The sequence below is a fragment of the Catharus ustulatus genome, chromosome 29 (assembly GCF_009819885.2).
Source record: "Catharus ustulatus isolate bCatUst1 chromosome 29, bCatUst1.pri.v2, whole genome shotgun sequence".
Taxonomy (NCBI): Eukaryota; Metazoa; Chordata; class Aves; order Passeriformes; family Turdidae; genus Catharus; species Catharus ustulatus.
In genome coordinates, this window is record NC_046249.1 from 4,738,965 (window position 1) to 4,807,318 (window position 68,354).

The window sequence follows — 68,354 nt, forward strand, 5'->3', positions numbered from 1 at the left end:
AATGATGCAGACAGGAAAAGCAGCTCCATCTGTATGCTGGCACGGAGCAGGGAGGATGAGAGGGGGCTCCCCTCACCTAGGATCGAGTTTCTCCCATTCCTGGGGGGCTCAGCAGGGCAGGTTCTGGTATCTCATCACCTTCAGCTCTTTGCATCCGCACAGAACAAGGGGAGAAATCTCAAATCAGAGCCTTGGCAAGTTCCAGGAGGAGGAGACTTCAAACTGAGAGAAAATGACCTCCTAACTGAGTGCTGATAACAGTGCTGATAACAGTGCTGATAACAGTGCTGATAACAGTGCTGGTAGCCCCTACCTGAGAGCCCTGGGCTTCCCCAATCAGCAGAGCCAGCAGCTCATCAGGGTAACGAGGAGCAGATGAGGCAGGTCCTATAAGTACCCTGAGGGTCGCAGAGGGGTCTAAGCCAGGTTTGTGTCCAGTCTGGGCTCTATGGAGCAATACCTGAATCAGGTCTGGGCACTGCCCAAGAGGTGGCTTCTGCTGGGGACACTCCTAGAGCTGGCCTGGAGGCTCTGACCTTTCCTCTTTCTCTCTCTCCAGATGAGACTGCTCACCAGCAGTGATTCCTTTTCCAGGAGGTTCCTGGACCAGATCCTTCAGCTCAGCTTGGTAAAGTACCCGGTGAGTGATGCTGAGCCCGGGGAGGGGGTGGCTAAAGCCTCAACCCTGGCAGTTGCTGAGTTTTCCTGCCAGAAAGTCTATAGTCTTTCAGTCTTTTCACATCATTAGATACTAGGAAGAAATTTCTCCCCATGAGGGTGGACAGGCTCTGGAAGTGTCCAAAGCCAGGCCAAAAGGGGCTTGGAGCAGCCTGGGATAGTGGGAGGTGTCTGTGCCCATGATAATGTGTGGAATACGTGGTTCTTAAGGTCCCTTCCAACCCAAACAATTCCACGATTTCTCCTCTGCATGTGCTTGTCCTCTGCTTTCCTGCCTATCTCAACTTTCTCCTTGGCCTTGCCTTGCTCCCCTTCAGCTGTTGGTGACTGCAACATTCCCATTTCTCTCCTTCTCTGGGCCAGTAGAAATGGGAGGGTTTTGGGAATGAACAACCCAGCAGGTTTTGGCTGAAGTTGGTCCCAGTCTCAGCTGCACACTGGGACAGAGCAGAGTTTAAGGCATTCCCTGAAGATTTTGAACTCCTGGAAGTTCCCCTGTGTGCTGATGGACTTCTCTTTGCAGCTGAAGCTCCTTCAGAAAGCATCTGTCTGGATTGGATTGGTGCTCCCTGTCAGCACCATCAGGAGCAGACTCTGCCCCCCATCCCAGTCCCCCACCCGGCCTGGGCTCCTCGCCAGGAAGCGCCGGGGGAAGCTCCTGCGCCTTCTGCTCTCCATCACTCCCACCAGGATCCAGAACCTCCTGGGCTACCTCCCCAGGGACTGGGACCAGAGCAATGTGTCCAAGGGTAAGAGCTGGGGCCTCTTGGAGCACCTGGAGGCTTTGCAGCTGTGAAGAACACAGCATGGAATTCCTGCAGGGAGCTGGGAAAGCTGCTGTGTTTGTTCTGGGTGTGGTGATTGTGAATCCCTGCAGAGATCCGGGAGGCTCCCATCAACCCAGCCAGCAAAGCCAGCAAGAGGAAGCGGGATGATGTGGCTCTGGAGGAGCAGGAGTCCTGGTTTGTGGTGCTGGAGAGGGATTGGCCAGAGGATGACTCTGATGACCTCACATATGAGGTGAGATGTTGTGGCTACTGAGCAATTCCCAGATGGTTTGGCCTCATTGTGGGTCTGGGGTGCTCTGGGAGTGTCCCTGTGGAGGAGCCTGCAGAGGTTTCCTTTCTTATCCCTTCTGAGAATATCCAAGGAGCACTTGACCATCACCCCAGCACCCTCTGAGAGCTGGGGGTGCCCCACTCATCCCTGGGGTTTCCCTTTGGTGGAGGTTTCCCTTGGCCCTGCAAGGCAGTGTCTCCATCACCCTTGGCTGTGGCTCCCAGTGCTGTTGGGGACAGGGCTGGTGTGTCCTTCCCCACACTGTCCCTTCCTCAGAACCTCCCTTTGCCTCTTCCCCTCCAGCCCTCAGAGGTGGAGACGGACAGTGAGGAGTACCAGTCCCAAAATGACACTGACCTGGAGGAGCAGGGTGAGGTCACTGTGCTGGAGCCCTCAGCTGTCCAGGTGAGTGTTCCTGCTCCATTCCTGGGGACAGCATCCATCCTGGCCTGGAAGGATTTACCTCAGCCCCTGGCTGCAGGAGGAGGGACTCTGGGTTACTCTAATCTGAATTCTATGAATCCCTTATGGGTTTTGTGCTGCTCTGAATGTGTCCCTGTGCCACACAACCCCCAGGGCTCTGTGCTGCCCCCAGAGCTGGCAGCAGAGGATCCAGCTGTGACCAGCAGTGGGGAGGAGGCTCCAGATGTGTCCAGTGGTGATTCCCAGAAGCCACGAGGTGATGGGAGCAGCGAGGATATCAGCAGCCCTGACACAACCTGTGTTGCCAGCCCCTGCCAGCATGGGGTAAGCACAATGCCACCCTCTGAGTCTGGAGCAGGGGAGGTGTCACAAGTCCCCTGCACGTCCCCAGGCTCTGAGCCTTTGTCCCAGAGCTCTGCTGCCAAGGGAAAGGGTTGGAGGGGCTCCAGCCCCTGTGCAGGGACACAGCCTCAGTCCCCAGGTGTTGGTGGGGTGGTGTTGGGTGTGCCCAGTCACCAGTGTGTGCCAGCTTGTGGCACCCCTGACCCGGGGCTGCTGCCAGCAGGTTGCTACAGGCTCTTTGTGACTCCCTGGCCCAGATATTTTGCAGTAGAAAATAGGGAGAATTTGCAGGAAACTCTTTACCACAAGCAGCTTCCATGGGGTCTCTCATTGCTCTGGTCCCAAAGCACTGCTGGATACTCTCCTAATTCTCAGGAAGCTGCTGCCCTGTGTGGCTTGCAGAAAAGTGGAGGGTCAGGAGGGAGGTGGGGAATTGGTTTGTCCCCAATGTCAGTGAGGACAGGCAGTGCTATGGGGAAAATCTCCTGTTTTCCAGGCAAACAAGGACATGTGGACACGTCTGGGGCTGTAAAGTGCCCGATTGCCTGGTACAGCCATGTCCCTGAGGAAGATTAAATGTCCAGTTAAATGCTGTGTTTGTTTCCTATTTCTGAAGTTTATAATAAAGTTACCCTATTTTTTCACATGAACTGGGCTCTCTAGGCTGTCAGTACGTGGAGTTGGCATTACAGGGTGTGGGGCTGCCAGGGGCATCTTTCCCTCTAATCCCTCCTGGGGAGGAGCTCCTCAGGGTGCCTGGGAGAGGGATGGCTCAGGGAATGCTGGAATGTGATGGCTGGGGGAGAACTGAAGGTGCAGAATGAGGCTGGGCAGCACTGGGGCTTTCCAAGGGGCAGTCCCTGAGCTTGGACATCCAGGCTGCTCCCTGGATAGCCCTGAGCTTCCTGGTGCCCCTAGAAAATCCCCTTCCCTTCTGGCATCCCCAAAACCCCTGGAATAACCCCTTGGAATAAACAAGGCCTCAGTATTAAACTCCTTGGTTTTTCAGTGAACACTTTAAGGTTTTCACTTTGTATTTTGTCTGCTTTACCTGGGAGTTGTCAACAGAACCTTGTCCTTCAACATGGATCCTGGGAAGGATCCTCTGAGGAAACAGATTTGGGGTCTGGAAGAGCAGGCTGGGATCAGGAAATGCCTGACTGACCCAGAGCTCTGGAGAGATCTGGGCTGGAGCTGTTGCCTGGATCAAGTCCCAAAATCTGAGGCTGGAAAGGGCAGCAACTCCTCTAAATGTGGGTGAGGGAACAGGAACAGCTCGAGGGGTGTTGGATCCCTTGCTCAGGGCATGCCTGGAGGCTGTGTCTGGCACCACTGTCTGGAGCTGGCTTTGAGTGGGAATCCTCTGGGACTGACAATGCTCAAAGTGCTAAAATGAGCCCTGGCACTCTCCAGCAGGGATATGGGGCTGAGCCCCACAGTTTGATTTAACCAGGGTGGGTCAGGCCAGCCTGAAATGCCTGTGCTTGTGTCTGTGCTTGCCCCATGTCACAGCTAAAGCTTCTGAAAGATAACTCATAAACCCTCAGGGGCCAGAGGAGCTGAGCTGCCCCAAGGTTGTGCTTGTGTCCCAATTGCTGTGGGCTGAAGGAGGGAGAGGGAGTTGGAAGGCAGGTGAGGGGGATGGAGGTGTTCTGGTTCCCAGACCTTGCTGGCATCAGGGATCTTAATGTTGGGTTTATTAAAGGTTGTCCTGCCTGTCAAAGCAGCCCTGCTGTGGCTTTTCCTGCTGGGTTACACTGATGTTTCCAAGGCCTTTTCTGACCAGTGAACCACTTAAAGGTGGAAGCTCTGGAGCTTTAAACCTGTGGCTGGGTCAGGACACCTCTCCTGGAGCTGCAGCCCTCCCTGGCCCTCTAAAATTTGCTTTACAGCTCTGGCCAGAGCTCTGGCTCCTTGTGCCTCTGCTCCAGTGGGGCATGGCTTGGACCAGGCAGGGCTATTTTTCTCTCAGGTTGGTTATTTGTGCACCATTAACAGTCCTGAGTCATGAAACTCAGGCATTCATAAAGCTGCAGTGCCTCGTACCTGGTGTTATCTGCAGCCACAATAGCTCTGCTTTCATTACTGCTGAATAACAGCAAGAATTTTTTTTTGTTAAGGGTTGATAAAGGAGCTGATCCTGCAGCTCCTGGATATTATTCTGGGCTCAGCATTAATTCAGGTGCTCCTTGTTTGTGTTCAAGAGCTCTCCCCTTCTCTGCTGCAGAAATTAATAATACATCCTTCACAAAGCTGGGCAAGGGCTCTCTCTGGAATCTGGGCTGGCTTTCCCTCTTGCTCCTGAGCTTTAGGACCCTGGATGTGGGGATGAAGGGCAGGCTTGGTCCTTTGCCTGAGGCTCAGGCTGCAGAGTGATGATGTTAAATGTGGTGAGGAAGAAAACAGCCCTAAATCTGCCTCTGAGCTCATCTGCCACTTAATTCTGGGCTTACCCAAAGCTCTCCAGACCCTAAGCCCTGATTTAGGAAGAAGAGACCTCCTCAGCTGAGCATGGAGGAAGTAAAGGGCTTGGAGAAGCAGCTGCAGAGCTGTTTGTTCCCAAGGTCATCCTTGAGTCCAGCCTCAGCAGGTGTGTGGTGCCTGTTTGTGAGGAGGAGTGGGATGATGGCCCTTCAGTAGTGGGTGAAGGCTCAGCCTGGAGAGGTGCCCCAATCACCTGGGGGGTGCCTGGGGGTGGCACTGGCTGTTGGTGGCCTCAGGGATGTTACCACTGAGCTGCTCAAAAAAATATTGTGTGCACATGAGTTATGTTCTTTTGTGGAAGGATGAGATTGGTACATCCCAGAAATGCAGGTTGGGGCCATTCAGTGGGGCTGCAGCCATGGGATGGCATCTGTGTGATGCTTTGGGGGCTTTTGGTCCCTCTCCAAGTCTGGTAAAGCAGGGCAGGGATGGAGAGTCTGTCCTGCCCAATCCATGAAGTCCATCTGAGCATCCCTTCCCTCCCTCCTGTTCCTGCTCTTCCTTCCTGGCCTGGGTTTTTTTTTGCCTGTTTTTCCCTGCAGTGTGAGGAGACGGAGTGCAGGGACACAGGGTGGCTGCAGCCCCCTTGGTTTGGTGTTGGAGGGTGCCAGGAGCAGCCTGATGGAGCAGGCTATTGAAATCTGGTTGGATGGGGGTTCATTGAGCCCTCCTTGGCATTTTCATTTCTAGGAAAAGGCTGTGGGATGTGTCCAGCTGAGCCTCTGCTGTCCCTGGGCACAGCCCTGGAGTCATCCAGACCCAGATGTTGTCTGATCCCCCTCACCCTTCCCCTCAGTCCCTGCTAAGGAGCAGATTCCCTCCTTCCACTTCTGCACCTACTGGAAATCTCCAGGCCTTGTGTCTTGGCTTGAAAGACAGGTGTCTGCTAAGAAAGGTAGGAGAAATGGAAAGTGTAACCCCCTCTCTCACGAAATTATTCTAATTTTGAAATTAAGGGGCTCTCAGGCAAAGGAATATGAATAGGAATAACAGTTCTCTACTAAGAAAATATTAAAATAGAAATACAATACTACAAAGAACAAACCCAAAACACTGCCAGAGTCAGAATCCAACTCGACACCCCGTCAGTCAGGGTGTTGGGAGCAGCCCCAGTAAGTGGTGGCTGCATCCTCCTGCAGTGACAGATGTGGCTCAGTTGGAGCAGTGCTCCTGTACAAGGTGCAGATTTCCTCTGAAGGTTCACTGATGATGTAGGGTCTGGTTTTCCTCTGGTAATCCAGCGGGAAAAGGCTGCTCTGATGTTCCCAATCTCAGTTTTTATCTAGGTAGGAAATGCTTGGCTCCTCCCCCTGGCTGGAGCATTTCAAATGGGGTGATGTAATTTTATCGTGCACTGGGACTCAATGGCCCATTCACAGAAGATATCTCCCTGGAGGAAGGATGGGTTGTGAAAAGATAAAGAACACTGCCCCACCTGGTTTAACAGCTGGTGATAGAATATAAACTTTTGTTTTTCTGTATTGCAACCTAAGACACTTCCCCTCAGTCCCTGCTGAGGAGTAGATTCCCTCCCTCCACCTCTGCACCCCTGGCGATCTCCAGGCCCTGCTTTTTCCAGACCCCAGTCCCTGCTGCCCACCAGAGGCACTGGGATGGTGTAACCATGCAGGGTGTGGGTGCTGCATGTTGGGATGGTGTAACCGTGCAGGGTGTGGGTGCTGCATGTTGGGATGGTGTAACTGTGCAGGGTGTGGGTGCTGCCCTGAGCTCTGCCCCTCCTGCCCTCCAGGGCCTGCTTGGTGGCTTTGAGGGTGACACCAGGGCCAGCCCCTTGGCAAGGCCACCAAAGAGCGGGGCTGGTGCTCTGGGAGGATAGGAAGGAGGGGGAATGGGAGAGGGAGGGAATTGAGGGGTTAATGTCGTGTTTGGGGGGTGAGGAGATGAGTGTAGAACCTGAGGGATGAGCAAAGGTGACCCTGACAGTCGGGGAGCACTGAGGACACGAGGCCCGAGCAGCCTGCGAAAGGCTCAGACCTGTGCCCAGGGAGATGTGTGGGAAACAAATGGCTTAATTGAGGCAAAAAGATCATAATTAGCCTGAACAAATCCAATTAGGAGCGGGAGTGGGCTGCCTTGGGCCTGGCATGGGCAGCAGGGAGGGCTGGGGGGTCCCAGGGCAGGGACAGGGGTGGCAGGGGGGTCCCCTGGGGTTCCTTTGCATTTTCTCCTCCTCGGGCTGCTGGCTCTGTGCCTGGACAGAGCCTGGTTAGGCTGGAGAGATGGACTGGGCAGGCTGTGCTCAGCCAGGGGCAGCAGCAATCACTGCTGCTGTCAAGGCTGGTAATTGAGAGGGGCAGGAGCCCCATTCCAACCCTGCCCCAGGGCTGGAAGGAGCATTTTGCTCTTTCCTGTGAGGAGTAGAGGACAAACTGCTCTAGTCTGTCCTTTAAGGTGACTGCTGGGGTGAGGCAGGGGGTGGACATGCTCAGCTGCAGCCCCAGCACGCTGGAAATAGTGAGGTTAAATATTAACTGTGAGAGCTAATATTAGAGCAGGAATTTTTTTCCTAGCAAAAAGGGATTCAAAGCATTCATTTCCAGCAAAATCATCTTTATGGGTCGTGATTTTAGTTACAAATTTCTCCTGTTACGGGAAAATGTGAAACCACAGAACTTCTTGCTGGGTTTCTCTTTCCTGTTCAGCCTCCTGCCCCTCCAGGAGTTATTCCTGGAGGAATTCATCCTCAAATTCACCAGTAAGTAAGGGGCAGGCACTGAGCTCCCCCTGTACCCAGCCTGTTCCAGCCCCACCTTCTGTGCCCGACTGCTCCCACAGTGTGGAAAGCAAAGCAGGAGAGTGGGAAGTGCTGTGCCTGGCGTGCTCCCAGTAAAACCAGTAGAGCCACCAGCAGGAGGAGCAGGCAGGTGCTTCTGCCATTCCTCGAAAGCTTTGGGAGCTCTCATTTGGGGTCCCTGTGTGTGTCCTGCTCAGCCTCTTGTGGTGATCCAGCCCCTCCTGGTGCTGTCACCTGTGTGAGGTTCCTGCCTGCAGCTGGTGACAACTCGCAGTGACAATCCCAGCTTTATCTTTCCTTGTGACAGCAGCAGGAATGAGGAAGGCTGTGATGTGTCCCAGGGGAGCCCAGCACCAGCCCCAACCCATGGGGAGCTCCAGCTGCCCCAAACCCAGCAGGTTTTACAGGGACAGGGGACAAACATCTGTCCCCACATCTGTTCATCTCCCAAAGTAACACAGATTCAGGGTGAGGTGCCTGGGGAATGACTTTGTGCCTTTCTGGGGACACAGCATGGGGGTGGGAAGGGACAGGGCAGGTGCTGGCTCTGCTCCTCTCAGGGCTGTGCAGGGAGGGACCAGCCCCATGTCTCGAGTGTCCCTTTGGGGTTTTGCAAATGCCAGGGAGGGATTTGCATCAGGGCTGACCCTGTTCCCTGTGGATTATCTGGATCTGGGAGCCCAAAGATGCCTTGGACCAGCTAAGCAGTGTTTTACCCCTGAGCAGGGCTCCAGCCAGGTGTGTAACTGGGAGCAGATGGTGACAGCAGTGACAGAGCACTCTGGCCATCACCAGCCATCATCTCTGGACATGGAACCATCCCCTCAGCGATGCACAATTCCCAGCCCAGATATTTTTGGCCAGTGAGTGCTGTGAATGTTGATGTTTTCCAAAGGCTCTGAGCCCATATTTGTGCTGCTGCCCTTGTTGGTGTCTCCAAGCTGTTGGTCACAGTTGGATGGCAGAAACTGGTGCTACAGCAGATGCCACGGCTGGGCTGGCATCCAGCTGAGGCCTGGAGACTCATTGTGTGTCACACTGTGGGAAAAGGGATGGAAAAATGAGGGAAAATTGGTATCCAGCAGGTCAGAGCCGCCTGCAAACAGTCCTGTGGAGCAGAGCTGGGAGCTGAGCTGTGCTGGTCTCCCGGTGTCTTTCCAGCTCAAGCCCAGTGAAAGCTCTTGGAAGCACAGCTGGCAAGGGCAGCATTCATATGCACATACATTAGGTGTGACTCACCCCACAAAGCAGAGTCGTTTTCAGGTCTGATTATCCTCAGCCGTGCACTCCCCAAAACTCGCTGGTTTTGTTCATATTTCGTTTAATGATGCTGCAAGATATTTGTGTAGAAAAATGGGAGGTGACAGGGAAGCCTGGGAGCTATGGATGGTTCCATCCCCACCCCACAGGAAGGAGGGAGGAGGTCAGTGCCAGTGAGTCGAGCTGCTGGTGCCAATGTGTGACCTCCTGGTAGCTGTGTGTCCTTCAGGTGCGGGGTGCAGAGGAGCCCCAGGAGTCAAGGATGGAGAAGGGTTATTTACAGGAGTATATAGTGACAAGGAAAGGGTTTTAAACTGAAAGGGAGGAAGTTTACACGGGATATTGGGAAGGAATGGGGTGGGGAGGCCCTGGCACAGGGTGCCCAGAGCAGCTGTGGCTGCCCCTGGATCCCTGGCAGTGTCCAAGGCCAGGCTGGATGGGGCTTGGAGCAGCCTGGGACAGTGGAAGGTGTCCCTGCCCATGGCAGGGGGTGGAACAAGGTTGTCTAAAAAGTCCCTTCCCACCCAAACCATTCCATGATTGCACTGAGTTTCTTGGTCCTGGATCTGCCTGCAGGGGAAGAGGCACCTGTGGCTGGTTCAAGGTGCCAAAAAGGGGTGGGAGTGTAGATTGTCACCTGTCCCCTCCTTACTGTGACACCCCCTTCTCCCCAGGGACCTCCCTGAGAGCTGTGGATGCTTCTCTGCCCACAGCAGGTGCCTCGTGCTCCTGCTGTGTCCCCACATGCCAGCCCCAGGAGGGACATCCAAGCAGTGTGGAGATGCAGGAGAGGCTGCAGGTCACTGCTCTGTCCCCAGGGGACCTTGGCTGGCTCAGCACCACCCCCTCGATGCCATTGCTGCTTCCAGGAGCTCCCAGCACCTGCCCCATCCCTGCAGAGCTCAGTGGGCACTGCTGGGACCTCAGGGACTGCTGGCAAATGCCACAGATGTGGCATTTGGTGACACAGGTGGGCGTGGCAGTGGTTGGACTCCATCCTCTTAGAGTGATTTTCCAAGCTTTCAAATTCTGTGACTTCCAGATCCCAGCTTTATCACCAAAAATGCCTTATCAGGAACAGCCTCCAGCTAAGGAGGCTTCATGCCACACCAGCCATGGAACTGTCCTGGTTTGAATCTTCTGCTGCACTTTCCAGCCAGGCCCCTCACAGGCTCCAGGGTCTCCAAGAGAGGGAAGGAATCCAAGCATCACCTCGCTCATCACCAGCAAAGAGCAGCTCCTCCTACCTGGTTTCAGCTTTTTATGCAGTTCCCGGCAGAGGCAGAGCGTGATCTGCTGACACCAACCCAGCCCTCCCACGCTCCCAGGGGAGGAGGGGGCTCCTCTTTTGCTGCCGAGTTCTGTCCTTGGCTGGATCTCATTTGGGGATCAAAGGCTCTGCACAAATGATTGAAATAATCCCATTCCTGTTGTTGATCAGTCATGGAAGGTCCTAATTAGGAAGGGACCCCCAGGGATCATCAGTGCAGCCCCTGGCCCTGCCCAGGCCCCCCAACACTCCCACCCTGAGCATCCCTGAGAGCGGTGTCCAAACGCTCCTGGAGCTCTGGCAGCCTTGGGCTGGGACCATTCCCTGTTCAGTGTCCAACATCCCCTGGGGGAAGAACTTTTCCCTGAGCTCCAGGAAGCCAAAGGGTGTCTCAGGGATGGGGATTTCATCCTGGGCTTGAAGAGGCTGAGGTGCACACAAGGGCTGGGTGAGGGAGCAGCCCCCATGCATTTCCCCTCCATGCAGGCAGCCCAGAGCAGATGTCCTCCCACCAGCCGTGCATCATTCATGCAAGAGTGCTCCCTATCTGATAAATCATGTTGGAGAGACAAGACACAATGGGGCTTTTAATTATAGAAACAATTAGCAAGGATTAATGACAGCAGCGGTGTGACGGTGCTGTTACTCCCAAAGTTTAATGGAGATTTAGCAGTTGTTGGCAGATGTGGGGAGCACTGAGATGCTGCCTTGGGTGTTGGATGCACCTCAGCACTCACCTCTCTTCCTCTCAGTGGGAGACTTTTGGGGGCTTCCAGGAGCTCCAGGGGCTTCTGTGGATGAAGCCTTGGGGAGGTTTATGGGAAGGGACAGGGCTGAGTGCAGGGATGTTGTCCATGAGGGGAGCAGAGCCCAGGTCCCGTGACGGGGAGCAGGGAGAGCTCAGCTCAATGTCACCAGCCCATGGCCAATGTGGGTGTGTCCCCCAGGCTCCTGTGATCTGAGCAGAGGTGCTGCTCCCCACAAACACCTTCAACAACCAGCATGGCCCCTGATACAGCTCCAGCACTGCACCTTTCAGAGCCAGGATAGATCCCCACTAGCCACAGAATGGTTTGGGTTGGAAAGGACATTTGGGCTCATCCCATTCCAGCACTGCAATGGGCAGGGACAGCTCCTGCTATCCCAGGGTTCTCCAAGCTCTGTCCAGTCTGGCCTTGGACACTTCCAGAGTCCAGGAGTAGACAAAGCTTATCTGGGAAACCTGTGCCTCCCCACCCCCAGCATACAAAATGCCCACCTGCTTCCCAGACTCAGAAAAAGTCCCCCAAACCCTTTTTCTGCCTCCCAGCAGCTCCATGAGCTGATCTTGGGGCTGGGATCCAAGTTTAATCTGTTTAGAAGACACCACCAGGGTCAATGGCTTGGGAAAACACAAAAGTCAGCAGTAGCTTCCCTTTGCCTGCAGCCCTGGCTGTTCCCCACAGAAGAGGCTGGGGACAGCCTGAAGGGAGCAGGGACACAAACACAGAGTGACAGGAGGACAAGAGACACATTGGGGTCACCAGGGTGGCCAGAGCTGTCAGCAGAGGTGAGGTGGCACAAGCCACACCAGCCTGGAGCCTCGAGCTGCCCTTGCTCCTCCCTCCTCTGCAGGATGCTGGGGTGGAATACTCAGTGGGATGCTTGGATAGTGCAGGGGAGGCTGGGGGCTGGCAGGGGCTGCTCCTGGGTTGGCTGTTGGGAGGGGAGAGCATTGCCCTGAGGGAGCTGAGTCTGTCTCTCCCCTGCTGAATCCCCCTGGTACCTGCCCATGGCAGGACCCTGTGCTAGGAGCTGGGCTCAGGGCCCCTGGGAGCACCCTCTGCTCTGCAGCACCCCCACCCTGTGCTCAGGACTTTCCCAGGATTTACCCCAGGAGCAGAGCAAGGGCAACCCTAAATTCCAAATGACTCAGGGGTGGAGCAGGAACAGGACACCAGCCAGGCTGGACCACACTTGGCCCAGGTGACTCAGTCCCTGACCAGTCCACCCAGCACAGCCTGGAAATCTCATTCCCACTGTTCCTGCCTGCTGGGGGATGCTGGTGGGGAATGTTTCCCCATCCAAGCTGTCTCCTGCTGGATAAATAATTCACAAAGTGAGGCTGGGCACAGTGACCTCCACCCCTCTCACATATCCGAGGATCCAGGAGCTGCTGCCAGAATGAGGAGCAGGGACAGGATGATGGGGACAGTCACACCAGAGCTGTGGACCTTGGGCACTGCTGCCCATCCTGCCAAGGCCATGTGGTGCAGGGAGATGCACGAGGAGAGCATCTCTGGATCCCTGTGCCAGGTACAGCTCTCGTTTCCAAACAGTTTTTCCTTCCATGGAGGACGTGGGTGGATTTGTTGCCTGTAGAAGTGAGACACTAATAATGCTGGCTGGGTGCCAGGCCTGCTCTCACCTCCAGCACTGACAGCTCCCCAAAATCCTCCTGCCAGCCCCATTCCATGACAATCCCCCCACCCCAGAGCCCCCCTGGGGATGTGGGAACAGCCAGAAGTGCCCAGAGCCCAGCCCTGAGTGTCTCCTCCAGCCCCCGAGGCTGCCAGAGGGGCTGGAATTGCCTGCCTGGCAGCTGACAGCCTGAGCCAATTCCCACAGGATCAAGCTGGAGAAATTCCTTCATGCCCCAGAGCCGTGTTCAGCCACATCCAACCCCATTCAGCATCAGGGCAGCCAGATCATTCCAGAACCTGCTCCTGGTCCCTGTGGAGGGCACAAGGAATGAGTTATTCTGGCAGGCAAAACACATCCAGCACTGTGGAGCTTCAGAAGTGACTCTCAAATCTGGAAACAGCTGGATTCCCTACAGGAGAAACCATCATCTTCACCCTGGTGTCAGCCAACACAGGAGAGAAACCATGGAAAAGATCTGTGAGATCATTGAGTCCAACAATTAATGATGATCCAGCAAATTTGAAGCTGTTTCCTGAGCACACATTTCCTGTTTAAAACCTTTTCCCTAAGATGGCAGCCTCCCCATTCGAGCTCTTGGCTGGGCAGGGAAATTAATAATGTGTTCAGCCAGGAAAAGTTCCCCAAGTCTTCCTGGTTACTGAAGGATTCATCAGCGATCTTCCCTCCCAAATTAGACCTTGTAGACCCCCCCTACTGATGAATCAGCTCTGCCATCACTGCATCCCAGCATAATTTTTCTTTCAACCTAACAGCTCCCATCCCACTCCAAGGACGTGGAGCAAGAGTAAGCAGCAAAAAAACCCCAGAACCCATGTGCTGGACTGGGGAGAGCAGGAAAAGATGGGGACAGGGGGAGTTTCTTCCTTTGCTGTTTGAGTTTCTGGACACATTCTGGACATGATCCATGTGAGGACAGGGAAGAAGCAGAATTTTGGGGATTGGCACCTCCTTGGCTCAGCATGACCCTGAAGCAGGAAAGGGATTGGGAAGGGCACATCCATCTAAACAGAGGGCACAGCAGAGGGGAGGGGAAACCTTGAGAGCCTCCAGCAAGCAAAGGGACACTGTGTTGTCACCATTGTCACCTGCCAGCTACACCTGGACACAGGTAAGGGCTGGGCAGCTCCTGCTGGGAGGTCACTGAGCCCACATCGGGGTGTGGGTGCTCTCCTTCACCAGTTTGGTGCTGTGAGTCCCTTCCTTCCCAGCAAGGGGACAATCCTGGTGGTCACTGAGGACGTGGCCCTGAGCCATTCACACCAAGTGACAGCTTTTTTTCCCAAGACCACACCCTGAGGAGTGCCCGGTGCTGCCAGCTGGGAGGGAGCCACCAGGAGAGGCTGAGGGGGATGTCCCTGGCTGGTGGCTCCAGTGAGATCCCTCCTGAGTCCAGCGAGGCATCCCTGGGTGAGAATCTGGCCAGATCCCACAGCAGAGACCGGCAGGGATTTGGGGGTTTTATTGCTGTGCAATGCTGTTCAGATTCCCTGGGGACAAGGGCCAGGACCATTCACAATGACCCATCCCTGAGCAGGAGGCAGCAGCTCGGAGCTGGAGCTGGTGAGGCCGAGCTGAGCAATGAACGGGATTAGAACCTGCTGTGTCTGCGGGTCGCGGTGACACAGGGACACGGGGACACAGGGACATGTCCGTCTAGAAGGTACAAATGCCGTGTTTGCCGTCCGTGGCACCGCAGTGCCTGGAATTCCAATCGCCTGCAAAGCAGCACTAATGGTATTGAAAAGGAGCTGGAGGGATTCGATGGCACTCGCAGATAAAGGCAGGAGGGAGGGCGAGGCAGCCGGGGGTGGCAGCGCGTTCCTTGCGCACACTGCGGCTCAGGGAACGTGGGCTGGATTCCAGCAGGAGCAATTTCCTCGGGGGGAGGCAGCGGAGTGGCCGCCCCCAGCTCCCCGAGGCTGGGGGAGCGCTGGGATCCCACCAGGAACGGCAGCACATGGATCCCTGGGCTTGTTCAGGGATGGGGAGGTGACCTGGGACATGCTGAGACAGGAATCACCAGGCAAAAAAAAAAAAAAACGCCCACCTTTTTTCTGGTTCTCATCTGTACGGCTGGAGGAGAGACTGAGGGGAGACTCCTCGGGGGCTGCAGCTCCTCCCGAGGGGAGGCAGAGGGGCAGGGGCTGAGCTCTGCTCTGGGACAGGGACAGGAGCCCAGGAAGGGCTGGAGCTGTGTCAGGGCTTGGCATGGAGCTCAGGGAAAGGTTCTTCCCCCCGAGGGTGCTGGGCACTGCCCAGGCTCCCCAGGGAATGGTCCCGGCCCCAAGGCTGCCAGAGCTCCAGGAGCGTTTGGACACCGCTCTCAGGGATGCTCAGGGTGGGATTGTTGGGGGGTCTGGGCAGGGACAGGGACTGCTCTGATGATCCCTGAGGGTCCCTCCCAGCTCAGGATATTCCGGGATTCTGTGATTGTCCTGCCCATCTACACCAGAACGGCCCCATGACTGTGTCAAGCATACCCCAGCCCTGATAAAAATAAGGTAATAACAAGTGGACAAAAAGGGAAAATGTTTGGGGTAAAATCTGGGTTGATCATCTATAGAGTGCACGCCACAGCTCAGCCACCCACTCCCCAAAACCCCTGAGCTCAGGCAGCCTGGGACAGCTGCATTTGGAGCCTAAAATGTTCTGTTCCCCACTGCTTTTGGGTCGAGTGGGGGTCCCAACATGAGGCTTTCCCACCCCAGGGACTCCCCCAACCCCAGTGCTGTTACTGCACCATTCCCAGGCTGCTCCCAGCACGGCTGGGGGCCCTTGGGGACACAGGTGGCTCTGCCATCCTGCCTGTCTGGCCAGGGCTGGGCAGCAAATGCTGGTGTGGAGCCAAGGATCACAGTGGGGAGGAGGAAGCGGGGCTGGCAGTGGCTCCTCTGTCAGTGTATCCTGGTACCTGCAGCACCTTCCTGGATTAGCAGGGCAAACAGAAACCACGCAGCTGCCAGGATGGGAAAATGAGCGGGGCAATGCTGGCCTCACTGGTAGAGGGGAATAAATCATCAGCTGTGGGGAATGAATCCCAGAATATTCTGAGTGGGAAGGGACCCTCAGGGATCATCAGAGCAGCCCCTGGCCCTGCCCAGACCCCCCAACAATCCCACCCTGAGCATCCCTGAGAGCGGTGTCCAATCGCTCCTGGAGCTCTGGCAGCCTTGGGGCCGGGACCATTCCCTGGGGAGCCTGGGCAGTGCCCAGCACCCTCGGGGGGAAGAACCTTTCCCTGAGCTCCATGCCAAGCCCTGACACAGCTCCAGCCCTTCCTGGGCTCCTGTCCCTGTCCCAGAGCAGAGCTCAGCCCACGAGGAGTCTCCCCTCAGTCTCCTCCAGCTGAACGAGCCAAGTGCCCTCAGCCGCTTCTCACATGGCTTCCCCTCAAGTCCCTCCTCATCTTCCTTGCTGTCCTTTGGACACTCTCTAATGGCTCAGTATCTTTGTTATGTGGGCAATCAGTCCTCGGCCGTGGGCTCTGAGGGGCTGGGCAGCCCTGGAGGGTGACACAAGCTCCATGTCTGGCAGGGCCCAGCTCCATGACCACGGCCTGAGGAGGGATCTGGGTGCTGTGCAAGCCCCCCTGATCCCCAGCAAAGAAGGGATGGCCTTGCAAATGGGACCTGCAGTGGCCTAAGTCGTGCAGCAGGAGAAATGCAGCCAGTGCTGGGAAACCAGAGATTATTTGCTTTATCCTTCTCTGAGGAGGGAAATGTTAGGCAGGGTTTGAGGCTGCTGAGCTTGCAAAGCTCCTGCTGAAGCTGGCTGGGGCTGGGTCATTCTGCAAAACTGGCCCTTTAAAAAGGGAGGATATCCTCCTTCGGTGGAGTTTGTCAGCTTGGGCTGATTTAAGTGCTAAAAGGGACACCTAGACCCAGACAGGAGGGCTCACTGAGGGGTTGCAGTGGGAGGAGGGGCAGGTGAGGATCTCAGCACTGCTGTCGCTTGAAGCCCAGGCAGTGACAGAGGGGAAAGGTCCCTCTCCCTCCTGCTTGGATGAAAACCCTTCACCTGATGGTGCTTCTGCTGGGCACAGCTCAGAACAGCAGGTTCCTGGCCAGAGAAGCTTCCATTGTTATTACCAAATATTTATTAAAAGTAACTGGGCTTAGTCACGGGCTCAGGCTGTGTGTGCAGAGCGGGGCCACCACCAGGGCTCTGGCAGGGAACACGAGGTGGGACTGTCCCCCCTCAGGGGTCTGTGCTCAACATGAACAGATCTGAAGTGCAGACACAGAGATATTGGGGTCAGGGCAGAGAGAGCTGGAGGAAACAAGCTTTGGAGGGAGAACCAGGGACACTGGAGGTGGAACCAAGGGCATTGGAGGGGGAACCAGGGGAATTGGAGGGGGAACCAGGGGCACTGGAGGGGGAACCAGGGGCTTTAAAGGGGAACAACCCCAGCTCTGTGCACAGCAGGTCCCAGATGTCACTCATGGTGTGGCAGCCACTCTCCCTGTGTCCCCCAAACCCCACAGTGGGACTGTACTCCCCACTTTCCATGCTGGAGTCCTGCCAGAGTGCACAGCTGAGGTGAAGCTGCGTTTTTGGGTGTGATGGGTGAGCAGGCCAGAGTGAGGCCATGGGATCTCCTGGTCCCACTTTGGCAGGTCCCTGGGAGAGGGTGGCTCCAGGCTGGAAGGAGGGGACAGTACAGGGCACTGTCCCTGGGTGCCCTCCAGCTGTGCAGTGCCACCCTCCAGTGATGTTTGGGGCACTGCAAAGCCTCTGGACAGCACAGAATAAACCCCCAGCTCAGCCCTGGGGGCCAAGTCCTGGGGACAGTGCTGTCCCCATTCCCTGACTGGCTCTGCTGAGGGGCATTTGGGGCTGGGGGGTCTGGGCTGCCAAGCCAGGGCTGGCTGGCACCTCCCAAGCACTAAAGCCCAGCACTAAAGTGACTCCTGGTGGGCTCCCCAAAACCCAAATTCAGTAGGAGCACATGGAGTGGGAGCATCCAGCCAGCTCCTTCGAGGAGTCCATCGAGGTTCCCATTAGGCAAAATGAATGAGCAGCAGGAGCCTGCTCTCATCACATGGCTCCCACTGCTGCATCCTGAGTGGGGACAAAAACCTCCCAGGCTGCCACAGGAGCTGGCAGGGCTGGAATGCTGCTGCATTCGGGCTGGCAGGGCACCAGCGTGGCCGGCAGCAGGAGGGGCTGGCAGGGACCCTGCAGGCAGGGAGAGGCTCTGGATCCTGGGATCAGCAGGGAAAGTTCCCTCACTTCACCACAGAGGGCAAACTGAGGGCAAAAGGGACTTTACTTCTCACTTTGTTGGAATTATTTTTTTCCCCTTGGCACATTTCAGTCAAAAACTCTTTGGGATTTTGAGTGTGTGCCAGAGCAGCTGTGATTTTTTTATTTCTCTCACACTTCTTTTTTTTTTTTCCCCTAAATCATTTTGCTGAGTCTGTGTGAAAATGCCCCAGAAAGCAGCAAAACTTGTCAAGCCACTCCCAGTGCTGGCATGCTTGGAACAGCATCTCCAAAGGAAAGGACCCTCCCTGGAGTCTCAGGGTCCTGCCACTTCTGTGTGTCCCCCAAACTGGGGACAGTTGGACTGGGTGATCTTGAAGGTCTCTTCCCACCGAGATGATTCTGTGATTCCTTGACATTTGTGTTCCCAGAGTACAGCTGGCACCCAGGTGGCCCCATTTCATCCCAGTCCCAGTGCTCAGCAAGATTTTGGAGGTTTTTGGTGGTTTATGGGTCCCCATCCTCATTTGTGGGGGAGCTATTTTTGTTTAGGGTCAGGCTCTTGGGACAGAGGGGACAGGTGGGAGTAAAGCCCCCTAAGGAGGGGACCAGGTCCCATCTCAGCACCCCAAGTGCCACAGCCCCTGGCAGGGACCTCCTTCCCAGCCTGTCCCTGGCTCCTGGCCTAAGATCCCTTTGGATTTATGCTCATATTGAAGACAATTTGAATTAATTGGAGCACAAGACCAAGGGCCCTGTGGGATTCTCCAGTGTCCAGTGTCAGACTGGGGCTTGGGGAAGCAGAACTGGTCACCTCAGCCTGGTGCTTTTCCTCCACAGCTTTGTCCTGCTCCTTCCTCAAAGCCTGAACTGATACCAGAAGGGCATTGCAGTTAACGGGTGGGAGAGAGAGCCCAGAAGGGGAGCAGGGCTGAGCCAAAACCCACGGCACAGGCTTCAATCACAACCTGCCTGCTCCTGTGCTGTGCCTTGGTTTTCCCTAAAATCAAATAGTGGCATGAAGGGGCACGGTAAGACAGAAATAATTTGATTTTCTGGTGAGATGCTTGGGGAGGGGACAAGGACAAAGCAGCCCCCTCCAACCTGGGGCTCCCCCAGCTCCACCAGTGCATTTGTCAGAAGTCTGCTCCCCCAAAATCACCTCCAACCCTGGCCAGCAGGAAGGAGAGCATCTTCCATCAGGTGAAATCAGCTCAGCCCTTGAGTCCCAGCAGTGGGATCGGGAGCTGTGTGGAAGCAGCAGCAATTCCCCCCATCCCTGATTAAAACAGCGCAGCCTGCGGAGCCAGGGCGGGGGGACGCTGCTTAATTGACTCTGTGCTTTTGATACAGCAGCTTAATGACTGTGTTCAAATTAGCCAGAATCACCTTTCCATCCTGGGGAATGGAAATGAGACTTGGATTGCTCCAGCACACCCTCCCCCCCACACCGGCCTCTTAAAAATCCATCCCCAACTAAAGCAGCCGCAATGTTCATGCCTGGATTTTTCATCTTTTCCTAAGCAGATAAGTTGATATTGTTTAAAACAGCAGTGAAATTCCTTCCCAGCTACATAAATCTCTTGGTTTTAACCACAGATCCAGGGCTGAGGCTGGGGATGAAGCTCAAATGGGAAAGCCCGAGCTGCGTGTGCCTGCAATGAAATTATAAATCCACATCCCGGAGCAAGCGAGCAGCAGGAGGCACCAGGAACCTCCATCAGCAGAAGCGCTGGGCTGCAGCAAGGGATGGGAGTTGGGAGTGGAACCGACAAGGCTGGGAGAGCTGTTGGCATTTCTCCTGACAAAATCCTGCACAAACGGAGCCAGTCCAGGCGAAACCACGGCGTTGGACCCACCTGGCGTTCAGTGCTGAGCCCCGTCCCTTCCCCCTGAGTTCTGCCCTCAGTTTCCTCATCTATAAAGTGAAGAAGATGCTGCCAAACCCTGCTTGAAAAGTGCTGTCAGACGCAGCAAATGTCACCGAATGGCTCAGGTGGTGCTTGGTCAGCTGGCACACAGCACATCAAGGGCACAGGATACTCTGCATCAGCTGCCCACAGCCCCTGAGGCCAGGGACCAGCAAGGCTAAGACCAGTCTGGACTGGCCAGCGATGAATGGAGAGGAGCAACAATTCCACCCTGCGAGCCAGAGCCAAGGAGGGAATTGGCCTCTGCCATCCTCAAAGCCCAATTAACCAAATCCCCACAGCTCAGGAGGCTTCGGCAGCAGCGAAGAGGAGCAAGAGGAGAACTCCAAGGAGGAATGGGCAATGGTGAGTGCTGGCCCCGTGTGGGGTGGGGGGTGCTGCTAGGGGGCTCCAGGTCATTTTCTCGTGAGCCTGGCACCTCCCTGCACTGCTGCAAGGGACAGCGGAGCCCAGTGCGGGGGCACAAACGCAGGAGCCCTGCTTGGGCTGGGGGCTGCACTCATTCCTGGGGTCACCACTCTGTTTGTGCCCTGATTGCCCCGGTTTCCCACGGGATGGAGGGGAAATGGCTGTCCTCACCCACAACCTCCTCCACCTTCATGCAGAGGGCAGCTCAGGGTGAGGTGACCCCCAGACCCTGTCCTGGGGCAGGCAGGGTGGCAGGTGGGCACCTGCGGGTGCTGGCATGGAGGGAGCCCAGGCAGGGCGGTGTGGGGGTACCCGGGTGTGAGGAGTGGGAGAGCCCAGGCACGGTGGTCGGGGGTACCCCACGGTGCTGGCACGGGGTCGGGAACCTCAGGGAGGGCGATCCGAGTCTTGGCCACCCCAGGCTGCCCGGGGGACCCCCTCCCCTCTGCTCACGGGAGGAGACCCCCGCGCCCGTCCCTGCGCTCCTCCGGGGCTGTGCCCGTTCTCCGCCCGGGGCCGCGCATCGCCCCCGGCCCCGTCCCTCCCCCGGCCGGGCGGGGGGCGCGGGGGGCGGCTCCGCGTTCGGCCCGACGCGGCTGGAGAGGCGCTGCCGCCGCCGCGCCGCCCCCGGGGACGGGCCGGGGCCGGGCCGGGGTCCGTCCGGAGCCGCCGCCGCGCCGCCCCCGGGGCTGCGGCTCTGCCCGCGCCGCCGCCGCATCACGGGCAGCCCCGCCGCGGCACCGAGCGGTGAGTGCGGGGTCCTGGGGCCGGGGAGGGTCGTGCCGGGCTGCACACGTGGCGCCGGGGGGCGGCCGCCGAGCCCCCGCCGCCCCTGGGGACTCTGAGCCTCCCTCCATCCCTCCCTCATTCTCCTCCTCGCCGGCGGCTCGGCGGGGGCTGCCCGGCTGTGCCCACCGCCCGCGGCCGCCAGGCCCGTCCGCAGCCCCGGCTGTGCCCGGGGAGGGGGCTCGGCCCGGCGGGCGGCGCTGGTGGCCCCGGGCAGGGTCGCCCGGCGGTGCCGGTGATGCCCAGCCCAGCCCAGCCCGCCCCTGCTCCGCTCCATCCCCGGCGCTCCCGGGGTCCGGTACCCGCAGTGCCCCCCCGCGCTCGCAGCCCCTTTCCCCGGCACAGCCGAGCGGCTCCGATCATCGCCGCGAGTCGGGAAAGCTTTTCCCGTCTCCTCTCGTTCGTATTTCCCCCTGGGCGCTGCTGCAGGTCCTCACTCCTCGCCACCCCAGGGCCCTTCCCGGAGCATCCCGGATTTTAGGCGGATTCTCCTGTCGAAAATTCCGAGGGTTGGTTTAGCCGCGGATGTTACCGGGTTGTGTTTCTCGGGGAAATGGAGCAGGCAGCAAGCACAGCATTCCTGGCTCCTACTGCCGTGCTGGAATAGCAGCCTTTGCCTCTTCCCACTCTCCCTCCAGAGTACTTTTGTGCCAGTTCCTTAATCCACTTGTGAAGTGGATTTGAGCTAAAACCTGACAAAAGGTGCTCCAATTCCCGCGGCGTTCGCACAGGCAGCAGTTGCAGAGGAGCAGCTGCTTTTTCTGTTCCTGCCCAGCCTTACCCTGAGATGAGGTTTTTGGGAAGGAGAAAAGAGCAACCAGGAAGGGAGAGGATGGCAGCAGAAGGCAGAGTGCCTGTGAAATAGATGGAGAGTGGAGCCGTGCCTGCAGCCTGGCAGCACCCAGAGCACAAACCCAGCCTGGGAGTGAGGAGCCTTGGAACCGGAGGGGCTGGAGCGGGAAGTGACCGGGGCTGGGGATCTTTGGTAACCTGGGGAACACCAGCCTGGGCCTAGCAGAGCTCCTGCCTGCTGCTTGGTTTTGTGGATTGTCTCTCATCCACTCTCACCCTGGCTGGGGATGTGCAGCCTGCAGGATGGAGACCCCAAAACCCAGAGCCAGCCCCAGTGCAGGGGTGTCACCGGGGGAAAAGCCTCATGCAGGCAGGGAAAGTTCTTACAAAGCTCTCAATCAAAACACGAGGCATTGAAACCAAAAAGCCCTCCAAGAGCAGAGCTGCCCAGCAGTGACATGGTCGTGTATCAGTTAAAATTCAAAATGCAGGTGTTGAACCCTGCAGTAACCCTTTGAGAAGTGCAGGGCCCTTAGGGTTGCTCTGCACCCCAAAGCTCCATCACCCCTTGCAGGATGGAGATGGGATAAAATCCCGGCACCCCGGGGCATGGCAGAGAACGTGGTGCTCGTCCTTTAAATGGGAGAATAATTGAAGGTGAGTTGGGGAGCTGCCAATTGGGCAGCCTGGGGTTGATCTGGTTTAATTTTGTGCAGATGTTTTCATCACCAATGGTTCTGTAGCACTCGTGGAGGGGAGGCAGTGGAGCTGCTGCCTCTTGCTGCTGGAGGACTGGTGGAGCCAGCTGGGTTTTGGTCAGCTTGGAGAGGTGATTTTTGGTCCACCCAAGATTTCTTATGATTTTCACTTTGCAAAAACCCCACTGAGGTGTCTGCAGCCTTTCCCAAAATGCTTGGGTTGTGGGCTGATCTTGGGGGAAGATGCTCTCCAGTGCTCAGCCTGCAAAACAGCTGGAGGAGCATCCTGAGAGCCGGGAGCAGGAGGCAAAGCAGCTTCAGGAAAGAGCTGGCTTCAAAATCAGTAGATTTTGCTTTCATGCTGCGCTGTTGGAGGAGGGAGCAGGAGGAAGGGAGGAACAGGGGCTGTGTTGTGTTTCTCCTGTCCGGGGCATTGATGCTGAGGGTGGGATGTGGCTCTGCTGGGCAGAGCTGGGACACAGCCCTGGCACAGCTGGGTCCTGCCAGGCTCAGCCTTTCCAGGGGGATGCACTTTTGCTGATCTCCAGCTGAAGATAACAGGGCCAGGGGCTTTTTTCCTATTTTGTAGTGTTTAGAGCTCAGGAATGTCTGCTTTTATTAGCTCTGCTAATTCTGCCTCACCAGAGAACTCATCTCTGGCTCCAAGGCCCAAACTTAATCCCTGCTCTTCCCTCCTGGGCCCGAATTAAACACTGGACTTACAGCCCAGTGGCACAGACAGACTCAGCACTGGCTGCACTCAGCATTTAAAGATTTTCAGTCCCTGTGTTTGGGATGGATTTTTCCCAACTCCTGGCTGTCGGATCACTCCTGTTTCCCCCCCAGCATCCCAGCAGGGAGCAGGTGGCTCCTCTTCTCTCCATGAGGAGCTGGAGCTGCCATAAGGCAGGAGGAGCTGTGTTCACATCCCCAGGATGGGAGAGAGGTGTTGGAAGCCCTGGGAATAACGCTGGGAACGTGGAGCACGTGGCCGGGCGCGCTGTGCGTGGGCAGCGGCGATTCCCGTGCCGCTGGTGCGCGTGGGCAGCCCGGGTGGGACACCTGTCACCAGCAACATCTCCCCACGTCCCCAGTCCCACAGCTCCAAGGAAAAGAGGTGGGAGCCAAGTGAGGCCATCCCCGGGCTTGTCCCCAGTGACACTGATTCACCACGAGGCTCCAGAGCCCTTCTGTGTGCATCCCGTGCCTCAGTTTCCCTGGCTGTAGGTGGCTGAGGCTTTGGAGGGTGGCACAGTCCCAGTGTGTGCCTGTGGAGGGTGATGCAGGGGGAGCATCCTGCACCATGTCTCCGCTCCGTGGGGCTGCAGGGAGGGTGGGAGGTGCTGCCTGAACCCAAAACCCCACCCTGTGAGTCCTGGAAAAGCCCCAAAACAAACAGGCGAGGGCAGAAACGTTCAGAGCGGAGTTGTGAGAGGAGATGAAAAGCAATAAATCCCACGAGAACTCTTGGAAATGCTGCACAGCAGTGGCTGTGGAAGGGAAATGGTTTGGGCTAGGGGCACTCCTGGCTGACTCTTCTGTTTGTGAAGTTTTTGTAGGGGTTACCTTCAAAGACAAAGCAGCTGCTTCCACCGGCTTTGGCTCAGGGGTTGTGGGACCAGGGATGCAGGAGTGGGACAGGCATTGGCAATGGAGTGTGCTGGATTCTCCTTTGGATCCCGTTGAAGCCGTGGTGTTTTGGGGCTGGAACCTCACAGGTGTCCCAGCTCTGTGTGGTGTCTGAGGTGGGGGCTGAGGCTGGGCAGGATGGGGGTGGCAAAGTGGGGAAATAGCCCTGGTGGTGGGAGAGCAGAGCCCACCCCAGGCCCAGGCAGGGGCTGCCATTCCCTCTTTCCCATGTAAAATGGGCAAGCTGAGGACAGCACCAAATTCACCCCAGAACAACCAAACAGCAGAGATTCAGATGGAGAATTTGGGCAAACAGAAACAGCTTTACCAGGGATGGGTTAAAAACCAAGCATGGAGGGCTTGGGCTGTGATCCCCAGGCTGCTGTGGTGCCTTGGCATCCCCAGGGGCACCCCAGGGCTGGGATCCAGCCTGGCAGCAGAGGCAGGATCCATCAATCCAAACGTGCCTCCTCCTTCCTCTGCCTCAGCCCAGCTCTTCCCTTGCTTCCCTGCTTTCCTCCCCTGAATTTTTCATGCCACCACGAGCTTGGCTGCCTCTTGCAGCCCCATCCATCAGGAGGGTTTGGTTTTCAAAGCTGTCCCAGCTCTGCCCGGCTCAGATCTGGAGCGCCGGAGCTCCTTGTTCAGCTCCCGATGTGCCAACCAAAATAGCAGCGGCCACATACTGGAGTGGAGAGGAACAAGTGTTACTGGGAATTAAAATGACAGATCTCAGCATCAAGGTCTCCGAGGGTTTGTGCTTTATTAAGCAACAGTGAGTTCATGGGAAAGGACTTTGACTCAGAGCACCGGTTGTGTCTACAAGAAAAGAGAACCAGGGACTATATTTAGGCTCAGGCTGTGATGGGGAGACAGGGCCAGGCACGGAGGGAGGGGAGCTGGGCATCCTCAGCTCCTGGGGATGAGCCCTGGCCCTGCAGGGCAGAGTGGGGAGCAGAAGGTTGTACAGCTCAGCTTTGGGATCCTGGATTGCCCAATGGTTTGGGTTGGGAGGGATCTTAAAACTCATCCAGTCCCACCCTCTACCTTCCACTATCCCAGGCTGCTCCAAACCCTTCCCAACCTGGCCTTGGACACTTCCAGGGATCCAGGGGCAGCCACAGCTGCTCTGGGCACCCTGTGCCAGGGCTCCCCATGCTCCCAGGGAAGATGCTACAGAGGAACAACCCCAGTGGGGCAGGAGGGCTGGAGGGTTCCCCTCCCTGTGCAAGGGGCTGCTTGGGGGTCCTGCACTCCCAGCCGTGGCCAGGGATGTTTGGAGTGGCTGGGAGGACTCCTCTGAGCAGGATTCACCCTGGCTGGGACTTGTAGAGCATCCACTGGGTTCAGAGAAGAGGGGACCACGACCCTGCTGTGTGGTCCTCACGTGGCTCCCTCTCCCTTAAATGTGGTTCCTGCTGATGGGGGTGATTTAACAGATCAATGTTTTCTCTTCTTGCCTCAGGGTCTGCTTCTTCCCACCGCCCCCTCCTATTAAAAATTCATTGTTTCTCCCAGATACCGTTGCTAGAGGGAGACAGGGAGAAATAAAGCAAGTTCTTGGAAAGGAGAAATTATTCAGTGGGAAGGGAATTCAGAAAAAATTTAAACTAAATTTCTCCACCCTCTGCCTCTTGTTGCCCTGGGTGCATTTGAGCCCAAGCTCTGTCCCTGTCACAGCACAGGACCCTGATGTTCCCAGAAAGTTGCATGGGAACTGGTGGGAGTTGGGGTGGTGGGGACAGTCCTGCTCCTGCCAGGGAGGTGCTGAAGCCCCTGCTGGCTGCAGAGCTGGGAGTGTGGGACACCGTGGCTGTTTCACACAGCAAATCCCAGCAGGCAGGAGCAGGAGCAGTGACCTGCAGTGGGGGGATGCACCTGATCTCTGACTCAATTCCCATCCAGAAAGCTCCCCCAGGGCCTTGCCTGCTCCTCCTGCTTAGTTTGGCCGCTGTTTCAGTCCAGGGTTTGTCTGAACGAGCCAGGAGGGTGTTGGTGGCTGCTCGGTGGGATCAGCTCCCCTGGCTGGAGCCATGGCTGTGACACGGAGCTGCTGGGGCAGGTGCCACCAGTGGGGATGGAGCATGGACTGAGGGGGATTCAGGCAGGCTTGAGAAGACTCTTTGCCATCTTCTGAAGCATCCTGAGCACGGTCCTCACAGTGCTACTCACAGGTTTGCCGGGCAGGGGAGCTAAAGGGGCTCTCCCTGAGCATCCAGACTCCCTCAGCCACATCTCCAGGGTGGAATACCTCACCTTAGGTGAGCAGATTTGTTTTCCCTCAGGAAGAGTGGAAGGAATCATTTCCACCTCTTTCTCAGTGGTGCAGCCAGAGGAGCAAACCACGAGGGTGTTTGTGCTTCTGGCCTCTTTTTGCAGAGGGTCACCCGGGCTGACCTTCCCCGTGCTCAGGACAGCTGGACACCAACCCTTCAATATTGGCACAAGGAGCTATTTTGTGTTTTTCCATTTAAATCTCATTTGAAGGGAAGTCCATCTGGTTCCTGCCGTGCTGCCAGAGGATGAAGGGCTGTTCTTGGGTCAGTTTTCCACAGGGAGACCCTGGAGAGGCAGCGTGGCCCAGGACCTGTGCCTGGTGCTGGGCTGGGGCAGCACCCCCATAACTGAACACTAATTAGGGATGGAAAAGGAGCAGAACCCTGCAATTGCAAATGGAAGGTGGAGTGACATAAATGAGAGAGAAACTGTGACCTTTGTCCATAAGCAGGAATATTAACCAAGTGTCACTAATGGAGGGGGGGAAATAATCCTGCCCTCATTAGTCCTTATTCTTTATTTGGAGCAGGAGCCTTGGGCTGCTCCCAGGGTGATGCCAACATCCCTGCCAGCCATGCCCAGTGCTCTGGAAGTCATTCCAGGAGTTACTGTGGAGGTTGGACCCTCCACATTTCAGGAAGTGGTTTCTCTTCTTACCTTCAGGGTCACTTTTACATCCAGCACCAGCCTTGTGCAAAGCAATTCCCATCAGGAGTGTCCCGGTGGGATTCAGCACCACTGCTTTCCCCTCCCTTGCTCAGCCTGCACCAGCATCTGGAAACTTCTGGAAATCCAGAATCAGGTTGTTGCTGTTGCAGTGACAAATGGGGCTGGGATCTGTTGGGTCAGGCTCATCCAGAACCAGACAATGCTGTCGGGTTTTGGGGTTTTTTTTCCGTGCCCTGAGGTTGTCTCTGGCTCAGGCTGTTGCTGCCCCTGAGTTCATGCTGGGCAGAGCTGTCTCTGAACAGGGATCACTCCATGGCCTGGGGCCCTGTCCCTGCTGCCTCGGTCCTGCCTTGGCTGTCTCCACCTCAGTGACTTTCCCAAGACTCCTAAGAAATAGTTCTTTCTTCCTCTGTTTAATTTTTAACATCTCTGCCTCATTTCTCCCTCCATTTCTCTCCCTGGGATCATTTCTGGCTGTGCCCCTAAAGCTGGGAGATGCTGTGTCCCTGTTGTGCTGCTGTTGAGTTGAATTTTTCCTCCTTCCTTGAGGATTTTCCAAATTTTCCCATTTACTTTTGCAGAAAGAAACTCTTTGGGGCCTGTCACTGAGAGAGGATTTCAAATGAGCAGCCTGTGACACCTCCCCGTGGTAATGTGTCATTTTTGTTGTTCATATTTCAATAACTAAAGGTCAGCTGGAAGCTCAGCTGGCTGGGAAATCTGACATTAATTACACTAATGAGCAAAAGTCTCTGGCTTAATGCACTGGATACCGAGGCCGTGCGACAGCGGCCGGATTTTGGTGCACTGTCGGTGTCCTGGGGACCATGCATAAAATCCCAGAATATCCTGAGCTGGGAGGGACCCTCAGGGATCATCAGAGCAGCCCCTGGCCCTGCCCAGACCCCCCAACAATCCCACCCTGAGCATCCCTGAGAGCGGTGTCCAAACGCTCCTGGAGCTCTGGCAGCCTTGGGGCCGGGACCATTCCCTGGGGAGCCTGGGCAGTGCCCAGCACCCTCGGGGGGAAGAACCTTTCCCTGAGCTCCATGCCAAGCCCTGACACAGCTCCAGCCCTTCCTGGGCTCCTGGCCCTGTCCCAGAGCAGAGCTCAGCCCCCGAGGAGTCTCCCCTCAGTCTCCTCTGCTCCAGCTGAACGAGCCAAGTGCCCTCAGCTGCTCCCCAGACCTTCCCCAGCTCCGTGTCCCTCCTTTGGACACTCTGCAACAGCTTTGGGTCCTTCTGACCTCGTGGTGCCCAAGGTGCCCCCAGCACTGGAGGTGAGGCTGCCCCAGTGCAGAGCAGAGTGGGACAATCCCTCCCTGGTTCTGGTGCCCCCCAGGACACGGTGGCCCTTTGGGCTGCCAGGACACCCTGGTGACTCAGACCCAACTTGCCACCAACCAGGACCCCCAGGGCCCTTTCTGCAGTGCTCTGAGATGAGCCAGATTTGCTGCCATGCATGGAAGAGTTCCTGTGCACATCCCAAGGGATGCTCCTGCCATAGAAGAGCTCAACTTGGGCACCTTGGTCTGGTTCTCTGGAGCTCTCTGCTGATTTCCAGGACATCTGGGTCCTGTTTGGCTTTGGGATTTGCTGCTGAATTTCTTTTTTCCAGGCGATCCCGTGTGTAGAACTGGAAGCTCCTTGATGGAGAAGCAGGTCCCATGTGGTATGCAGGGAGAGGAGAATCTTCTCCTGGTTCCTCCACTGGGTAGCCCAGAAAAGAGCTCAAATCCAAGTTTTGAGTGAAACACAAAGCACAGGAGCAGGAAGTGACAATAGCCCTGGTGGCACAAATACACAGAGGGCCAGGGAGCTGTGCTGGTGTCACCACCGGGGACTGAAGGAGGCTTTAGCCACCTCACCCACGTGCTGGTGTGTCCCCTTTCACAAGGATTAAAATGTATTTGCAGACAAAACCCCCGGAGGTAACCCGAGACAGAGGTTGCTAAGTGACCCAGGAGCTGCCAAAAACAAATGCCAAGACATCAGCTGAGCCCCTGCTAGTTCCCAGGTGGTCTCTAAGTGAGTTTAAATTCCATATTGTGATACTGGGGCAGGGGTGGGAGTGAAGCCTCTCAGGGAGGGCAGCAGAGGCTGCTCAGCACCAGGAGCTGAGCCCCTTTGGGCTGGCTGCAGTAAATACGTGGGTGTGTCCAGCCTGCTGGAATTGGATTGAAATTTTACCTTCTCCATCCCCGGGGCTGGAGCCTGGCCATGGGGAGCAGCAGCTGAGCTGTTGTGGTTGGGATTAACCCTTGGATGGCACTGGCTCCAAGCATTGCCTGCCAAGCCTCCTCCATCCCTGCTGGAATATTTGAGTGTGTGTGTCCCACACATGGTGCTGCAGGTGAACCAGACCCACTTCCCTCCCAGTTATCCCCTCTCCCAGGACTGGAGCAGCCCCAGGAATCCACAGCAGATCTGTGTGCATCAGCTCCTGAAGCCCCAGTCCCTCAAAGCACACACACTGCATCCCCTGGAGGCAGAATCCACGTGGAATTGCACCAGCTGCAGTTGGTGGAGGTGCCTCCCTGCAAGCTCCTCCCTGCAGGCTCGGGTGTTTCTGGGTCATTTCTGCATCTCAGGGCTTGGTTTGGGTCATTCTTGCTGTTATTTCAGGTGCTGGGTTGGAGTTACTCCCACATGTGTGTGCTGCAGCCCCCTGTGAGGAGATGGATCCTGCAGTGATCCTGGCTTTTCCATCCTGCTGCCAGCCCTGAGCTGGCCCTGCTGTCCAAGCCCTACCTCCTGGAGGGGCTGGTGCATCCCCTGGCTCCAGCAGGACCCTCTGGCGTGCCCAGAGCAGGGGATTTCTGTTGCTATGGGGGTTTTGTGCTGTTCCTTTATTGGGGAGCATCCCTGACTGAGTTCCCACATGGGATTTGCATCCCTGCCATGCAGGGACTGGATGGGGTGAAGGGCTCTGTATCCCACTGGCACTGGCACCTTCTGGCAGCTGGGAATGCAGGTTCCTGCTGTTCCAGGGAGAAGTGTGGGTCCCTCAAGCAGAGCAGACAAGGGGAAGGTGTTCTGGAGTGAGGAATGGGCTGGGATTGCTGGGCTCTGGCTGAAATCCTGCAGCCTCACAGCCCCGGGGCCTGGGGGTGACCAGGAGTGTGGAACCCTCAGCATTGTCCCTGCACGGCTGAGCCCCAGCCTGCAGCTTTGACAGGAATCCCTCTGACTTCAGCTTTGGGGTGATGCTGCTTTCCTGGAGGAATTTTAGCTTTTTCCAGAGTGCTGGGCACTGTCAGTTCTCTGGGAACCCCAGAAGGGAGGATTTACCCATCCACAAGCAGCGTGGGGGCACCAGTGGGGTTTGGAGAGCTCCATCCTGCCGGGATTCCTGGCTCTGGGATGTGCCAGGGGTGATCCCTGTGCCGGCTCCTCGCTCCCCAGCAAATCCCTCCTTTACCTAAGGCTCCCCAAGCCTCTCCCAGCAGGAATTAACCCCTCTGGTTGCTGCTGCTGCCCACCCAAACCTCGCCTCCCAGACCTGAGCGAGGTGTGGAGCAGGCACAGAGCGGCTGCCGAGCTGCAGCTGCAGCATCTCTGCGTGGGTGTCGCTGAGCAGGACCCGAGTCGGGGACATTTGAGGGCTGTTAACCAGGATTTCCACACAAAAGGAGCTATTTAAATTCCCTCTTTCTTTGCAACAGGCAAATTAAGCTTGATCCCGACAGATCAAAGCAATTCAGTAAAACCACAGCAAATCGTTTGTTCAGCATCTGCTGCATCAGTGCTGGGAGCATCTCCCGACCCCCAAAATGCCCCAAAATGCCCAGGGGGTGGGAGTCTGGCCAGTGACACTTCTGCTTGCACGTTTGGATGGAATCTCCCCAGATTTGAGGGCTCCTGGGCTGGGGTGGGTTCATTCCTCTCCTGCATTCCCTGCTCGTGATTCCCAAAGGGCCCAGCCTTGTCTTCCCTGCTCCGCCCAGGGCAGGGCTCGGACACTCTGCTGGTGGGGAGAGGATCCTTCAGGGCACAAAGTGTGATATAATTTATATTTGTGTATGTGTTTATATAGATAAAACCAGGCAAGCTGCAATGGTCAGGTCACACATCCCAGCTGGAGCAGCACTGAGGATGCTCCCCCTGTCTGGGAAGTGCCTGGGTGCCACATCCCTGGATTTGGAGGAGTTTATTTGGGATTTCTGCGGAGGATACTGGGGGAAGGTGACTGACAGTGGTCTCCTTGTGCTTTCTGTGCAGAGGAGCCGAGGCTGGCTGTGCTGGACACTTCACCATTTGAACATTCCCAGGCTCCAATGCCTCGGCAGATCCCGATGTCGGAGCGGCCCTGGACCTGCAGAACGGTGAGAGCTCCCTGGGCTCCAGTGGGGTTGGGGACTGTGCCCTGGGACACTCCAAATCCAGCTCATTTTTACCTCACAGCCACCCTGTGTAGTGGCATTAGCCCCCCATTGTCCCCACCTCCTTGTGCAGCAGGCACAAGACAGTCCTGTGGTACAGCTGGGTCATCTCCAGCCTGTTGTCTCCACCCCAGAATAAACAAGAAGTTGCTCTGGTGGAGCTGGGACGTGAAGCTCTGGGGTGCTGAGCTCGAGTACTTGCTCAGGGTTGGTGGCAGGCAGCAGTGGGACCCCAGCAGGGACCCCAGCCTTGGACACTGCTGGCCACTCAGCCTTGGCCATGCCAGGATCCACGTGCAGCAGCAGTTTGAGGGGCAGTGTGGTTTGGGTTTGGATTGATTTACTGGGATTTGGGAGTTCATCAGCTGGGAGAGGAGCTCTGGAGGTTTTGCCCCTGCCAGGATCCATGTGCAGCAGCAGTTTGAGGGGCAGTGGTTTGGGTTTGGGTGGATTTCCTGGGATTTGGGAGTTCATCAGCTGGGAGAGGAGCTCTGGAGGCTCTTCCCCTGCTCTGCTGTCCAGATGCCAGACAGGGAGTGAAGCCACAAGGCCCTGCTGTCCCCTTTCCCTTCCACCATGAAGATTTCTGGCTTTTGGATCCTCTTGGGGCTGCACATGGGAAAGGAGCTGCTCTCCTGCTGCCCCAGCTGATGCCCTGCAGCCGCAGATCTGGGGACTGACGCCAGCATGTCTCACTCCAAATGTCACCACTGCCATCCTCCAGCCCGGGGGACTTTGGGGATGGCACAGCTGGACCCCCCCGGGCTCTGCTGGGCCCCTCTGGAATCTGGGCAGCGAGGCAGGAGGGATCTCAGCAGGGCTGGGGTGAATCCCCCTGTCCCCCTCCCCTCTCCGGGATTATTTCAGGGCTGGTCCCGCCCCCGCCCGGCGCGACAGGGATGGATTGGGATGTCAGGAGCCACTGCACCCCTGTAATGGCATTTTGCTCTCGCTGCTCCCATGATCATAATTGGGATGGCAATAAAATCTCCGATGAAGCAGCAGCTGTAGACAGGTCTTTAAAAATGCGCTCAGCCAGGGACTGATGCTGAGCAGAGCTGGGAGGGGGAGGGAAAGCTGTCACTGTGTGCTCCTCCTGGCTGGAATTCTCACTCCAAGCAGGGCGGGGGCTCCACCTCTGCCCCCATCCCCCCCTGCCCCCGCAGAGCTTTGCTCATAGAGCTCGGAGCTGGTTCCTGCAGAGCTGAGCAGCCCTGCTGGGACCGGGCTGTTTTCCAGCCACAGCTGCCTGTCCCTGCTGGCCTCGGAGCAGGCAGCTGTCCATCAGTCTGGCCTGTCAGTCTGCTCCTCTGCCCACATGTCCAGCAGTCCAGTCGGATTAAAGGCTCTGGAATGATGGATCTCCCTGCCAAGGTGCAGAGATTGGCTGGCAGCAGCCAGGACCCCGGGCTCCCTCTCCAGAGGGCAGCTGGGCTTGCTGGGCACCCCCCTGCCATGGATGGAGGCTCCCAAAGGGCTGAGCCCTCAGGAGCAGGGTCCTTCCTGAGGGTCAGGGCTGCACAGAGCCATTGTTTTATCCAGCACCTCGGAGGGGTGGCTGGGACTGCCCTGACCGTTCACCACCACAGTTCAGGTGAGGGATTAGGAGGAGATTTTGCCATCAAAGGTCCAGCACTGGCAGCCAGTGACAGCGATCAGGGTGTGATTTATGTGCCAGCCCCCTGAGGGGCTCAGGCCAGCATCACTGAAGTGCTGAGCTTAATGAACGAGCTGATCTAACGAGGGCTGGCACGGCTGGGCCGGCCGGACAAATGAGGTCGTGTGCTGGGGCAAAGCCCGTGGGAGGCAGCTGGCACTGAAATCACCGGGAAATCCCAGTCCAGCAGCAGGGCAGGGCTCTGCTGGGCACTGCCGGCCAAACTGGGACCAGTGCTGGCACTGGGGGGTGGCTGCACGTCAGCATCCCCAGCTCCGCACGCCCCCGAGCAGCGTCATCCATCAGCGCTCTGAAAGGTGCCTAATTACAGCCTCTGCTTTCCTGCTTCGGTATTCATCATCCTGCCCCGGCCCCTTCCTTACCCAGCTGCTGCCTTGGAGCTGCCTGCCTTGGAGCACTGAAGGCACAGGGACCCTTCCTGTGACCAGGTCTCACATCCTCCCTCCTGCTGCTCAGAGCCCCTGTGGGTGATGTGTCCCCCCAGCAGGAGGGGACACACCCAAAGGTGTCCCCAGCACGGTCTGGGGATGTCCTGCCTGGCCAGGCTCTGGCACATTCCGTGTCCCCTCCCACGTGGCTGCCCTCGGTGCTCTGGCTTTGCTCCTGGCGTGCTCCCAGGCTGTGTTTTGGTGCAGAAGGTGAGGGATGAGCTCAGGGGGGAGGCAGGATGGGGAGGCAGCTGCAGAGAAAGGAGCAAATTCCCCTGTCTCATTTAATGCTCTGTATTTGTGTCTCTGTGGGGGCAGGAGCCCTTGCCAGGAGCGTGGCCCTGCTTTTCTCTGCCCGTGGCTGTGCCTGACTGTCACATCCGTGCTCCTGGGGCTCTGTGGGCTCCTGTTTTGTACATCCAGCAGCAACAAACATCACATGGACCCTACAAATGAGGTGCCAGGACAGTTGCCAGGGGTTTGGTTTCCTTCTCCCCACTCCCAGGCTGCAGAGAAACCTGAGACCAGGCAAGCCTTGGCCACAGGTTGGTTTGGATGGGAGCCTTTGGGCTTGGATGGGGACCTTGGAAAGCCCAGCTTTGGTGGGAGAGGACAAAGCTGGACACCTTGGGGACTGTGGCCAGCACCCAGTCCTGGTGACAGACTGGGATGGGAAAACATCAGGAAGTCCTGGTGCCATGGGCTGTCACCCTGCATTTGCCTCCCATCCCTTCCTCATCCTGCCCCTGATGTTGATGGGCTTCTGCAAATTAAAAGTTCTCACTTGAACCTTCAAAAAGAGAGCCCCTGCTGTCCACCCAGGGACCACAGGCACTGCATGAGCTCCAGGGCTCCTGTGGCATTGGTGGAACAGCTCAGTGACAGTGAGGTGGTCTGGGGTGCAGCTGAAGAGGGGGAGCCAAGCTCAGCCTCTGCTCTCGTGTGGTCCAGCAGGTTCTGAGGCTGTTGAGGTCCAGGTCAGGTTCACTCTCAGCCACCATTTCCCAGCAGCAGTTGAGATTCAGCTCAGACTGATGGCTCAGTCAACCCAGCTTGGGTGGAAACAAGAGCCCAGCACCCATCTGCCCTGCCCCCCTTCCCTACTTTTAGAAAAGTTATCCTCTTTGGTAGAGAAATAGAGATGCTCATGGAATATTAAACACCTCCCCAAAGCCCCTGTTGCTGATGAGTGGCTCCTGCTCCTCGTTGCCTGGTGCAGGCAGTGACCTTTCAGAAATGTTGTACATTGTGGTCGTCTCGAAATGTCTCCTCTCCTGGGAGCATCTTGTGGAGATAGAGATTCAGACATGATGTCTGTCAAGAAGAAAAGCAGATTGCGGCCAATCTGGGGCTGCCTGTGCAGTGTTGCCTGGGCCACGTGCTCAGGAATCAGAAGGTTGTCTCTAAAAATAAGCAGTGGCTTCTTTGGGGTTGTCTCCTTGGTGCCGTGGCTCAGCGGGGATTCCTCGGTTCTGGGAGTTCCCACGTGGGAGAGCCCTGTGGCCACGCTGCCGAGGGCTCGGTGGGATCTGGGCTGGGAACAGCTCTGTGGAGACAGAGGGGATTTGCTGGGCAGGAAGGGCAGATCCTGCCTCCCTGGGAGCTGCTCTGGCACCCGGAGACCTGGGGCTGCTGGGCGGGATTTGTCGTGTGAGAGGCAGCAACTGCCACTCACCAAAATAATTCCCTTCTGAGGGAGCTTCCCGTGGTCTCCAGGCAGCCCTGAAGTCACTCTGGGGATGTTCTGTGGTGACCCAGCCACTGCCTGGCTCCTTTCATGCTCCCATCCCCATCCCTGTGCCTTGCCAGGAAAATCTGCTTCTGCTTGAGCAGCCTTGAGAGGGACACAAGGGTGACATCAGGAGCGTGGTCACCATGGCCACAGCCCAGCTGGGCTCTCTTGGGTCACTTGGCCACTTGACAATCCTGTAAAAACATAATACCCCTAAAAAAATATCAAACAACAAAACATATTTCAAAACCAATCTTCTCAACACATAAACTAAAAAACATAATGTTAAATAAGTGTACCATATCCCCTACCATGCACCAACTACAAACAAAATAAACAAGAAACTATTAAATAATATTAAATAAATAAACTATATAAAACTATTAAAAACCACCTTTAAAACATTAAATAAAAAAAGTCTTTCAAAAATTAAAAACAACATCTAACAAAAGCCACCTAATTAATTAACACCCAAAACTCTACCAACCAAGCCAAGCGGGCCCTACCCAATCTAAATCCTTACATACAATAAACAAAACCAAAATCCCAATAACACATACCAAAATTTTGTTTAAAAACCAGTTTAAATCAATTCTGCCTCAAGTACAAACAAACCCATTCATAAAATTATCCTTACTCAAAAATCAAATTACACATAATAAATAATACTGCATATGGTTACATTTATTTTTTTGGCTTTGTGTTTACTTACAGGTGGTATTTTTGTTTTGATGACTTGAGGCCTGAGGAGCCTCAAGGTGTTTGCCAGGTGCTGTGGGGTGGGAAGATGCTCTGTAGATGCTCTGCCCTCAGTGCCCTCCCAGCCACTGATTCTCCCTTTGCTCCTCCAGCCTGCCCAGCCCAGCCCTGACCCAGAAAAACGTGCTGAGAGCGGCAGAGCCAGGAGAATTTGTTTCCCAGCCAGCCCCTGATGGGATTAGGAAGAACTCTCTCTTGGATAATTTTCCATTAGGTCTGGTGATTGATTTCCTTCCTTCTTACCCCCAGCTCTGTCCTGCTCTCCCTGTTTCAGCTGGATTATTTATTCTCATGCTTGGTTTGCTAATTGCCTGATCACCAGAGCTGAGGCTTGGGCACATCCCTGGCCTGCTTTGACCCTCCAGCTTCTGCCTCTTTGTTTCTGTCTCAGCTCTGATTTAATCCCCTCCACGCCCCAGCATAAGCTGGGATCTTTCTGCTGCCCTGTGCAGAGAGAGAAACCTGCTGGTGTCACCCAGGAGCCAGGGAAGGTCCAAGGGATGCTCCTGAAGCTCCTCCCCATCACCTCTATCCTCCCCAGTGCCCCCCTGTCTTTTCTGGGGTTTTTCCAAGCTCAGTGTGGCTCCAAACCCACTGACATTGCAGACTCAAGGCAATGGATAAAATAAAGCTGCAGGAGCCACAGGTTTGTTTGTGGAGGATGGCACAGGTCACCTTTGGTCCTCACTTCAGTGCCCCTGGGAACTGTGCTCTGCTCTGAGCTGCAGCAACAGCTGGAAAAACACAGCTGGGTTCCCTGACTTCACATGTGGGCATCAAACTGTGCTCTGCCAGCTCTGAACAATTCCAGGACATCCCCCTGGGGATCCCCAGCAGCCCCTGGTGCCATGATCAGTGTGGGTGGTGTTATCAGTGGAGCTGAGCATGGAGCAGACCCCAGGGACCCTCATATTTTCCTTTTCAGCCTAAAATCATGTGGGGTGAAGGGAGCTTTTGGAAGGTGTGACTGAGGGCTCAGCAGGGAGGAAGGAGCAGACGTCTGGACAGGCTTTGGCACAGGACTGGATCCTGGGCTCCTCTTAGCTCTGTCCTGGGGCAGCTCTGGCTGCACTTTCCCTTCCCCATGGGCAGAGCTTGGAGCCAGGGAATTGTTGGCATCAGCATCCAGAGTGCTCCATCCCCTGCTCCAAGGCCTGCCAGCAGCTCAGGGAGCTCGAGTCCATGGAGCCTGCTTGATCCATGAATTCCTGTTCCTGGGAATCGAGATCTCACCCAGGTCACAGCCCAGGACAGGGAAGCACACGGAGCTTGTCCTGATGGAGAGTCCAGCAGCAATCCTGGCAGGCTGTCAGTGAGCTGGGAAACACCCCAGGGATGCCTGGACTCTCCATCCAACCCCAACCCAGCCCAAGCCCTGTGCCAGGGCTGAGCTGGGTGACAGTGTCTGTGAGGATGCTGGCACAGCCCAGCATGGTTGGCATTGCCTTCCCTGGCATGGAGCCGGGCTGGGGACACAGCCAGGGAGTGAGGACAGTGTGGGGACACTCTGCTGCCAGGCAGGGCTGGCAGGGGCGAGCGGGCAGCGCTCGGGGTGTTCCCAACTGCATTTGGCTGCTGCTGGTGTTTGTAGGAGCTCTCTCCTGTCCCATGCCAGCTTTGGGATACACTGGCACTGGCACAGGGTGCTGGCACTGGCACCTCCCTGATACCCATGTGACAGAGCACTGGGGTTATCCCTCTGTCCCAGTTTCAGGGTGGGGGTCCCACTATCACTTTCTGCTCTGTTTGTTCCCTCCCTGCTTTGGGGTCTCCATCCTCTTCTGCAGTTCCTGGAAAGATGCAGCAGCATCCCCTGGTTACCTCTGGCCCCTGCCACAGAGGGGCCTGGCCTGGAGCAGCAGCAATGGGGTCCTGGAACGAGAAGGGCTCAGCAGGAGCATTTTACATCCTGTGTGTTAAGGGAAGAATGAAACAAGACCTGGCTTGACTGAGGTGTTTGTGCTCATGCAATGTCTGAGCAGGGGAACCTGGAAATTGCAACCTGGGCTCATCTTTCGGTCTTTATTCACAAAAAGGGAGAAATAATGGCAGCTGAGGAGCAGGTGCTCTTGGAGGAGCTGGCAGGACCAAGAGAAGCAGGAGCTGTTTGAAGGATGGAGAGGGAGCAAAATCCCATTTGCAGGAGTCAAGGGATCCCCAAATGGTTTGGAATGGAAAGGACCTTAGAGACCATCTCGTTTCACACACCTTCACTATCCCAGGCTGCTCCAAGCCTTGTCCAACCTGGCCTTGGACATTTCCAGGGATCCAGGGGCAGCCACAGCTGCTCTGGGTAACCCCAAGCCAGGGTGGAGGGCAGCAGTTCGTCTGTGCTGCAGGTAGCTGGGACAAAACAAGCTCAGTGGTCACAAATCTTGATGGGGAAGTAGGGAATGGAGCAGGGAAGGCTCCAGGGGGGTCACAAAATCGTCCAATTGTCCAAAATTCCTCTGCTCTGCTTCCCCCATCACAGCCCCTCAGCCTTGGGTTTGCTTGCTCTGTCCCCGGCCCTGCATGCAGCAAGCTTGTTATTTTTAAAAATAAATTAAATGAGAGAAGAGCCTCTATCTAGGCCTTGCTCTGGATCTTAATTGCCCTGGCTCCCCAGGGGCCGGGCGAGCCCGGAAAGCGCTGCACCATAATAATGAGCTATTAATAAACAGCCCGGCTCCGCCCGGCTCTGCCCGGGACAGGGAGGGACCAGGTGTCCCTGCAGGGGGCAAGGCTCTGAGCAGCCCCTCTGGATGTCCTGGGGCAGCAGAGCCCGGTGGGGCAGAGCCAGTCCTGCTCTAGAGCTGGGTCTGCCGGGATGTGCAGCAGCCCCTGAGCCCTGCGGGGTTTGTGGGGTCAGTGAGCACCCATGGGTGGGTGTGGGGCAGCAGGGCTGGGGATGCTCTGCCTGGGGAGAGGGAAGGTGAGCCCAGGGCTGTGGCTCCCGCTCTCCATCTGCCAGGGAAAACAACTCCAGCGGGGCTGGAGCTTTGCTTAGAGGATCAGGTAACGGAGTAGTAACCAAAAGTGGAGTTGGGTTACCCCGGGCTCATCCATAATGAACGCGGGGCAGAGCCTCAGGCAGGGAGGGGACGGGCTGGATCCCACCAGGGCTGGCAGGGAGGGATGGTGGCCACGGGCACACACAGCCCAGCGTGGGACACCATTAAAGGGGCACCAAGGGCACCTTTCTGTGGTGCAGAGACGCTGAACAGCACAATGAAGTGTCAGTAAATGGGGAGGGCTGTGTCCTGTGGGTTTGCAGGTCGTGCTTGGGGCATCCTTCCCGTGCAGCCCCAGGGCAGAGCAGGAGTGGGGCATCCAGAACAGGGGACCGAGGGGAGCTGCCCCCACCTCACCCCAGAGCCAGCTCAGCTTCCTGGGGCCTCCAGCCAGGCAGAGCCCTCACAGAGTGGCTCTCCTGGAAGGCAGAGGCTGCCAAGCAGCTCCAGAGCCCAGGTGGCATTTGGGGACCTCCAGTCCCCAAAGGTTTGGTGCAAGGATGAAGCTGGAGAGAGGGGAGAAGGGGGCAGGGGCAGCAGTGGGGTCGGTGGTCCCACCCCCTGTGCCCAGCTCAGCTGGTAGTCCTGTGGTTGTGTGAAATGGTGACACTTCCCTCTCGGTTTGATTCGTTAGAAGAAAAAGGGAAATGTGGCAAAATTAAGACACACACACAAAAAAAAAAAAAGAAAAAAGGTGTCATAGACTCAGAATAGAATTGTTGCTGTTGGAAATCCCTCTAAGATCATTGAGTCCAACCATTACCCCAGCACTGCCAAGGGCACTGCTTGTCCCTCAGTGCCACATCCCCACATTTGTGAAGGGTCATAGAATCCTGGGATATCCTGGAGGGAAGGGACCCACAGGGATCATTGAGTCCAGCCTCTGGTCCTGCACAGACACCCCAAGAATTCCACTCTGAGCATCCCTGAGAGTGGTGTCCAAATGCTCCTTGAAGAACATCTCCCATCCTTCCAAAATTGTGCCTGAGCAATGGGGTTAATCCCAGAGAATTGCTCCTCCCGGGTAATAGGATCAAGGCAGGAAATTCTCCATGGAGATTGCATCCTTCCCTGAGACACGAGCACTGAGAGTCAATAACCCCCAGCCTCCTGAGGTCCTGTGTGCCACCAGCCCATGGGGACAGAAGGGAGGGTGACAGCAGCCTTTGGTGTCCTTTGCCAGCACTGTGAGGAGCAGGAGATGCTGTCCCTGCTCCCTCAGTGTCACCTCTCTGGGGGATCTGGGATCCCCATTGCTCTCCTTCTGTCACCCCCTAAGCCGAGCAGCAGCCACCTCAAGGTGGCTTTTTCAGGATCTTTTGGGCACTGAGGACCTGCGGTGACACCAAGGTGGAGCATTGCAGCCACATCTCGATGGCTTTGAGCAGCCACAGATGTCACATCGTCCTCTTCCCTCGCCCCACATCCTGCTGGGCTCCCACAGACGGGTTTGTGATCCCTGAGGTGCCCAGCAGGACAGAAGGGAGCGTGTGAGGGGCTCCTTGGAGGCACAGTTTGGGCTCCCTGGATGTCAGAAGGGCTGGAACCAGTGCTCAGGGCCAGCGCCCCAGTTTGTCCCAGTGCTGTGGGAGCGATGGGACAAAGCCCCCCATGCTGGAGGTGTCAGTGCTGCTCCCTGCACCTCCGCAGGGGTGGCTGGAGCGGCTGGCTCTGCTCTGGTACCCCCAATATTCTCTTGGCAGGCTCAAAAACACCCCGCAGCTCCCCAACCGAGCAACTCTGCCACTTAATTAGGTTAATGACCGTGCTTCATTAAGGAAAGGCGGCTGAGGAGTTGGAGGTGGCGCTGGGAGCTGCGTTTGCAGACAGGCTGGCAGATTTGGGGCACGGATGGGGACAGGGAGCGGGAAAGGGGAAGCGAAGAAAAGGGAAAGCGGCGGCGAAGTGCTAATCCCTGGAAAGGAGGGCAGCCGGGGCACGGCGCCGCGGGCTCGGTGTTAATCCCTCCTCGACAAAGATTGTGCCCGGGGCCGCCTTAATCTGCGCTCCGAGAGGCCGGGACGGGGATGGGGACAGAGACAGGGGCAGGGGTGGGGACGGGGACAGGGACAGGGACGGGGAGCCCTACGTGCGGCACCGAGCGTCCCCCGTCCTACGGGACCCCTCCAAGCCGGGGGGCTGGGGAGAATTTGTGCCACTGGATGAGATCTGCCACCCGTGTCACCAAAGGGCATGGGCACCCCACGTGTGTCACCAGAGGGAACGGGGCATCCCACCTGTGTCACGAGTTGGCAGTGTCTCTGCCAGCATCTCTGTGCTCCTGCCCTGCCCGTGTCTGTGCCCCACATTATCCCAGGCTGCTCCCCATCCCCTCTGCCCATGCCTGCACCATCAGGGGCACAGGAGGGCTGAGCCAGTGGGAGCAGAGGCTCAGGTGTGGGTCTGCAGCCCTGGCTCCTCTCACAACCTCCCCCCTGCCTCAGTTTCCCTGTTCCAAAGGAGGGTGAGGCTCGTTTATCCCTGCACAGGGCAGGATGATCCCCAGGTTACAGGGTAGGTGAAAGGGATCCCGAGGGTTTCCTGGAGGGACTGGGGCCACAGGGAGCACTGTAGGTGATCCATGGGGCCGGGCAGGGCTTTGTCCCCGCTGATTCTGCTCTCTCTCCATCGCAGGCACATGGCAGAACGGCAGTGAGCCCCTAGACCATGCCCCACACAATGACATGGTGGCTCCCGGTGCTGGCCCTGCACGTGGTCCTGCTGTCCCCGCGGGCGGGCGCCTGCCCCGCGCGCTGCGAGTGCGCCCCGCAGCTGCGCTCCGTGCTGTGCCACCGCAAGCGCCTCACCGCCATCCCCGAGGGCATCCCCACCGAGACCAGGGTCCTGGAGCTCAACAAGAACCGCATCCGCTGCCTCAACCCCGGGGACCTGGCCCCGTACCCGCTGCTGGAGGAGCTGGATTTCAGCGAGAACATCATCTCCAATGTGGAGCCCGGCGCCTTCAGCAACCTGTTCAACCTGCAGACGCTGCGGCTGCGGGGGAACCAGCTCAAGCTCATCCCCCCGGGGGTCTTCACCAAGCTGACCAACCTGACCCTGCTGGACATCAGCGAGAACAAGCTCGTCATCCTGCTGGACTACATGTTCCAGGATCTGCGCAACCTGAAGAGCCTGGAGGTGGGTGACAACGACCTGGTGTACATCTCCCAGCGCGCCTTCTCGGGGCTGCTGGGCCTGGAGCAGCTGACCATCGAGAAGTGCAACCTGACCTCCATCTCGGCCGAGTCACTGTCCTACCTCCAGAACCTGGAGGTGCTGCGGCTGCGGCACCTCAGCATCTCTGCGCTGGAGGACCAGAACTTCAAGAAGCTCTACAATCTCCTGCAGCTGGAGATCGACAACTGGCCACTGCTGGAGGAGGTGTCCCCCACCAGCTTCCAGGGCCTGAACCTCACCTCGCTCTCCATCACCTACACCAACATCACAGCCGTGCCCGCCGCTGCCTTGAGGAACTTGGTGTACCTGCGGTACCTCAACCTGTCCTACAACCCCATTAGCACTGTGCTCAAGGGCTCCTTTAAAGACCTCATCCGGCTCCAGGAGCTCCACATCGTGGGCGCTCTCCTGGTGTCCGTGGAGCCTCAGGCTTTCTCCGGCCTGAGGCAGATCCGGCTGCTCAACCTCTCCAGCAACTTCCTGTCCACGCTGGAGGAGAGCACCTTCCACTCAGTCAACACGCTGGAGACGCTGCGGGTGGACAGGAACCCCCTGGCCTGCGACTGCCGGCTCCTCTGGATCCTGCAGCGGCGCAAGACGCTCAACTTTGACGGGCAGCAGCCCATGTGCTCCTCGCCGCCCGAAATCCAGGGCAACGCCCTGCGCGACTTCCCGGACTCGGTGCTCTTCGAGTACTTCACCTGCCAGAAGCCCAAGATCCGGGATCGGAAGCTGCAGCACGTGACGGCGCGGGAGGGGCAGTCCGTGTCCTTCCTGTGCCGCGCCGACGGGGAGCCCGACCCCTCCATCGCCTGGGTGTCCCCCCAGCACCGCATGATCACCACCCGCAGCACGGGGCGCGCCACGGTGCTGCCCGGGGGCACCCTGGAGATCCGCTTCGCCCAGGTGCAGGACAGCGGCACCTACATCTGCATCGCCAGCAACGCCGGCGGCAACGACACCTACTTCGCCACGCTGACGGTCAAGGGGCGCCCGGCCGACGGCGCCCACCACGCCAACCGGACTTTGTACCTCAGCGACTTCAACGACACCTTCCACAACGACACCCAGGTCTTCTTGAAGTTCACCTTGGACCTCAAGACCATCCTGGTCTCCACGGCCATGGGCTGCATCACCTTCCTGGGCGTGGTGCTCTTCTGCTTCCTCCTGCTCTTCGTCTGGAGCCGCGGCCGGGGGCAGCACAAGAACAACTTCTCCGTGGAGTATTCCTTCCGCAAGGTGGACGGTCCCACCACCACCACCGGCCAAGGAGGGGCCAGGAAGTTCAACATGAAGATGATCTGAGCCTCTCCCAGAGGAGAACCGTTGTGTGCTGCCCAGCCCCAGGCACGGCCATGGTGGGACGGGGCCGGGAGGGCTGTGCGAGCACCGGCCGTGTCCTGGCGCTGGCAGAGTGACCTCGCTGTGCTGGGACATGGCTGGAGACAGAGGTGCCACAGGCCAGCAGGGTCAGACCCACGGGGACCTCAGGGTCGGGGAGGGATGACCCCAATGTCCCCACCCTGTGGAGAGCCCTCAGGGCTCAGGGGCCGTCCCAGGGGCTCCTGATGTAGCGAGGTTTTTGCTACCAACTATGCATTTCTTGAGCCAAAAGATCAGCAGTGTTTGGGGCCTGGGAGAAAAATGCTTCCTGTTTTCCCCCACCCTTTCCCTTTTTTTGTAAGGGACTCTTCAGAAAACTTTCCTGGTAGTTGTTTGTGGTTCTTTTCTTGGTGTTGGTGGGGGTTTTGGTCCAATTTATTTTTTTTTTAATTAATTTCCAAGAGAAATGTCTTCCGGGGCAATGTGGGACTGGGGAGGTTGTGCCGAACTGGGGGGATAAAGACAGACTCCCCTGGCAAAGACAGACTCCCCCACCCCGGGCACGGATGTGCCTTGAGAGCTTCTCATCCATGGATTTAAGATCCAGCATCTGCCAGTGTGGGTGCCCGGGGACACTTCTGCACAAGCAATAATAAGCCTCCAGGGCCAGGCTCTGAAGAGGTGTCAGCAAGAAAAAAAAAAGGGGGGAAAAAGGCAGAATGAGGCCAAGATCGTTAAAATCAGGAAGAGCAGCCCCAGGGCGATGCAAGCCTCCCTCCACCCGAGGGGGGCTGGGATTCCTGCGGGTTCAAAAGGCACTTTGGGGTTCAGTTTCTTTGAGTTGCAAAGTCGAAATGTGCAGGAGAGCAGGACCTGGCTCATCCTGTGCAGGGAGGCCCTACGGCCCAGGAGGGAAGAGGAGAGAAAAGCTGGGAACAAGCAGTCCAGGAGAACGCCCTGGCTGACAGCTCCGTCCCAGATCCTGCACCCTCCGGTGCTGAGGACCGCGGTCAGTGGCCCTGGGGCTGCTCCCTGCTGCCATGGGGGTGGTTCCTGCCTTCCCATCCCACTCCTTCCCAGGCTTTGCCCTGGCTCTGCCTCAGGGCGTGGATTTTTGAGTGTGGGAGAGGGAATGAAGCTGGAATGGAAGAGCCTGGATGTGACCTGGAGGATGCAGGGAGTTCATTGCTTCCTCCTCCTCTTTCTCCTCCCATGTGCACCCTGGGGCTGCTTCAGGTCCCACCTCTGTCCCCATTCCTGCTGGGATGTTCCTCACCTGGCTGTCCCTTCTCCAGCCATGATGGTGAGGCTGGGAGCTGGAGGGGACAGCCCCATCCCCTGACGGGCATCCCGGGGTGGCACAGAGGGATTGGAAGCTCTGTGGGGCACGAGGGGCTGCTCAGAACATCCCCCCAGCCCTGGCATGCCCGGTGCCCCTCACCCCCGAGCCGTGCATGCCGTGTCCTACCAGGGTCCTGTTTGGTGTCTGGGGTTCTTTTTTAACTTGGGAGGGGGGTAGAGGTGGGGTGGGAGGGTGGGGAGGGGGTCGGGCATGGACCCTCACAGTGGGAGCAAGGGGCAGTGCAGACCTGGCACAGTTTTCTATGTAACGAGCATGTGAGATGTATTTGTGAGCAAAACAAACAAGGGGCAAAAAACGGACTTTTGTGGCTCGTTTGGGTTTTTCTTCCCCTTTTCTTCCTTTTGTGCCTCCATAAGAAAAGACAAAATCGGTGGGCAAAGCCTGAGCAGGACCTGGAAAGGGCAGGAACACCACAATTCACACCTTTGAGCTCTCCAGACCTGCTGCAGCCTGGGAAGCCCCCGGAATTCCAGCAGACCTTTCCTCCTTCCCGGGGCTCTGCTGGGATTTGCAGCCCCTGAGCCTGTCACCACCATCAGTCCCACAAACCACACATAAACAATGTGAAACCACCTCCCAGAGGGGACCAAAGTCCATATTAATAACTAATAAATGATTAATGCACATGTGCTAAGAAACTGCTGCTGCTATTAATCGATTATTAATTATTAATGCAGTGTTTATAAGGATGGGCCAAAAGTGGAGGGTGCAAAGTCAGCACCTCAAGTCCTGCTTGCAGGAAAATTGGGGTTTGTGGAGGGTTAAAAGGAGTCACATCCACACACAAGAGTGCACAGATGTGCAGAGGAGCCAAATCCCTTGGATGGGGCTGGAAAATTGGACCCTGGGAGTCCGTGCTGGGGAAACTGAGGCACGGGGGGAGGGCACTGCAGTGGGGCAGGAGCCAGTGGGGAGGGGGAGGCGGTTCCTGCTCCACAGAGTGACCCTCCCGGTGCCCTTCCCATCCCCCAGCCCAGGGCACAGCCGGCCCCTCCAAGGCTCCCCGGAGCTGCCACTGCTGTCCCCACCCCGGCCTCAGCCAGCCCGGGCTCCCCTTGTCCTTGTCCCGCTGCCCGGGGGCCACCTGTGCTTGTGTCCTCCCCAAAGCCCAGTGTCCCTTTCCTGTCCCCTGCCAGCCCCAGGCGCGGCTCTCCCAGCACGGACCGGGCTGGCACTGGGAGCAGCATTGCTGGTACTGGGCTGGCACTGGGCTGGCACTGGGCTGGCACTGGGCTGGCACTGGGAGCAGCATTGCTGGCACTGGGCTGCCACTGGGCTGGCACTGGGCTGGCACTGGGCTGGCACTGGGAGCAGCATTGCTGGCACTGGGCTGCCACTGGGCTGGCACTGGGAGCAGCATTGCTGGCACTGGGCTGGCACTGGGCTGGCACTGGGCTGGCACTGGGAGCAGCATTGCTGGTACTGGGCTGGCACTGGGCTGGCACTGGGAGCAGCATTGCTGGTACTGGGCTGGCACTGGGCTGGCACTGGGCTGGCACTGGGAGCAGCATTGCTAGCACTGGGCTGGCACTGGGAGCAGCATTGCTGGTATTGGGCTGGCACTGGGCTGGCACTGGGCTGGCACTGGGAGCAGCATTGCTGGTACTGGGCTGGCACTGGGCTGGCACTGGGAGCAGCATTGCTCGTACTGGGCTGGCACTGGGCTGGCACTGGGAGCAGCATTGCTGGTACTGGGCTGGCACTGGGCTGGCACTGGGAGCAGCATTGCTGGAAGCAAAGCAATGCCTCCATCTGCTGGAGAAACGGGCCCTGGGCCACTCCAGCCCGAAATTCCAGCCCGTACACACTCGCTGGGCTCCGGGGAGGCTCCAGCTCCACACCACGACACCAGGGAGGGCGGCCCCGGTTGCCAAATAACCGGGAGGCTGCAGCCCCCGCGGGCTGGGCGAGAGCTGCCGTGCGAGGAAAGAGGAAATTGGGGGTTTTCTCTCATTTCCTGCTTCAAGATGCATTGCGTGGCACGGGGAGGTGAAGGGTGAGATTACAGCCCCTGCCTGTGCCCGGGGTGTGGGGGCACCGTGGGAGCCAGGACTGAACCCCCAGCTCCTTTTGGGGCTCAGCTGCAGGATGGAGATGCTGAGAGAGCACCCAGGATTCAGTGTCCCAGGGATCCCCCCAGCCTGCCCTGAGCAGGGCATGGAGCATCCCCACTGCACCCACGAGCTGCTGTCATGGAAATGTCATGGAAAAAAAAACAGAAAAAAAAATAAAGACAATTAGAAAACTGCAATTTTTCAGTGGCGGCGTTTAAAGATCCTATCTCCCACTGGGAAGAGAAACCAATTTCCTTACAAATCAAAAAGGCTGGCACTAAAAGCTTCCCTGCATCAGTCCCCCAAAGCCAGGGAGGAGCTCAGCAGCTCCTGGACCAGAGTCTGCAAATGCCATCAGGGCCATCAGTGCCATCAGGGCCATCAGGGCCATCAGGGCCATCAGGGCCATGTCCTGTAGCTGATTTATCCACCTGGGACAGGCAGCAGAAGGATCAAAGGGATGCCCCATGGCCTGGAGAATTAAATCAGCATTTTTGCAGAGGTTGGCAATAGGAAACAACCATCCTTGTTAAGGGCTTGGGTGGTTTTTAAACTTGGCATTTTCTCCTTAGTTGTAATAAGACAAATGAGGAATTTCACAGCTAAAAGGCAGTTCCTGGCTGCCCCTCTTTCCCTGGCCACTTCTCACCACCTTGGCAGGGTTACAGGCCCTGAATTCTGTCATTTTATTCCCAACATTTTCTGGTATTTCATAATGGTAATTTTATTCATTAGGTGAAAACAGTGATGCTTCTGACAAATCTCTTGTCTGTGAGGGTGGGCAGGCCCTGGCACAGGGTGCCCAGAGCAGCTGGGGCTGCCCCTGGATCCCTGTAGGTGTTTAATGCCAGGTTGGACAGGGGTTTGACCAGCCTGGGACAGTGAAGGTGTCCCTGCCATGGCAGGGGTGGCACTGGATGGGCTTTCAGGTCCCTTCCAACCCAGACCAGTTGGGGTTGCTGGTGCAGCTGGGGTGGATGGTGCAGGTTGTCCCCTCCCAGAGCCTGCACCTCCTCCCTGAGCTGGATCCAAGCGTGACTCAGCCCCACACGGTTTTTTATCAGCTCTCACACACGGCCTCAGCACCCAGAAACGGCCCCAGCCACAGCCACAACCCCGGCTGGCCTGGAGTGGGCTGGGAAATACGGAAATAAACCCAGGGAAAGGAACTGTGGGCTCCTCACAGGGGTGGCTGCAGGCTCACAGCACCCCCAGTCCCATCCCAGCCCCCAAACCCTGCACAAGTGTTGGATCCAGGGTTCTGCTCTCCTGGATGCATGGCTGGGCTCAGGCAATGACATTTTCCACTTTCCTCATGGAATTCCATCTCCTAAAGCCTGCTTATCCCAACCTCACTGCTCCCAGGAGAAATCCCTGCAGGATTTCTGTGCCTTCCACCAGCACCCACAGTGGCACCACTGATGACATGAAGAGTGAATAGAAGGGAGAAAATACTGAAATATTTGGGGTTTAGACTGTTTAAAAAGTGACTTTATCCTAGAGGGGACAGACACCATTGGGAGGATTTTTTCCAGCAACTGAATTGGGCATTGCTCTTTGAGCATTTGTAAAGCTCTGGGAGACAAAAAAAAAAAAAAAAAAAAAAAGAAAGAAAAGAAAGAAAATGTTTTCCATTGCTGGGCTCCTCTCATGCAATGGCTGCAGGAAATCCCAGCAAAAAGCCAGATCACAGATCAAAGAAAATTCTGAGTTGGAAGAGAACTGCAGGGATCATCAAATCCAACTCTTACAGGAATTGAACCCACAACCTCAGTTCATGGAAGAAAATGAAAATATTCCTCCTTGCCAGCCCACCCAGATTAACAACCTGTAGGAAGGGGAATTAATTCTGTGATGTGAGGAGGGTTTGTGGGGGCAGTCCCGACCCTTAAAGCCATCCCTAGAGCCATCCAGGAAGGAGGAGCAGAGTGAAGCTCCAGGAGCAGCACACGCAGAGCAGAGGCTGGAGCAGAGCTGGCTGCCCAGGACAGCAGGGTGAGAACCCAGCCCAGCACCACCCTCTGTCCCAGCTCCTGCTCAAAGCCATTCCTGGCTCCGTTCCTGGGTTCAGAGGGGACAGGGGGACCCCAGCACCACGTGTGGCTCAGGGCAGGGCTGGTGGCCCTGAGCTGGCAGGGTGGCCCAGCCCAGGACAAGGCTGTGTCCTTGCACAGCTGGCCCTGTCCTGTGTGGCCCTGTCCTGTGTGTCCCTGTCCTGTGTGTCCCTGCAGGTCCCCAAGCCGTGCTGCTCCAGCCTGGGGGTGCAGAGCTCCCTGGGGACACAAATCCACAGGTGGCACTGTCGGTGACACGGTGACCAGCGAGGCCAAGCCCCGGCTTCCTCCAGCCGAGCACGGAGTTTTGAAAGGTTCAGAAAGGTTTTGAAAGCACATCCTGCCCCAGCGCCTTGCGCAAGGCGGGTCCCGAGCCATGGGCAGCGCCAGGACGGGCTGGGAGGGGCAGCGGGAGCTGCTGCGGCTCCGGGATGTGCAGCTGGAGCCCCGCGGGACCCCCCCGCTGCCAGGGACAGCTCACAGGTACCGGGGGGCTCTGCCCGGGAAGGAGCGCGGGGGTCTCGGTGGGGGCACAGGGGTCTGGGTGGGGGCACAGGGGTCTGGGTGGGGGCACAGACGGAGCTCAGCCCGTGCTGTCCCCAGAGCGGGGAGGTTCGGCAGAGCCGCTCTCGGTATCGCTGCTGGCAGCCAAGTACCAGGGCACGGAAGTGAAACGCAGCGGCTCCATCGCAGTGCCCTCCTCCTTCGGGCTCCCTCCCCGTGCCCACACCCCTGTCCTGTCCCCCAGACCTGGCTGGGGGTGCCAAAGGCTTTTCCTGCTCTTGTCCCACCCCTCTGCCAGCGCTGTGTCGTGCTGGGGTCACCCAGCAGGGAGCACAGGTCACACATCAGCTCCGTGGATGTGTCCCATGGTGGGACCCAGCACGTGTGGAGCCCCCGGGGCAGCTCCCACCCCCAGGATTTCCCAATGCGGCACTGGAGTCACTGGGCCACCAAACTCCCCGTGTTTCTCCCCAAAACCGCCCCGCCGAGGCTCCCCAGGCCGCTGCTTCCCCTTTTCTCCGCGTCCTTTCCGAGCCGAAGGGAGCGGGCCCGGGGGTGACGCTGCCCCGGCTCTGGCAGGGCCAGCTCCGCGCTCCGCAGTGCCAGCCTGGACCGGGCTGTCCCCGCACTGGCCACTGCCATGCCGGACACGCCGGGGGACTGCCCCCCTCGGCCCCCCAGCTCAGCCCTCATCTACAGCAACGTGGGTGAGTGACGGCCTGACCCCGCTGTGCCCCTGCTTGCCCAGGTGTCACTACGGACAGTGGCACAAGCCCCTGTGCTGTCCCTGTCCTCCCCCCGTGTCACCGCTCTGGCTGGTGTTGGGTGTGGCTTTGGGGCTGGAAATATGCAGGGGGCAAAGAACAACGTGCTGTACTCCCATCCCATCCCTGTATCCCATCCCTGTATCCCATCCCTGCATCTCATCCCTGTATCCCATCCTTGTATCCCATCCCATCCCATCCCTGTATGCCATCCCTGTATGCCATCCCTGTATGCCATCCCTGTATCCCATCCCTGTATCCCATCCCTGCATCTCATCCCTGTATCCCATCCTTGTATCCCATCCCATCCCTGTATCCCATCCCTGTATCCCATCCCTGTATCCCATCCCATCCCATGCCATCCCTGTATCCCATCCCATCCCTGTATCCCATCCCATCCCTGTATCCCATCCCTGTATCCCATCCTTGTATCCCATCCCATCCCTGTATCCCATCCCTGTATCCCATCCCATCCCTGTATCCCATCCCTGTATCCCATCCCATCCCATCCCATCCCATCCCATCCCATCCCATCCCATCCCTGTATCCCATCCCTCTCTTCTCCTCTCTGCCCTGTCACGTTTGTCCCTCCCTCCCCAGGAGCGCTGCGGGCTCACCTCGTCCCCCGCAAGGCCAGCCGAGGGGAGGGCGCTGGGAGACCCCTCCCTCAGCCCGGCCCGGATCCCCAGCCGCCCCCACTGCCCAAAAAGCAGCTCCAGCGAGCCGAGTCCCTGCCGGAGCCGGGATCCTCCCACCGCTACCACGGCGACCCTGAGCCCCGGGCCGGCAGCATCCTCTGCAGCATCCCCCCAGCCCAGCTGCGGCACGGGGAGGGGGCTTCCCCCCGGGACAGACCCTCCTGGGCACCCAAGAAGCCCCTGACCAAGTCCCAAAGCCTGGGGGAGCCGCTGGCCCTAAGCAGCCCCCAGGAAGCCCCATCAGCCAGCCTGAAGGAGCTGACGTTTGGGACAGCAGATGGGGAGCTGGGGCAGCTCCTGGAGAGCCCAGCCGGGGTCTGTGGGGTGGTTTTGGGGTGCCAGGAGGCCTCCCTGGCCCGGCTGTCAGCTCACATGCAGGAGGAGCTGCTGGGGCCCGAGGAGAGGCAGCAGCTGCTGCAGGCAGAGCTGGCAGGGAAGTCCTGGGCAGTGCTCGGTGTCCTGGACCCCCAGCCCTGCTGCCAGAGTGGGGACGCCTGGTACTTCAGGGTGGGCTTCACCTTCCAGCACAGCCAGCTGCAGCTTGCAGCCAAGGTAAGGGGGGTAAGGGGTAAAGGCCCTGGGTGGTGCAGAGGGAGCCTGGAGATTCAGGAGCATTGGGACATGACACTGGGGCCACTTCCCTTTTCTGCACCCATTTCTGCATTTGCTGAATGAGACAGTGCTGCTGGTGGGGGTGGGTGATGAGGGTGACACCTCCCGTGGGGCCAAGGGACACGTCAGAAATGGCCCTGCTAGGGGACAGGTCCTGGTAACTCAGCAGAGCAGAGGCTGGAGCAGAGCTGGCTGCCCAGGACAGCAGGGTGAGAACCCAGCCCAGCACCACCCCCTGTCCCAGCTCTTGTTCAAAGCCATTCCTGGGTTCAGAGGGTGCAGGGGGACCCCAGCACCACGTGTGGCTCAGAGCAGGGCTGGTGGCCCTGAGCTGGCAGGGTGGCCCAGCCCAGGACAAGGCTGTGTCCTTGCACAGCTGGCCCTGTCCTGTGTGTCCCTGTCCTGTGTGTCCCTGCAGGTCCCCAAGCCGTGCTGCTCCAGCCTGGGGGTGCAGAGCTCCCTGGGGACTCACTGCAACATCCAGCGCCTGCTTGGCCACTTCACCGACCGCCTGCCACAGGGACTGGTGCTCCCAGGAATCCCTGGAAAACAGAGTCAGGGCCCTTCCAGAGAGGATCCAGCCTGTCCTGCCGCCCAGCCTGTGCTGCAGGTGCTCCTTTGTGCCGAGGTTCCCCGGCAGACCCTGGCAGACTTTGTGAAGGGCTCCCACGCTTTGCACAGGACCAGCCCCGGGCACTACGAACGCCTGGCCTGCCTCCTGCTCCTGCAGCTCTGCATGGGGCTGGAGCACCTCCGGGGGCAGAACGTGGTCCAGGGGGACCTCTGCCCCGAGAACCTGCTGCTGGTGCAGTGCCCATGTCCCCCCCAGGGCCAGAAGGAGCTGCCAGGACTGTCCCTTCCACGGCTGCTCATCAGCAGCTTCTTCAAGGTGCAGGACAAGCAAAGGACTTGTTCCAGCAGCCAGGAGCAGGACTGGAGGCAGGGTCTCACTGCACCCTCCCCTCCATCAGCAGCTGAGCTGAATGTGGGCAGGCTGATCTATCAGCTCTTGCACGTGGACATCTCCCTGGAGAACATTTTGGGTTTTGGAAGCAAAAGGCTTCCCGAAATCCCCTCGCTGTCCATCTACTCGGCGGGCTTGAAGCGCTTGGCCACGCTGCTCCTGCACAGGGATCCTCTCCAGAGGGTGTCCATCAAGCAGGCCAGGGCCATCCTGCAGGTGCTGCTCTGGGGGCCACGCCAGGAGCTCTTTGCCAGGAGCAGGAGGAGCCTCACGCTGCTCCAGAGCTGGCTGCAGGTCAAGAGGGCTCTGCTGCTCCTCAGGTTTGCAGAGAATTCAGCTGGGGCTGGGGCCAGGGCCAGCCCCGGCCTGGAGGAGTGGCTGTGCTGCCAGTACTTCCAGGGGGCCACAGAACACACCCTGTACCAAGTCACCCAGGTGCTCTATGCTCCCTAAACCAGCCTCCAGTTCAGCCTACACTGAGGTCTCCTCAAAGCCAAGAGCTCACAGGGGCCTGGCCAAACCTGTCCCTGCCTGTGGCAGGGGAATTGAAGCGAAATTATTTTTAGGGTCCTTTCAGCCCAAATCATTCCATGATTCCAAATCCACCAACTCCTGAGAAATCCAAGCAGGTCCTCCCTGAGAAAGCTCTGCAAAACTGAACCCACTCCTCCCATAGCCTATGAATGATGAAGCTGGGATCAAACTCCCAAACACGGGGGGGTTTTGCTTGATATTCTAAGTCTGGTTTGTCAGAACGTCTGAGGAAAGGCAGCTGGATGGGAGCCATAAGCACCAATTTAGTGGCTGATAATCCCAAGTTTATGGGGTTCAGACTTTGCACAAAACCCCCTCAGAACCTTTTTGAGCCACCAGGTTTTTGCTGTTTTAAATAACACTCAAAGCCACCCATCACAGCTCACCCTTGTCTGCAAAGGAGAAACAACAGCTCCTTCAGCCTGTGCTTCCCAATTTGTGGCACAGTTACAAGCAAAAATGGCATTTTAAAGGGGAAAATACAGCTTCAATAAAACCTGGAGCTGAGCCTCTTAAACATTGGTCCTTTATGTGCTTCTCTGCCAGCGTTACACACTCCAGGGATGGATCCAGAGGGAAACACAAATCCAAACTGCCCTGCCCCATGGTGATTACCCAGAACAGCCTCCATGGGCTCTGGTGAACAGTTCAGGTGAGTTCATGGGCACCAAGGCAGGGCTGTGGCATCTCCTTCTTGCTGTGAAACACTTGGCAGCACGTGGGACCTGGACCCAGTCCCCAAGTCCCTGCTCAGGTCATTTAAATTATTCCTCAGCAATTATTAATCTGTTTACAGCTATCTAGACTGGGTAACAGCAAAAAATCCTTCACTGAAAGAGGGATCAGGCATCAGCACAGGCTGGTGCTGGAAGTGTTCAAACAATGTGTGAATGTGGCACTTGGGGACATGGTTTAGTGGTGATGGGGTAATGGGTGATGACCTTAGGATGACTTTTCCAACCTAAACAATTCCATGAGTCAGTGACTCCATCACCTGACAGCAGCAGGGCTGTGCACACAATGGGACAGAGCCTCTCCACATCTGCTGTGCCCATGGATGTGGCAGTGGCTCCCCAGAGCCTCAGGCATGGCTTAAGTGGGGGAGGATTCCTTCTAGAGTCCCTGAACTCCAAAAAACAAAAATAAACCAGACCTGGGACCCTCTCAAGATGCAGAGAGTAGCTCAGTTCCAGCTCCCTGGCTGGTTTGCTCCCATCTGGAGCAGCACCCAATCCCCCAGTGCAGCCTCCCTGCCCAGGCTGGACCCCACCAACCCCGGCACAGAAATGAGGCTCAGATCTCATTCCAGGCTCTTGGGCCAGCACTGGGTGTCCGGGAGAGCCCAGCCCTGCTGTCCCTGTCTCTCCTGCAGTATTTGCCGTGGCTACAAGAGGGCAGTAAAGGCCATGGCACAGCCCCTCATCCCGGGGAGACAAAGCCAAACCCGCTCCCTTGGCTCCTGCAGGCCCAGCCCAGCAGCTCCAGGGACCCACGGCACCCCTGCTCTGGCTTCCTCCCCTTCTGCCAGGAGCATCCAAAGTCAGCAAAATGTCCCATGGAGGCAGGACCAGGCACATTCCACACTCCCATCGAGCATGGCACGGGTACCACGTTGCAGAGGAGAACAGTGATTTTTCCAGACAGACCAGCGCAGGAAGTTCAGCCCTGTGCCAGCCTGTTGAGCAAAATAAGGACACCCTTCCCTGGTCATGCCACCACCATGAAATCCTGGAATATCCTGAGCTGGAAGGGACCCTCAGGGATCATCAGAGCAGCCCCTGGCCCTGCCCAGACCCCCCAACAATCCCACCCTGAGCATCCCTGAGAGCGGTGTCCAAACGCTCCTGGAGCTCTGGCAGCCTTGGGGCCGGGACCATTCCCTGGGGAGCCTGGGCAGTGCCAGCACCCTCGGGGGGAAGAACCTTTCCCTGAGCTCCATCCCAAACCTCCCCCAAGACAGCTTCCTCCAGTTTCCCAGAGTTGCTGGCCTTCTAAAAATCCCTCCAGGCTGAGAACAATTGTAGGGAACAAAAGAGCCAATAACAGAGCCCAGCAAGAGCCCCCACTTTGCATCACTGCTCACACACCCCAGGTCACTCTGTGCTGCATCTCCTGGAGTTTCAGGGAATATTTCAAACATATTCCATGGGATTCCAGCACTGCTGAGCCCAGGGATGGGCTGTGGGGGAAACTTTAGACTCTCCCTCACGTATTTCACAGCACTCAGATCCCTCAGGGCCCCACCCAGAGACTTCTGCTTACACTGGTGAAATAAACCCATCCCAGGGAGTCCCTGCTCCAAGGTTTTATAGATTCATCATCTCCAACAGTGCCAAACAAGCCTGCAAGCACTAAAAACATGGAAATACCACACTTCAAAGCTCAGCCCCTTTGGAGATTATTTGTTGTAATTTCAGTTCGAGAGTTGTTAATTCCAGCATCACAAGGAGCCCTTTCCCCTTCTGCTCACCATCCTCAGCACCAAGGGGTGTCTGTGGAGCCCCAGCACAGCCCCCTCCTCACCCCTCAACCCCAACCTGCCCCCCTAGGAAGCCTGGCCAGCCTCAGTGACACCACTGGGCTGCAGCAGTGCCACAAACCTTCCCAGCTAACAGCCAGAGTTCCTGGAGTCACCCAGCACACTGGAAAGGTTGCTCTGTTATGGGAGCACTGAAATTCCAGGTATTTAAGTTGCATATTTGGTATTTAAAGCAGCCATGGGCTGAGCTGATCATGTTCCACTTCAGACTTCCCAACCAAATCACGTCCTGAATGTTCTACAAAACACTGGCAGAGCAGGGAAGCGCTGGTCCCAGTTAGCACACCTGCTAATTATTCACTACAAGTCGATTTTTCCAGGATTGCTGGATTATTTCAAGCCCTGTCAGAGCCCATCCATGAGTTCCAGTCAAGCAAAGAACGAGCAAAGCCTTTCCACACCTGCAACTTTAATGGTTGGGGCAGTTCCAGAGCCACCTCTTCAAGAGTGCAAGTCTTTAAACAGTTTAAAACCAGCAATAAAAAGTAAAATATAAATTTTTATTTAGAATTAAAGCAAATACTTCAGTATCACAAACACAATATTAAACTTCAAGAAATATACTGCTAAATTTGGAGGGAGCATTTATTTTTGCACAACCACAACATGCGCACAAAATCCAGAGAAAGATGTGGAGTCTGAAATTTTCAACATCTCACCACCAAAGCAGCTGGGTCACACAAGGTTTCGTACAAGAGTTAAGATAGACTGGAATAAGATGTTGACAAAATTTCTACAGAATCATCTTTATAGACAACAAGAAAGCTCTAAAGAGGCAAACATTGCAATCTAGTCTTCTTCTGCTGAGTCTCTCTCAAACGTGTAGGCCATGAAGCAAGCATCTGGTCTCTTGGGGACAAGGGGATGCCCTGGTCTCACAATCTCAAAGCCCAAAAAGCTGAAAGTACGGAGCAGTGCAGCTAGAAAATAAAGCAGGAGACAGGTTTCACCCATGGGATATTGAAAAAAAACCCCTTAAATTTCCACCAAAAGGCATTTTGTGTGTCTGGAGGCGCAGGGACACCCACCTCTGTCATCTCTGTTCTTGTGGAAACAGATGAACACGTGCTCAACTCGGAGCTGTTCTTCAGCAAACTCGAGAAGAACTGCAAAGCTGCAAGAGAAACACCAGGGGTTCAGTGTCTGTGGAACAGGGGTGTCCTGGCATGGGAGGGACCCTCAGGGATCATCCAGTCCAGCCCCTGGTCCTGCACAGACACCGCAAAAAATCCCACCCTGAGCATTGTCCAAATGCTCCCAGAGCTCTGGCAGCCAATGCTCCTTCAGAGGGTCAGCAAGGCCCTGAGAGCAAATCCTGGAGTCTCACACCACCAGGTCCCTGAGCCCCAGGCAGAACTCAAGGGCAGGACTCCCCAGTGGCACAGAAAATGTGTTTGTGACACAGCTGACAGAGCTGCAGGAAAAAACTCAAAGCAGCCTGGAATTCTCAGTGCCTGAACCAGCCTGAAATCCCAAACTCTGGGCTGGTTCTGCCTGCAGCCCAGAAACCAGGCTCACAAGAGAGCCTCAAAAATTAAACTTAAGCTTTCAAAATACAAAGAGTGAAGTGTTCTCTCTCCCACTCCAATGAGAGGCCTCATGTTAACCCACAGTCAAGTTCTCCCTGACCCACCTGTCCTTGCTCCCCTCAGGCAGAGCACCACTGGGAATTTCAATGTAGAGGTTGTTGTTGTTCAGCACTGCTCTCCAACTGATGTGTTTGGCATCTGTAAGCCTTGACTGGACATTGAGAATTCTTGTCCTGTTGTTAGGTGTTAGTTCTTCTGTGACATTCAGCCGATTATCCTGCAGCAGGGAGAAGGCAGAGTTATTTTTTCATTCATTTTTGGAGGAGGGATTCAAGCAGGGAACGCTGCCAAGCTCACCACGAGCTGTTTGCTCCTCATACTCACCGAATAAAATAAATTAGCTGAAAGATTGTGATCCCTCTGACTATTCCCTCGCCCACCTGGGATCTTCAGGGGTGGGTGAGGGACATCAGGAGCACCACCGAGGCCCCGGACCCAGGTTACTACAGCAATTGAAGGGAACCCTGGAACTGCAAAGGGAACATGGTTAGACAGGCAGGGAGGCTTGGACAAAGCCCTGGGACTTCCAGGATTTAAATAGCGTTAAAAAAAACCAAACCTAGGCCAAAGGACTCCTCCCACTGCAAGTGGGAGGACAAAGGAAGCTCCACACCAGGGACAGTGCCCAGGGAGCTGCCAGTGCAGAATTTTGAGTGAAAATTCACTTGGAAATGAAAAATATTCAGGTTGAGTGAGCCAGGTGTGTTTCTGTGCCAGGGCAGGCCTGATCTGATCTGAGAAGAACCTTCCTGCAGGAATGTGCTGTTTTCTGCCCTCCTTGTTCTCAGGCAGCGCAAAGCCCCAGCAAAGCAGGGCTCACTTTTCCCTGGGATAATCACCAGAGACCTTCCCAGCTCGAGCCCAGGCAATTCCAGGGAATCATCAACTCCAACATTTTCAGCTTGAGCTGAGGCCACACCTGAATCTCTGCAAAACCTCCAAAAACACCTCCAAACCTCTTCCCACTGAATTCCTCAGAGCGATCCCACAACACTCAGCACTCGAGGAAAGCACTGTATTTTGGAAGGTGTGAGGGATATTTTTAAGTTTCTCCCCATCCTTTGCAAGGCTTTTCACGCCTCCCGTGGCAGAGCAGCGCTGGCCCCTCCCTCTGCACCATCCTTCACCCGCAGGCTCCACTCTTGAGTTGCGTCATCTCAGCAGATGCAGCAATCGAGGCCCTTGGGGGAATTTTCACAATCGTCCTGTCTCCGGGTGCCAGCAGCAGCCACTGCAGCCATTTGCAAATCCGAATAAACAGCTACAAAATAATCCACCATTTTGCACACTTCGCACCCGACTCGCGGGGTTTGGATTGGTTTGGGTTTGTTAGCACCCCCCCCCCTTTTTTTTATTTTAATGAGCTTGAAACTTGTGATGAATAATCCGTATTAGAAAGGCTGGGAATGGGCAGAGAGATTACACATTATGTGCTGGAAGGCAAATTATATTTATATTTTGATGTGAAGCAAGAGCAACAATTGCGAAGTTCTATTAAAAATACAAACTCCGCGCTAACTAAATGTGCTATTTTAATTAAATAAGTCTCCAATCCATTCTTTTAAGAGACATTTTTCTTTAGTACCAACATTATTTATTTTTATCTGAGAACGCCTGTGAACTATACAATTCTGATTTCCCTTCAAAATAAACCTTTAAAAACCTTTTCCAAAGGTGTGCTGTGGCAACCTTTAATAACTTCACCTTTCTGCCCCCGAAAGGTGCAGAAATAAGGTTTGCAAACATAAATATATTTTAGTGATGTTTATGTGCACTTAGGGAGGAAAAACCCATCTTTAACCCGCAGTTAAATATAAAAACAGTTTAAGAACTCCTTCCACAGCCCACACACGAGGTGGAAAGGGTAGATTGATGTCCCGAGCATCCACCACTCCATTAAATACCTTAATTCAGGTATTTTCTTTCTTCCCAGCACCTGTGCGGGGTGTTTAATCTTTCGTTGTGTTTTAACCAACAGCTCTCCTAACACTCTTACCCTCGATTAGTTTTGCGGAGTATCCACGGTTACATAAGGGGATAAGAGCCTTCAATCCTTCGATATCTTTGCCTAATTGTTGTTTTCCCCTCGGCGCCCCCCCCCCCCCCCCAGCACGGCTCCTGCCCCAGCCCTGCCCGGAGCCTCTCCCAGCCCGGGGGCGCCCTCGGGGATCCCTCCCAGGGCCGGGACAGCGCTGAGGCCTCAAACTCGCCCCTTTTTTTGTGCTTTTTCCACCCTCCCCTACCGCCTTTCCCCGCGCGGCGGGGGCAGGGCCGCCCCTCCCCCGCTGGCCACGCAGCGGCCTCCGCCCCTCTCCGGCCACCAGGGAGGCGACAAGGAGGGCGAGAAGAGGATGGAGGCAGCGAGTGCCCGGCGGTGCGAGGCTGAGGGAGGCCGCGGCGCCTCACCTGCTCTGTCCGGTACTGAGGCTCAGCACAGCGGGCATGATGGTGCTTTTATTCCCCTCTTTCTCTCTAGCGAAGCAGTGGCTGTTGAGTATCCGTTGCAGGGAGGATTTCACCATCCGGCCGCTCTGGTCCGAACCCCGAAACCCTCCGCCGCCTCCACCCCCCTCTCCCCAGGCACTGCTACACAAAATGGCACCGCGGCCCCAGTGCCTCCTTATATACCCTCCGTCTGCCCTGCCCCCAAGAGGCCACGCCCCTCAACGCGTGCCACGCCCTCCCACGGGGAGGCGGTTTCTATTGGGCAGTTTAGGTGTCAATCAGATATTATTAATCTCTATTGGCTGAGAGGCGCGCGAGGGGCGGGACATAGGCTGGGGTGCTGCACGGGAGGCGGAGGGGAGCGGCGCGTGATTGGCTGCGCGCGCCGTGGGTGGGCGGGGCCTGGTGGGCATCGGCCGGCGGGCGCCCCGCAACCCCTCACTGCCCTGGGAGCCGCCGGTTCGAGTCCCGCGGCCGCGCCCCGCCCGGCTGAGGTAACCGGGGGGGCCGGGGGAGGAGCGGGGTGTGAGGGAGCACAGGGAGGGAGAGACGTGAAGAGTCATGGAGAGAGATGGAAAAACACGGACAGACCTGCTGGGTGCAGCCCTGGCGCTGGAAGCAGTAGAGGGGCAGCAGCAGGACCACCTGTGGGACCCCCGGGGGCATCAGAGCTTCGCATAAAGCTTGGTGCTGAGGGAAATTTTTAATTAAAAACTAATAATAAAACCCCCACAAGTAGCAGGGAGGGTCTCTGGAAGATCGGGCTGGAGTTGTGACCTGGTTTTGTGCAGAGTGTTTGGGCTGGTCCCCTTTGGCCTGGCTGGGGTTTATGGATTTATAGGGGAATAGGGATGGGGAAGGGTTGGTTTGTGGATTTAGAATGGAATAGGGATGGGGAATAATTGGTTTATGGATTTATAAGGGAATAGGGATGGGAATAGTTAGGTCAAGGATTTATAAGGGAATAGGGGTGGGTATCAGTTAGTTTATAGGTTTATAGTGGAAAAGGGGTAAGGAATGGATGGTTTATGGATTAATAGGGGAATAGGGATAGGGAATGGTTGATTCATGGATTTATAATAAAATAGGGATAGGGAATCATTGGTTCATGGATTTATAGTCAAATAGGGATGAGGAAAGGTTGGTTTATGGATTTATAAGGGAGTAGGGATGGGAAATGATTGATTTATAGGGGAATAGGGATGGGGAATGGTTGGTTCATGGATTTATAGTGGAATAGGGATGGGGAATGGTTGGTTCATGGATTTATAGGGGAATAGGGATGGGGAATGGTTGGTTCATGGATTTATAGGGGAATAGGGATGGGGAATGGTTGGTTCATGGATTTATAGTGGAATAGGGATGGGGAACAGTTGGTTTATGGATCAATAAGAGACAAGGGGTGGGGAATGGTTGACAGTGATGATCTTTTAGGCTAAAAAGGCTTTTTTGCTGTGCCTTCATGAAGAAGTGGGTAAATGCTGGTTATTAACCCAGCAGAAGTTGTGCTCATCCCTATAACAACCCATGCCCTCTGCTTTCCATCTCCTGCCAAGGGTTGAAAATCCGAGGCTTGGGGATGTGGTTGGGTCTTTCTGCAGTCCCAGGACAAGAACAGTCTGGAGGAAAGGATGGGAAATTGGAAACAGGACACCCCCAGTGCTCTTCTGGATGGGACTGATGGAAACACAGCTTCATCCCTTGGGGGTGAGAGTCAGCCTTCCAAATCCATCTTAAAGCAGCAAATGTGCACAAAAAGCTAAATAGGTCACCACTCCCATGGGTTTGGGCATCAGATCTTTGGCTGAGCTGTTTCTGACTATTTCAGCCTGAAAACCAAGGCAGAGGCACATGCTGAGCAGTGGATTTTATCCTGTATGGAAAGAGAGCTCAAAATACTGGTGTGAGTGATGGTGTTTGCAGGCAGGGATGCCTTGTGAGTAAAGTGGGGAAAGGTGTTTATAGAACCAAAGAAAACTGCTAATGTAATGTTGTTTGTTTGTTTTTTTTTTTAAATCATGGTTTTCCATTAAAAAACTTGTAGATGGCTGCATTTCTTTTTTCTTCATCAACTCGGTCCACAACACACCTGTTTTATTGCCTGCAGCTGCCAGAGCTGCATTTGGCCATTTCTTAGGGGATTTCATTACTGCCTACTTTTATTTGCTTGAAAATATCCCCATCCAGGAGCTCAATGGATTGATTGGCTCCACTTTGCAGAGGGATCGTTGTCTAAATCTCCTCCCACCTTTTGTGTCCCGGAGCTGCTCAGATAATTCGGGATGGAACAAAGTGTCTGCTCTGCTGCAGCTCGGAGGAGAAACCAGGCAAAAATCTGGGAGTCCTAGAAAGTAAAAGGGATGAGAGGAAAGTCCTTTTCCTGCTGCAGGCATCTGCCCTTAGCTCCCAGCACACAACATCAACTGAGCTTGTGCTCACCTCACCCTCGAGATTCGGGTGTTGATTTATGGACGGGAAACTCTTGTGTTTAATGCATTAGTGAGAGTCCAGCCTGGAACAATGGGAGAGCTGCAATTCCGGAATATCCGGAGCACACCAGAGGAGATTTAGCAATTGCTGGTTCGTGGGTTGTGTTAGGAAGGTTTTTCCTGCTGGGGGCTGGAGGTGTCAGGGGGTGGAAGGGCCACATTAGCATTCGGTGATAGATTTCTTTATCTCCAATAATGGCATTTATTATTCCTGTAGTAATCTGCCTGTAATTCCTTATAATGGCTCTGTGTGAGGGGAATCAGGCTGCAGCTGTTTCCTCTTCCCTGTGAACTGGGAGCAGCTTTGCCCTTTGAATTGCTGTCACCTCCATGGTCCATCACTCCATTTCACAGCTGAGTGCCTGGAAAGCTCCACAGCGCTGTGCTCTGCACAAACCCGACCAACCTGGGCTGGGTTTGTGTTCAACACCACAGGGGATTAGTTCCAGCTGCACTTTTGCTGAGATAGCCCAACTTCCACTTTAGCAGGGACAGTGATTCATAAATCCTCACACAGAAGCTTCTGACTCACAATTTCAGGATTATGGCTGAGGCAGTTGGAGATGTTGCCATCCCCAGCTGGTTTTTCACCCCTGGTTTGCTCTGATTGCCCCTTCTTGGCAGAGTAATTCTGTAGCAGGGTTGTTGTTCCAGCTGCATTCCCAGTTTGGCATTGCAGCCCCTGGAATTACCAAATTCAGGGGGCAGTGAACCCTGACAGTCTGAGCAGCCCAGCTCTGCTGAGGCACAGCAGCTTTCAACACACAGGAAAGATTCACAAAATCCCAGAATATCCTGAGCTGGGAGGGACCCTCAGGGATCATCAGAGCAGCCCCTGGCCCTGCCCAGACCCCCCAACAATCCCACCCTGAGCATCCCTGAGAGCGGTGTCCAAACGCTCCTGGAGCTCTGGCAGCCTTGGGGCCGGGACCATTCCCTGGGGAGCCTGGGCAGTGCCCAGCGCCCTCGGGGGGAAGAACCTTTCCCTGAGCTCCATGCCAAGCCCTGACACAGCTCCAGCCCTTCCTGGGCTCCTGTCCCTGTCCCAGAGCAGAGCTCAGCCCCTGCCCCTCTGCCTCCCCTCGGGAGGAGCTGCAGCCCCTGAGGAGTCTCCCCTCAGTCTCCTCTACTCCAGCTGAACGAGCCAAGTGCCCTCAGCTGCTCCCCAGACCTTCCCCAGCTCTGTGTCCCTCCTTTGGACACTCCAACAGCTGTAGATCCTTCTTTAGTTCTTCATTACATTGCGTTTTTACAACCATTGCAAACAGAGAATCTCGTCTCTCATGTTCATCCCAAATCCTCAAACACACCAAGTCCTCCTCATTCCAGCTACCACAGCCTTCCCCTCCAACAACTGCATTTCCAAGGATCCTCCCAGTCCCCCAGCCAGGAGCTTGGGTCAGTTCTCAGCTTTTGAGGGAGCTCTCCAGAGCTCCCAGCAGGTCCCAGTTGTTCTGTGCTCTTACCCCAAGCAGGTCACAGCAACTGGGCTGCCTGAAACCTCCGGGGAAAGAATCTTGTACAGCCTGAGTTACTCAATAACCAGAGCAGTTAATGAGGGAAGGACAGAAGCACCGACCAGCCAATCTCTGCCAGGGATCTAAATTGAAATTATTTCAGGCTGAGAAAAGCCAAGCAGTTGATTTTCCCAGATTTTCCTTTCTTTGCTTGTACCCTCTTTTCACAAAAGAGGTCTCAGTAGTTAAAATCACCAGTCAGTGATTCTTTGCCAAGCTTCTATGGGTTTTACTTTCTGAAATACTCTGGAAGAAGAGTTCATGGCACCACAGGAAGAAAACCAGATTGAAAACTGTTGTGAAAGTCTTAGAGCAAGAAATGGGTGTGGGCTAAGTAACTGTCTTCCCTCTTCCCTGTGTTTTCAGGTGTGCAAGTGTTTGTGATCAGATAACACAAGACTGGTGCTTAGAAAGATGTTCAGGAGCTGAAACACCCATAAATCTCCTAAGGTTCTGAAATCCTGCACGTTGAAACCACAGCTCTGGAACATCATTTATTCCAAGAAGGAAAGATAAACCCTTCTGTCATTTAGGTGATTAAAGCAGGATTAAATCACACAGCTGCAAAAACTGCTGCTTCTGCCTGGTTTTGTGCCACTGCTGGAGCTGAGGCTGCTCCTGCATGCGTGTTTTAGAGGAGCAACAAAGCTCCAGGGAAGGGGAATGGGACAAAAATCCTTTTTGACGAGTAGCAGAAAGCCCTGTGTGTTTTGTGCTTTGCTGCATCACGCTGTCAGGGCTCTCCTGGAACGTGGAAATGGATGTTTGTGGCATTTAGCAGCATCAGGAGAATTCATCCTGCTCTGATTTGCTGACGAGGGAAGAATGACAGAGAGAAAAACATGAGCTCCCTTCCAAAGCATGTGCAGTGCATGCAAGCATTGCCCATTTAGTACCTCCCCAAAAATGGGAATAAAAGATATTTATTTATTAATTTATTTAAAATCAAGTGGATCTGATTGCCTTTTCTCTCTATTCACTGCACGAAGACTCTGCTTGTTCTTGCAGTTTTGAGAGGTGTCTAGAGATGCAGCCAAGCACCAAAACAACAGAAGCTGAGGCAGAGATGTCCATCAGGACATGTTTTCATAGAAATCATTGTCTGTGATGACTTCACCCTGTAATTTAGCTGATTTTAGTCATGGAATAATTTAAATGTTCCTGTTGATCAGCTCTCTGTGGAGACAAAGGACAGCAAAAGCTTGTGAGGCTTTATCAAAACACTGGACACTGTTATTTCTAAACTTACCAGATTATTTCATAAGTCTTATTTAAAAAATAGCTCTTAAATCTACCCCTCTCCTTCCTTAGTACTTCTGGTTCATCTCACAGGTAGCAGTTAAGTACCAGTTATCTAATTTTAAATACTCCCCCACTAAATTACTCTTTAGTGTGTCAGAATCTATTCTGATCTTTATGGGACAAGTAATTAGAACACCTTTTCTAGCTGGAAAACTCTCCTCATTTTCACTGTCATCCCTGTGAGAATGATTTCATTTGAAGGTCAGGTTTTCTGCAGACCCACTTGTGCTGGAAGGAGACTCTGCCAAATTAAGCCAGAATTTTTAGGTGTTTACCAGCACAGGGAAGAATTTATTTTTCCAAGATTTTTGAGAGATACTGAAGTAGAAGAAAACAGTCATCAGGCCAACAAAAAAAAATCTGTACTCTCACCAAAGAAAACTTTGGATCTCTGTTTTTCCACTTCATAACAGCTGGCATGAAGAGGGATTGAATGCAGATGAGGTAATAGATGTTTAAAATGCTGTAAATTCTCATTTATCTGCATGAGGGGTGGAATCCAACATCACCTGGGAAAGGCTGAGCTGTTCTTTTTGAGTTTGCAGGATCAAACTGAGAAGTTTCCACATAAAAATATGTGGGGGAAGGGGGGAAGGTTGAAGTAGGAACAGGAAATCAGCTGGAAAGGGGCTTGGCCAAGAGCAGGAGCCACAAGAACACTCAGAGGGTGGCACCTGATGATTTCTGGGAAGGAAGTGTGCTGGGGCACTTGGTTGTTATGGGTCTGTAATTTAGGGATAATGTTCCACAACACTGATTCCTGTATTGATTTTTCTCTGGCTGTTGCTGCCAGTTATGAACAAATGGCCCTGAGGAATTTGGAAGTGGTTGCAGCACAAGCAAGTGTAAGACGTTGCAACAGCCTCCCTTCCCCAGCCCATTTTCTGTTTCATTTCTGCTGGGCCAGAGGCTCAGCTCCAGCCTCTCTCCAGAGTCACCCAGAGGTGATGGAGCTCTGGTTCTTGCTGAGGAGTGACAGAGAGGAGTTAATTTGAGGAGGGGATGAAGTCTTGTCCCTCCTGTTTGCATGGAGAGGGCATTGTGGTCCTGAGCAAACCCTTTCAAACCCCTCCACACTCAATCCCATCATGATCAGCATTTCAGGCTCCCTGCAATTCCTCCAGAAACATTTTCCTTCCCCTTGCTTGCTTGCTGGACCCTTTGTGTGCTGGATTCAGGAGTTTATTTTTTGTTTCCATTCCCCCCCACCAGAATCCAGCACCCTCTGAGGTTTCCCTGCAGGACAACCCCCTTGTCTGTGCTGGGAGGGGGAATGGGACAGCCTGGCTTGTTTTCCTGCAGTTCCTCTTGTGCTTGGATCAGGCAGCCTCAGGGATGAGGAAGTGCACGGTGCAGCTCTGCTTTTGTAACCCCTAATTTCGTTTGGAAATGTTATCCAAACAAACAGCTGCCAGCAGGATGAGCGTTAAGACCTGTGCAGAGGCTGCTCTGTCAGAAACCAGCTCAGAGTGAGCTTTGCCTGCTGAAACATTTCACCCAGCAGCTCATTAACATGGAGATACTGAAAGGAGACTTCCCCCCCTCCATTAGATCCTGCATGATAAGAGCATTAACGAGCATATTTTCCCATAAATAAAATGAGCAGGCCTGGAGGGCAGGGAAGGTTATTTTGCCTGGATTCAGTTCTATCCCACGCTCACCCATTGGAGAGTTGGGGCTGAGGGAAGCAGCTCACCCTGAGAGTGAGCCAGAGACCAGCAGGCAGAGGGGGATTTCTTCCAGCTCTGCATGCTCCACACTGCTTTATTTTGGGGATAATCCACGTGGATTCTGTCACTGGCCAGAACTGCCTGTGCTCACAGCCAGGGCAGCCCTTGGGGTGCTGCAGGAGGGACAGGAAGATCCAGCTTTGGTGAGAAGTTCCTTCTACCAGGCTGTTTTTTGAGCTGCAGGAGGGACAGGAAGGTGCAGCCTGGAGAAAGCTGCTTTGGCCCGGCTGTTTTTTGAGCTGCAAGCGGCCTCGTGCTCTCTGCATCCGTGTCTGAACCAATATTTACTCAGGGCTCTGTGTACTGGGATTGTCAGCAATCCCTGCAGTGAGAGCAGGGCTGGAGCCAGCATCAGCCCAGCTTAGCAGCTTCCCTTTATTTACATCTTTTTAAAAATACTCCTGACTTCCAGGCTGGGAGAGGTGGCAGCGTGACAGCTCCGGTGAGCACGAGCCCTCCGTGCAGCAACCTGCCCACCCCAGAGGCTGTGCAGCCAAAAACCCCCTCTGCAGGTGGGTGGGCAGCAGCCCCCCAGCCTGGGCAGGCCTTGGCATCTTCCCAGCAAGTGACAAACCTGCTCTGGAAGTGACAAACCAAAGTCCAAAGCCTTGTGCTCCCTAAGGGACTGGCAGCAAACTGCCATCGAAGGAGCCCCCAGGCTGCCACCACACTCAGGAGTGGAGGCTTTAAATGAAAGCAGCTCTAGTTCAGTGCCAGAATTTTCCAGTTTTCCCAAAGGGTTTTATTTATGAAGCTGTTCTAGGTACGGATTAACTTCCCCTGCCTCCTGTTGGTCATTAACTCTGGGAGAAGCTGTCATTTGAAGGGTTCATTGCTCGAGGAGAGGGCTGAGCACTGCAGTGTTTCACCTGCTCCCCTGGTGCCTGTCCTGGTGTTTCCAGAGAAACCAGACTTTAGGGAGCTCTGTACTCCCGTGTGTCCTGCTCTGTGTGTCACACACAGACACCCTGACTCCTGTTTGGAAAGGCAAAACCCCATTTCCAACAGAGCTGAGCACGTGCCCTGAGCTCTTAATGAGACCAGCAGATTTCCTGAGGTGCTGGAAGATAAAGAGGTGGCATAAGGAAGGTAAAGACCCTTGAAATTACTGCTCAGGCTTGGAGCTGTGACCTACTTAGTTTGATTTCCTGCTCATGGTGACTTTTGCCAGCTACTTCAGGTGATGAGCTGAAAACCTCCTGCCTCAGAGGTGTGTGGAAGACTGGGAGTAGCTGTGGCTACTGGAAATAAACTGGACCTGAGATTTAGTTCTGAAATCTGTTTGCTGGAGTACTCAGCACCTTTCTGATCAACCTATAAAATGTTTGTCTGTTCTTGGGCCCAAGTTTCCCTGTTGGATTGTCCAGCAAGTAAATCCTTTCAGGTTCTGGTGGTGCTCTGCCTTCCTGCTGCTTCCCTGGACTTTTGTCCTGCAGCACTTCCATTTCTCAGCTCACAGTTCCTCATTCCCCTTGGCATTCCTGTTTGTTTGGCTTCACACACAGGCACATCCTGGGGCCAGGATCACGGGCTGGGCATTCTCAGCCCATCTTCAGCCTCCTTGGCTTTATCAGGGAGGAAAACTTCACCTGCAATCCTTGGAGGAACGGGATGTGAAGTACAGTAATTTCACC

The 68,354-nt window shown here is 55.9% G+C and overlaps 4 protein-coding genes across 9 annotated transcripts in view; 3 read left to right on the plus strand and 1 right to left on the minus strand.

The window, feature by feature from the left end:
• Window positions 1-3,067, plus strand: part of LOC117008495 — a 3,579-nt gene extending 512 nt beyond the window's left edge. The window contains exons 2-7 of the mRNA XM_033082405.1: window positions 560-640; window positions 1,202-1,427; window positions 1,556-1,698; window positions 2,041-2,142; window positions 2,314-2,484; window positions 2,999-3,067. Coding sequence (XP_032938296.1) covers window positions 560-640; window positions 1,202-1,427; window positions 1,556-1,698; window positions 2,041-2,142; window positions 2,314-2,484; window positions 2,999-3,034 — 759 coding nt within the window. The 3' untranslated portion in view covers window positions 3,035-3,067. The remainder of the gene's footprint in view (window positions 1-559; window positions 641-1,201; window positions 1,428-1,555; window positions 1,699-2,040; window positions 2,143-2,313; window positions 2,485-2,998) is intronic.
• A 16,329-nt stretch (window positions 3,068-19,396) lies between these two features.
• LINGO3 (leucine rich repeat and Ig domain containing 3) lies at window positions 19,397-44,020 on the plus strand. 6 transcript variants are annotated; one of them, XM_033082268.2, is made up of 5 exons: window positions 19,397-20,176; window positions 27,672-27,739; window positions 29,007-29,118; window positions 31,312-31,415; window positions 41,697-44,020. In XM_033082268.2, exon 5 carries the CDS (start codon window positions 41,730-41,732, stop codon window positions 43,542-43,544), a length of 1,815 nt encoding a protein of 604 aa, XP_032938159.1. In that variant the 5' UTR covers window positions 19,397-20,176; window positions 27,672-27,739; window positions 29,007-29,118; window positions 31,312-31,415; window positions 41,697-41,729; the 3' UTR covers window positions 43,545-44,020. The 6 variants fall into 6 exon arrangements, with proteins under 6 accessions (XP_032938159.1, XP_032938162.1, XP_032938163.1 ...); XM_033082267.2 differs by lacking the exon at window positions 19,397-20,176 and adding an exon at window positions 20,918-20,986; XM_033082271.2 differs by lacking the exon at window positions 29,007-29,118.
• A 5,930-nt stretch (window positions 44,021-49,950) lies between these two features.
• On the plus strand, window positions 49,951-53,577 carry PEAK3 (PEAK family member 3). The gene is made up of 4 exons (XM_033081939.1): window positions 49,951-50,244; window positions 50,902-51,551; window positions 52,030-52,840; window positions 52,904-53,577. The coding sequence occupies exons 1-4, from the start codon at window positions 50,178-50,180 to the stop codon at window positions 53,026-53,028; spliced, it is 1,653 nt and encodes a 550-aa protein (XP_032937830.1). The 5' UTR covers window positions 49,951-50,177; the 3' UTR covers window positions 53,029-53,577.
• Window positions 53,578-56,127: 2,550 nt separating this feature from the next.
• Window positions 56,128-59,836, minus strand: OAZ1 (ornithine decarboxylase antizyme 1). Its single transcript, XM_033082044.2, is given in 6 exon segments — window positions 56,128-56,568; window positions 56,677-56,762; window positions 57,282-57,454; window positions 57,562-57,648; window positions 57,650-57,707; window positions 59,644-59,836. Coding segments are annotated over 6 exon segments (651 nt in total). The 5' UTR covers window positions 59,760-59,836; the 3' UTR covers window positions 56,128-56,437.
• Window positions 59,837-68,354: the final 8,518 nt, after the last annotated feature.

Coding starts and splice junctions, on each gene's coding strand:
- LINGO3 (XM_033082268.2), top strand. CDS start 41,730: ATGCCCCACACAATGACATGGTGGCTCCCGGTGCTGGCCCTGCACGTG.
- PEAK3 (XM_033081939.1), top strand. CDS start 50,178: ATGCCGGACACGCCGGGGGACTGCCCCCCTCGGCCCCCCAGCTCAGCC. Junction 50,245..50,901: donor CCTCATCTACAGCAACGTGG/GTGAGTGACGGC, acceptor CTCCCTCCCCAG/GAGCGCTGCGGGCTCACCTC. Junction 52,841..52,903: donor CTTTGCCAGGAGCAGGAGGA/GCCTCACGCTGC, acceptor TCAGGTTTGCAG/AGAATTCAGCTGGGGCTGGG.